The sequence below is a fragment of the Falco peregrinus genome, chromosome 4, assembly GCF_023634155.1.
Source record: "Falco peregrinus isolate bFalPer1 chromosome 4, bFalPer1.pri, whole genome shotgun sequence".
Classification (NCBI taxonomy): domain Eukaryota; kingdom Metazoa; phylum Chordata; class Aves; order Falconiformes; family Falconidae; genus Falco; species Falco peregrinus.
Window position 1 is genome coordinate 46,445,561 of NC_073724.1, and position 71,261 is coordinate 46,516,821.

The 71,261-nt window shown below is 45.9% G+C and overlaps 3 protein-coding genes across 15 annotated transcripts; 1 reads left to right on the top strand and 2 right to left on the bottom strand.

Moving 5' to 3' along the window:
* Window positions 1-4,153: 4,153 nt before the first annotated feature.
* SMIM11 (small integral membrane protein 11) lies at window positions 4,154-40,000 on the bottom strand. Of its 13 annotated transcripts, none has more exons than XM_055802215.1 (6): window positions 39,702-39,854; window positions 38,661-38,720; window positions 36,603-36,816; window positions 34,537-34,621; window positions 32,690-32,869; window positions 4,154-8,033 (listed from the first exon to the last, which is right to left on the bottom strand). In XM_055802215.1, exons 3-5 carry the CDS (start codon window positions 36,686-36,688, stop codon window positions 32,702-32,704), a joined length of 339 nt encoding a protein of 112 aa, XP_055658190.1. In that variant the 5' UTR covers window positions 36,689-36,816; window positions 38,661-38,720; window positions 39,702-39,854; the 3' UTR covers window positions 4,154-8,033; window positions 32,690-32,701. The 13 variants fall into 13 exon arrangements, with proteins under 13 accessions (XP_055658190.1, XP_055658195.1, XP_055658194.1 ...); XM_055802220.1 differs by lacking the exon at window positions 4,154-8,033 and adding an exon at window positions 12,418-12,656 and having other exon boundaries at window positions 39,702-39,855; XM_055802219.1 differs by lacking the exon at window positions 4,154-8,033 and adding an exon at window positions 14,538-18,460 and having other exon boundaries at window positions 39,702-39,855.
* C4H21orf140 (chromosome 4 C21orf140 homolog) lies at window positions 14,893-22,954 on the top strand. Its single transcript, XM_013298951.3, is given in 6 exon segments — window positions 14,893-15,288; window positions 21,362-21,413; window positions 22,178-22,323; window positions 22,325-22,363; window positions 22,365-22,910; window positions 22,913-22,954. Coding segments are annotated over 6 exon segments (1,221 nt in total).
* Window positions 40,001-41,750: 1,750 nt separating the features above from the next.
* KCNE2 (potassium voltage-gated channel subfamily E regulatory subunit 2) lies at window positions 41,751-43,131 on the bottom strand. Its single transcript, XM_005229503.3, has one exon. The coding sequence runs from the start codon at window positions 42,358-42,360 to the stop codon at window positions 41,983-41,985; it is 378 nt and encodes a 125-aa protein (XP_005229560.1). The 5' UTR covers window positions 42,361-43,131; the 3' UTR covers window positions 41,751-41,982.
* Window positions 43,132-71,261: the final 28,130 nt, after the last annotated feature.

Consider the following 71,261-nt stretch of genomic DNA (forward strand, 5'->3'; position numbering starts at 1 on the left):
TCTGGCCCCCAGTAGCTAAGGTCCCTGCCTTCATCAGCTGTGCCTTATTCTAGTTGGTAGCCTTGCTGCCAGTTGGCCTAACACTCTAGGCACAGGTATTGCTCTCTGGCTACTTTTGGGATTTATAATAGACATCATGTTACACAGAAATGCCAGCATTATACAGAAAGGGCATTTTGAATTTAAGTCCTACATCGTTAACAGCAACGTGATGGTAATGCACAAAGGTCTCAAGCAAAATCAAAGCTCAGTATAGTAGGTTCTCTCCTTTACACATTTTGAGAGGTTCTGTTTTGTACAGTTGTAGACTAACCTGGAAGTTGTGAGGTACAAAGCCACATAGATAAAATATTTATGAATAACTGGTACAGCACAAATATGGAAGAGATTCTGTGTTTCTCTTGGAGGGGAAAGTCAGTCCTCATGCCTTGGAGGAAGAAGCTCCAGGGAAGTTTTTCCCTAGGTTACGTGGCCACTGACTCATGGGAAGATAAGGCCTCCCTCTTCTCCCCTTTCCTGCCTGCCCTGGAAACCTGTCTGGGTTGCCCAGACTCTGGGCAGCTCTGTGACTGCTGCAGCCCCCCAAACTTAAAGCATGTCTCCTTGGGTCATGCCAGCCAAGCTGTTGCAGGAATGTCATCTGCAATGCTTCTACTGGAGGCTCGCCAGCCATGTGTGGAACAGGGTTGTGGTTTAACCTCAGCCGGCAATTAAGCCCCACACAGCCACTGGCTCACTCCCCCATGACAGGATGGGGGAGAGAATCGGAAGAGTAAAGTGAGAAAACTCATGGGTTGAGATAAAGACAGTTGAATAGGTAAAGCAAAAGCTGCATGCACAAGCAAAGCCAGACAAGGAATTCATTCACCGCTTCCCATCAGCAGGCAGGCGTTGAGCCATCTCCAGGAAAACCAGGCTCCATCATGCATAACCCTTACTTGGGAAGACAAACACCCTAACTGTGAATGTCCCCCACTTCCTTCTTCTTCTCCCAGCTTTGTATGCCAAGCATGACATCATATGGTATGGAATATCCCTTTGGGCAGTCATGGTCAGCTGTCCTGGCTGTGTCCTCTCCCAATTTACTGTGCACTCCTAGCCCCCTCGCTGGCGGGGTGGGTTGAGAAGCAGAAAAGGCTTTGGCTGTGTGTAAGCACTGCTCAGCAGTAACCAAATCATCTCTGAATTATCAGAACCGTTTCCAGCACAAATCCAAAACATAGCCCCATACTAGCTACCACGATGAAAACTAACTCTCCCCACCCAAAACCAGCACAAGGGTGCAGCATGCAGCAGGGCACAGCTGCCCTTCTCTGGCAGCACGCAGTCATTTGCCAGAGTGGGAGTATGTTTACCTGAGGATATGTCTGCATGGGCTCACAGGCAGTACGGGTGGGCCAAGCTCAGCTTTAAGAAAGCCAGATGCCAGCTCTAGCTGTGAGCAAGGATGGGTGCAGTGTAGTTGAGACCAATATGCCCTAAACTGTGACTAGAAGTGGTTTACATCCAGGCAGCACAGAGCCCTGGCAAGCAAGTCTGTGCTGATCTGTAGCCACTCTGTAGCCTGACGTGCACAACCTCTCTGTAGGAAGCCCAGACTGAGAGGTCATCCTTTGCCTTCACCTTCCCTTCCCTCTTGCCAACCTGGAGAGCTTCAGGCCCTGGTTCTTTTCCCATCTCATGGAGAACTTTCATCTGCAGCAGCTGGCATTTCGTTATACCCAGCAAAAATCCTTAGAGCTGCAAGTATGAGACATCAACCCCCTAGTATTAAGCAGTCCATCTGGAAAATACTTTACAGTCAAAGGCAGCCTGAGTGTGCAAGTTTGAAGTGAGCTCCCCCTCCCCCACCCCCACCCCCGTCCTCACTTTATAGTTATCAGTGTTATCTTTATTTGCAGTTGGTTGGGTCAGACCTGCTACACCGGGAAACGTGCACAAAGACAAGCAGAAGGAAGCCGATAAAAATAGAAGATATGAGCAATCAGAAGCAAGCAGAACATTCTTTACAGCCGATAACGGGAATTATCTTATATAATATTTCTATGGCATCCTGTTTCATTTTCACACGTTATCACTATGCCAAACTCACTCCCTAATCTACTTATCCAGCTGGAGCCATCAGCTACGCATGTGAAACCTCCACGAAGCCTTTCTCAAGAAATTGCTCAAGGGACCAGCACAAATGTGATTGCTTGGCAGAGGAGGCTGTGAAAGGTCACGCCACGCTTCACCACTGCGGTGGGCAGGAGGCTGCTCCCTGAGACCGGAGCTGTCCATGCAGCTGGCTTGGTGGACACACTCAAGCAGGGAAATGAACCCTGTCAACTGCCTTCAAACGACAAGAAGCGAAGGCCCATACCATGCTGAAAGAGGGCAAGCAAAGCACCTAATTCTTGGGACTTCTAAGGCAGGGCTTACAAGGACAGCTGTTTCTAAAGCCAGCTTTCAACTGCACCTGTTGACTGTCCCTCAGATCAAAGAAAAAAGATGTACACAAATATCAACGGAAAATGCAGGAATGCTAAGTCCAGAAGTGAACATTGTGACCACCTGATCTTATTTAGCAGAAAAAAGGCCAGAGACTAATGCAATACTTTCCAGGCAGTCCCAGAGCTTCTGGTTGGGCTACAGTGCTTTATTTTCAGAGGCACACTGCAGCTCACCAAAGCAATTCCTTTGCTTAATCCACAAAATCCACAAACTGGACCCGGGGCCACCAGCCTTCCAAGACCAAGAGCCAAGCAAAGTAAAATGTGACACCCTAATGTGAGAGCACTTGCTCTAAAAAATGCTTAATTCAGTACTGATCTGATGAGTGTTTTACCAGTTTTATGACAGGTACACCACACAACCCAAAACACAGCTGACCTTCACAGATCAGATGCCGTTTGATTTTGACGGGCACCCAGTAAATGGATTCTCAGTATATGATGGTTCCGATTTTGTTTCTAAATGTGGTAGCTTTCCTACTTTTATATGAGAAAAGCGTAGCTCGTTAGCCCAGCTGTGAGTATTCATTGATTCAATCCCAAGGATCAGGGACTGATCAGCAGCCGCTGTTCAGCACAGCACACTTACCTGCTGGGGAGGTAACACTCGTTTGGCACAGCCCCATCAGCGGCATCTCTTCTGCCTCCCCCACCGCACTATTCACCCTTCTCTAGGTTCCCCTCCAAATCACAACCCCTGGCCCTCAGACCCCCTCCCCAGCCTCCCCCACAGGTCCTCACTTGGCAGAAAGGAGCATAACCCCTCTGCCTCTGCCGAAGGGGGCCATATCAGCGGAGGATCTAACCCATTGTTCCCAAAGTCTGAGCTCCGATTTCCTTTTTCCTTGTGACCTCCAGCTTCGTGTGGCAGGGTAATTTGTCAGGAGAACAGTTGATTCAGCAGCTGTTCTGGTTCACTCTTGTGCACATAAGCCTCAAGCCTGTGGCCTTTATTCAGACCCGTGGCAACAGCAGGCTTAGGGACCTCCAATCTGATGGGACTTTTTTATGCTGGCAATATTTTCTCAAGCCTTTATTATCAGTTTCCCACCTAACAATGTAAAACAAATCTGGGAAAAGAGTGCAAACAAGAATCTCATACCAAGTGTGCACCTGCAGGCAAGATCCGTTCTCTGGGCTGATCGAGCTGAGCTTACCCCACAGGTGCCTCCGCAGCTTCACCCCAGAGGTCCGGCTCCCAAGGAATCAGGGGGGGGATCTGACCCTGAGCTGCATGCAGAGCAGAGGGATAAACCAGCAAATCCTCCCCATACTTTTGTTTATTTTTCACCTTAATATGCAGGAGTTATGGTGCCGGAATAGGCAAACCAGCACCCTCATCAGTCAGGCACCCTCTGCCAGCCAAGGAGCCACTGAGGTTTACCCTCAGGCAGCCCGTGGCAGGAGTGGCACCTAAAATTAATCCTCTGCTGTTTTTCTATTTATTTCCTCCTCTCAAAAGAACAGAGACCTCTCTCTTTAACAGCAACATCCCTACAGTCTTTCCATCCAAATCCTGACCTTGAGAAAGGGATTGTAACAGCATAAAATGCAATTTGTATAGAAGTAAGCAGATAAGAAACATACTGGTTCATGCTAATCCAAATTCCTGGCGGTGCTGGCTAGCTCACTGTAGATACAAGCAATAGAGACAGGGTCCTCTTTGTTTACCACAAATTATTTAATCCAAAGTGCAAATTAAACAGTCTCTTCGGGATTTTTTTTATGCACGTTGCTCCTTATTTCTGCTGATAGAGGTCACTGAAATGCAGAAATTTCCAGGCCCTTTGAGACTATCACCGGGTATCTGAAGGGAGACTACCCTGGCTCCGATTTCTGACCTATTTTTCTCTCATTTCCCATGTTCCTCCAAGGGAACATGACTATGTCCATCCCGGCTATGTAGGGCAGCCTTTCTCCCTGGAGAACCTCCTGGCTAGGCTTGGGCATGAGTAGAGGTAACAATAATGTCTCTGCTGATGGCAGTGCTGTCATTCACAGCAGTGGGAACGGGATCTAACCCTAATTTGGACTCACCAGGGTCAAAGAAAAGGGCATCACCCTATAGCATAAGGCATCACCACAGCCCAGCGTGTCATCCTAGAGGGAAATTATCTGGTCTGAAGAACGGTGTTAGAAGATGTAAATGGATACCTTGTGATCTAGTAGTGTAAAAAAACAAGCAAAACTACCTTGCCACGGTGTGTGTTCAGCATTTTGTGGCACAGCATGTGGAGGCCAAGACATAACTGCAATAACAGCAGAGGCAATCGTTGGGCAAGTTAAATGGCAATGAATACATCCAGCAGGTGCTCACACAAGTCAGCAGCTATGCCAAAACCCCTGACCTGTTCCCACCTCTCCCATTAAGACACCCAGGACCTGAGGTACCGGGGGCATCACAGCTGCACTGGTGGCACCGGCTTTTCCTTTCTTCCTCCACATCTGGGCAGCTTTCCTCTTACTTCCCAAACTTCCTTCAGTAGGAAACAACACAGGCAGTGCCCAGGTTCTCCTCTTTATTTATCTATAGGAGCCACTGGCACTTTTGGGGATTTGCAGACAATTAAGTAGTCTGTGAAATTACAGAAAAAGAGAACAGTAATGTTACAAACTGATGTGTTTATCAGATGTGTTTGCAGTTTTATTCCACATTACAGTTTCCATTCAACAAGGAGGGCATGGCGATACCTACTGCAGGGACCAGACCAGTATGTACCAGATGGCGGCCAGCCGCACAGGTGCATGCTCCTGGCCTGCTCTGAGGAAACACATTAACCCCCAGTGCAGGTGGGTCAGGCTAACATGTTTTATCTGGAAATCTTTAGGGGAGGGGGAAGAGGAAGCAGGCAATTACAGTGGCGGGGACAACGTGGGGCAACCTGTCAAACTGCCTGGCCCACTGCCATGGTGTGTGGCCGTACCCAGGTGCCTCCCTAGATGACAGCCCTAGGTAAATACTCCTCCTCCTTCCATTTTTGGGACGTTATGGGCAGATCCCAGACAGCTGTTCCCAGCTGCCCAGTCTACGGTTCTAGAAATGTCCAACTCAATGTCAAAGTCTGAGAAGCTCATCACAGTGATGGTCCAGAAATAACTCCCTGAAGTGTAACTGCCCTGCCACAGCTGCATCTCTGCCAGCGGCTGCAGTCACAGGGCAGCAAACACAACTTCTCTTCCAACACTGTTAGGCCTCTCTGTGCTCTTCTTGTCCACCTGTTCTGATGGCTGACTGCAACCAGGAGTGAAACATGGGAGAGAAAAAGGTCTTTGCAAAGTTTCATGGGTATTTTCAGCACTCATCACAGATTATGCCAGTTCTTCAGCGTCCCATTGCACTCGGTTTTCCTGCTCCAGCTTGCCATTTCCTGTGGGGAGGGCACTGCTCATCCTCTGGTGTCACCAGCAGCCAGCAGCCATCGCCACTGGCTCAGTTTGTCCCAGGGTGATGTTGTCCTTGGCAAAAGCTCCTTAATGTGTAGCCTGTGGTGGAAACAGGATGTGAAGCACAGGATGGGAGTGGCAATTGCTTTTATTGCTGTCCTGAAGGTGATACTACTCAAATCGTATTACCATGTGCTTGGACAGGAGCCAAAAATGTGAACATCGGACCACAATAAATGTGAATCTTTTTGCTTCACAGGTGCAATTAAAGGGCAACATCCAGAATTCTACTGTTAGTAGGTGAGTCACAAGCAGCAAAACCTGGATGTGGCTCTGATACAACCAGCTCCTGAAGCAGTTACATCTGCACAGAGCCTGCACGTGAAATTAATTTTGGCAATGCCTTTGGCTGAAGCACACTGTTGCGAGAGGACAGGTCGGGCGGCGCTGGCTGCCACAGCTGCTTCACGGTGATGCAGGGTTGCAGCAGCACTCAGGCAGCATTAGGAAATGAAATTTCCTGGCGAAGGGAGAGGCTGAGCATGGTGGGAGAGCAGCAAAAGCTGTGGAGGTCTGCTACACTGGAGTACTGAAAAATCTAAATACATTAAAAGGATCAGCCAATAAATGTTGGAAAAGCTAGAAAAAAGGAAGAAAGAAACAAAGAGCCTAAACTTAACTACCTGATACTTTTATCATCAGAATAACTAATAATACAATGTCTAATAGCATCATTTTTGCCATCTGACTCACACCGCATTATCTCACAGAAGGCAGGAGCTCTTTTCCTTCATCTGATGTATTCAATGTGCAAGTAGCTATTCAGGGTTCACCCCTATTGCCTGAGGAGGAATACTGGGAATATCTAAAGGTCCTGTAGGAAAAAACAGTTAAGAAGGAATGAGTCACGTGACTGTGGTGCAGTGCATGGGCACAGAGCACAGACTTCTGAGCAGATGTGCCAGCACTATGCTGTTTCCACTTAGCCCCAGCGTACGATCAGGGCTGCAATAATGTTCTGCATAAATACTTAAATATTCAGGCAAGCTTTTTCTCACACCTACACTTGAGCATGGAGGGAGAGAAACAGGTCACCAGATAACCAGGACTAGCCCAAGGCCTGTTATTGCAACAGCAAAATGAAAGCTCTGGCTCGTTCTCAGCCACAGAAACTTGGGCAATGCGATGTGTGACATGGTCTGACCTGCACAGGAGGCGATGTGCACTGCCTCGCACCGGGGCCGCGACCTGCGGCCCTCACCCTCAGCCACCACGAGTGAGTGCCCCTTCTCAGCCTCTTCTAGGAAGCCAAGGTGACTCAACCACCACCGAGAGGAAGCTGGGAAAGGACACGGCAGATTATTGCCCTGCCCAACCAGGGTCCTTGGAAGGGGTTTCCAGAGCTATTTCTGAACAGCTCGGTACTCTAACAAACCCTCCCCAGCTCTTGCCTAACTCTCTGCAAACTCAACGTATTTCTCTTCCAGTGCTGGCTCCTCCAGTTCCCCACAGAGCAGGTCTCCTGTCAGTGCTGCCACAGCATGCCAGCCTCCTGGGCATTGTGCCCTTGCCTCGTGAGGTAGACAGGTGTGCCTCTGAGACACCTTGGGGCCCTCCATCCAACAGCAACCCCCAGGAGGATTGCTGGGAAAGGGGCACCCCTCAGCATCCCTGTCTTGGGGATGGCTCATTCCGGGAGTAAATGCCTGTCAGTGCATGACCTAGATTTTTTTTGAGGAAGTCACAGGAACCACATGAAGTTGAGGTTCTCAGTACTCCACTGTCCCCGATGACCAGTGTGGTCTGTCTGCAGGACTCAGCCACGTGAGGAATGCTCCTTCACTCATCTTAGCTCCAGACATTCCTTCATCCCACTTCCTCTAAGGTAGGCAGGTTGCCCTGGCTCAACAGGAAATATCACTTGAAGACATGATCCACCTTATATCCCACAGGGGTGAGAGCATGGAAAACAAGCTAGCACGCTGCAGAGGAAAGTGTGCATGGGAAATGCTTCAAGTCTGAGGCTCATCTGGGCTTGTCCAGGCGCTTCGGTAACTCAGTGAATCTTCTGTTCCTGGCTCATTCCAACCCATAGGATTGTAAACACGTCTGCCTGTCTTGGTCATGTCCTGCATGTGTTTCCAGGTGTCCTTGGTCCTGGAAGAGGGGAAGCACATAGATTAGTTCAATTTCCACCCCCACCAGGGCTTTGAATCTCCCTATAGAGTTGGCAACATTCTAAAATCCAACTTTTGTGCAAAAATATGAGCCTTGCTGATGTCTATTGTTTCATTTGTTACCTTTTTAAAAAAGATCTTATTTTAAAAATAAGAGAATCAGATCCTCCCTCAGCTGACGTGCCCTGGCCTATCTCCTATAAAGCTGATAGAGACTTCCCAGCTTATTCTGGGGTCCATATGCCTTCACTGAAAGACTGCCAGAATTACTTCTTCTGGCCCTGCTGTTATGTTCATGCTCCAAACCCATTCCCTCATCCTTCATTCCTTTTCAAAAGAAAGGTGCCACCTGGCACCGGCACAGACTTCCAGGGCTGTGGGTGGAGGAAAGAGGCTGTCACCATTAGGAAGGCACTGAATACTTGTTCCTGGTCAAGGGACATGGTTGTGGTTGCCTCTCTCCATCCACACGGCAATGTGGACTCCCATAATTCCACACCCCACCCTCTCACCCCCTCTACACACACTTGGACATCTTATGGTACCCCAGGTCCTTCATTATCATTATTGGGAATGGTATCTGGTGCTTCCTCTGGGTGATGTGGGGTCCTTGCTGTCCTGCCCTGGGAAGAACAAGCAGGAATCCTACATCCTTTGCCTTGATATGACTGAGGGGGGAGTCCATCTCACAGCACTTTTACTGTCATCTGGTTAAAAGCTGATGCTAATCACAGTCATTAGAAAGCAAGCTCCTCTTGAGGGCATGTTGTGCTGAGGGATGGACTCATCACCCTTCAGGGCTATCTGTCCCAATGCAGCATTGAGCAGGAAGCTCCCCACAGAGACCCAGGCAGTGAAACAAACCCCATCTTTGGTGTATGCTTGAGCCTGTGTCACTCATACTTTCATGTTGTGCAGGGGTCAGATGGCCACCATCACCAAAGGGTTTGTTACCAGCCTTTATAGTTTCACATTTGATTTTGTTTCCAAAATAGGACCATCAAATATAGGGAAAAGGTATGAAAACAGGTGGGTCTTCCATTTCTGCACCACAGCTAGGTAGAGGGGTGCAGACAGGAGCCACAAAGGAGCTATACTTGATGGACCAAAAGGACAAGATGTGAGTCTCACCCTTCCCTAGCCCTGACCATGCTTCCTCCGAAGCTGGAAACCAGACAGCAACTTCGGTGTAGTGCTGGGTCTAATCTGACAGCCCCTGCAGAGAAGCTGGCTAACTAGCCGTGCTCTAGGGCCACACTGACCCAGCTACCCTGCTCCCTGGCCCTCGCTGGTATCTCCACCCAGCTCAGTGCCATGTCCTGCCAGCTCATTCACAGCCAGCCCGGGTCGGCGGCTCTGGCCAGCGCAAGACCAGACAGACAGGCCTGCTGGTGTTTTGCGCTCTCTGCCGGGTCTTGGCTTTTAGGTGGATGATCACTTTAAACCAGCAATACAGTTTTGCTCCAAGGGCTGGGGCTTAGCTCTAAAACAGCTCACCAAACCTCTCTTTCCCCATCATCCTTGCTGTCTGGGAGCCCTCAGGTCGCTTTTCCTCCAACCAGTAGCTCCCTGCTTCTGATTTTCTTCCTATTTCTGCATTTGTTAGCCAAAGGTGCAGCTTGCCTAACGAGCTGCTGATACTTCCAAAGCACTGTGTGTTATCCAGCGATTAGACATGTGAAAAAATGAGTATTTTGAACCGAGTCCCATAGCAAGATTTATGAATCTGTCTGACCACAATTTTAATAGCAATAGCTGCTGCCGCTTCCCAGAGGCAGACATACCCTGCTATCATGGGGCCCTGATTACCCTCGCCTTTAACAGTCCTCCTCCCTCCTGCTTTCCACGGAAGGAAAACCAGCTGGCTTTAGCACGAGCTCTCCTCCTCCCTCAGTTGCCTTCAGTTGTTCTGCTTGCACAAAGTAACCCCACATCAGCCGTCATCTGTGGCTCCCATGGCAAAATATGAGTTAAATTAGAGATGTTGCAAGCCACGGCTGGTGTTATGTGTTGATCTTGAAAGGGGACTTGGCTGTGAAGTGGTGTAACTCATGCTGTTTTGCCATGGAGAGGGTGCATGAATGGAATAAAACACCCATGCCTGGCTGGCAGAACAGGATAGAAGAGGTTGGGGCCAGAGGATGCAAGATGAAAGATAGCAAGATTGCTTCATCCAGCATCCTTTTTCCTGTTCCTGGCTACTTTCTTTCCCCATCCTTTCACCAGAAGGGTAAAGCAGGACGAGCAGGGATGTATGTGTGCACTGAACAAGGCGGCAAAACTGCGTAGCCTCTTTCCTTTGGTGTGACAATGTTGCATCAACAAAACACATCTGGGGGGGCACGAGGACACTGCTATTTTCTTTCCCACTTCTGAGAATTGCAGACTTTTAAAATGACAGATCTACGATGAATAACCAAAAACAACCCCAGGCCCACAATCTACTCTTACATGGGCTCTGTCCAGCAGTAAGCACCCTCCCAGAGCAGCTTTTATGTTTATTTCACCCAGTATTGAGGCAATTGAGTGCTCATCCATGTTATTCTCAACCCCTGCACGATAAGGGAACACACATGGCCACTTGCCTGGAGCCCCCATGTAGTAGGAGCCTCACAGGCCCATAGTATCCTGTTACCACATTGCGTTGCTGACACTCCCTCATGCATAATGTTCCTGTGATTACTTGCTAGAGGCGAAAAGCAGAGGCCACTCCTCTCCTATGCTCCTTAAATAGTTAAATGCATTGGTCAGCTGGGAGCAAGCCTGACAGCTGAAAGAGGTGCTGCTCCCAGGACAGAGCCAGGTCTGCATGTAAGTAAGCTGTTTGATAGGTACAGCATTTCATAGCTCTTGTTATGGTGCCTGGGGTGTCTGCAACTTCCTCTACATAGTGATAAGTAGGCACTGGCTTGAGTTTTCATTTCAATTTTTCCGTTATATTGGATACATTTACTGGATATTTTTTTTTTCCCTAAAATGCAGTTTTCTGAAAATCAGCTCTGTTTAACACTCAAGCTACTAGCCATTTTTTCAAAAATTACCTAGATATGGCATTATACATGTGGCTGTGTGGGTGTTTTTATATTTTAGCACGTGTTTATGTGTATAGGGAGAGGAGAAATTCATGCATACCTATCTGTGTGCATGGATTTATGCCTACTTATGAGAAAGACTATAGTGATGTATACCGCTAGTTGATGTGTGTGGGACACAGCTTTGCACACACACACACAAATGATCAAAATGGAAAAAACAAGCGTTAGGTTCTGGAAAACCCTGGAGAGGGGAGCTGGTAGAAATGGGATGAGTCCCATCATGGAAAAAAGGGCTGATTTTAACCTATGTATCTAATATGATGATGGGCGGAAAACTAGCAATACAGGTGTTTGAAGCCCGGAGGAGTGCTGCTGTGGTGTTCCAGTATCTTTCCAGTATTGTCTGTGTGTGGATGGGTGTGTGTGTTGGGGTGTGAGTGGGCACATACACGCAGACAAATGACACAGCCTTAAATGTATAGAGCCATCTGAAGCCTGTTTTCTCTCTTCTTGAGGCCTGGTGGGGCACAACAGCAGCCACCAATCTTTCCCCTGGTTGCCACCAAAGGCAGATCCTACCGTAGACTTCTTTCTCATTTTGGGGTGAATACTCATGTTCTGCCTTTCAGTGGCATCACACTTGCGCTTGGTCCCCACAGCCTGCCAGTTAAAAACCCCCAGTGTGCTGTGTGCCTGGCCTAAGGAGGATTAGGCAGCTGTTAACGGGCAATACTCTGCCCTTTCGGCTTATGTCATTTGCCGCAAGCCTTTCATTATTGTTTTCTGGGGATTTCTGGGTACGTCATGTTGTTTTTCTGTCGTGTTTTGTACGAGAGGGGAAAAATGTTAGAAAAGCAAAAAAAGAGGAGTGGCACATGGCTCAGCGATACTCACACTTGCAGGTATTTTAAGTGCCAGTCCAACATACAACTAGTTTCACTGCTCTAGAGCAGAAAATACTGTATTCCTTAGAAAGCAGTGTCCTAGGAACTGCATGTCAAAACACCGTGCTTTTGTATTTAATTTTAACCCAACAATTTGTACACATCCCTAAAGGACCAGCGCCACTCCAGTGGTGGCAGGAGCCAGGGAGCCCATGCCAAGAGACTCCAAAGGGCAGCATGTGGCTGCGGTTCCCAACTGGAGATCATCTTCCCGAACGTGAGAAGGACAGTCCATCTAGTCACTGTCCTGTCTCAAGGGGTCTGCAGAAGTGAGGTGACCCATGAAGCAAGACAATGAGTGCAGAAGAAAGCCCTTCAACAAAATGCAGGCAGCAGGAGGCACTGGAAGAAATAAATACAAACAAGAGCACTCAAAGCTTAGCCTTACTTTTATATGATAGCAAATGAATATAGTTGTGGCAACTGGGTACAAGATTTCTGCGGGTGGGCAGAGGGTAGGCTGTTTGGGGTCTCTTGCAGTGGGAGTGCAGAAAGTTAGGAAGTCTATCTATCAAGAAGAGTACGGATCACTGGTATATCTCTGAACTTTGGTCCTCTGTAATGTGTTGTAGCTCCTCATGGCATTAGTCACAAACCCCAGGACAGCCAGCATAGCAGAACAGGCTGGAGAGGCAGAGAAGGGAAATGTGGGTTTGGGGAACAACAGAGAAAATCTTGTTATCAGGAAGTCAACTTACTTTCAGTTAATCTTTTTCAGAATAAAACTTTCACCTAGTGTTCAGTCAGTTTTAGTGTTCAGCCAAGGTATAGATCACTTTCTTCACATTGTGCCCTCCGAATGGGTTACACTAAAGAGAGATTTCATTCTGCGGAGTATTGTGATCACTGATTTCTACTGCAGCCTAGAACATGTAGCCAGATTGGGCTGGGGCAGAGAGAAGAGGAATTTTGTAATCTACGGGGAGTTTACTTGTATCTGGTTTGGCATCTGGAAGGAATCTTGCCATTCTGTTTTTCTGTATAGACCAAAAAATCCTAGTTAGCTAAAAGCTATACCCTACCTGAACTGTGTGGTCCCACACACCCACTGTTGCTGCAATTCATTATATTCCACTGGTACATCTCCAGCTCCTGTGCTGCAGCTGTAAATCTCCACACGCCTCTGCGAATGGGTCCAATGTAAGCTCAGCACTCGGCTCACGCAGCCGCCCGTCGTAGTTATTGGGCTATTAATAGATTCCAGGCAGACCAGTCACAACTCAGCCAGCAGGGTAAACAGATTCATTAAAAGGTAATAGAAGGAGGAAACCTAACCAGGAATAGCTAACCTTAATCACCCAGGATGTTCAGGCAATTTCAGAGACCCAATGGGCACTTCAGTGGTCCAGTGATGGGCTCATCCTAGCTGGACCAGAGAGGAAATGCCTAACTTCCCTGAGTCAGGAGTAGTGAACATCCCAGTGTGAGGCATGAGGAGGGAAGATAAAACATCTCCTGCCACCAGTACCTGCAAGCAGGATGAGAAAGGGAAGGAGGCTGCGAGCCAGGGATGCTGGCTGCCCTGACCCGGGGTTCAGGCCACTATCTTTTCGAAGGGTAACCCTCATTTTAATACTACCAAATGCGTCTGGGGTGACTGGCAGGCAGAGCTGCTCTGAAGGAGCTTTCTCTAGTCTCTGTCAGATTTTTCAGAGCTTTTTATCCTGTTATTCATATCTAACTCTTTAAATGGTTTCTTGTATGAGACCTAAGGGAGTGGTCAAATCCTCAGGTATTGTGTATCACCAGAGCTCTTGTTGCAATACGTGGGGCTGCAGTCTCAGTTTGTACAGACCCTTTGCAACAGGAGAGCTACACAAGTTAATCAGTACTGGCTGAAAAGCAAGGAAAACTGCAACGAGGAAAGTGAATGACTTTAAATCAGCAAAAGTTGCATGTTTGGGATGAAATTCTTGGCTTCTATTTACAGCTGAGCAAGACCTCACGGGCAGTTTTCCACAAAGCTTTTCTAAGATTACCACACACTTCCCAGAGAAGGGGATTTCAGAGACCCAAAAATTATACATAGATTTGTATCAAAATTGGAAAATTGTCACTGGCAAAAGAAAAAGCTTATTTTTCAGATGTGGGATTGGGAGATGGAGTCAAAACTTTTTATCTTGAGATTTTTCAGAATGGAAGGATCTTGTGGTTTGCTTAGAGGCAATGATTTAAGTTTCTCTTGTGCTAAAAATTACTTTGAAAAAAGCTCATAAAAAAAAGACAACCTCAAGAAACATAAATTGGCAGAAAATAATTTCTCCCTCCATGTTTCCTTCTCAGCAAGATAACATACTTACATCAGTTTGTATTCATTTAGTTCCTTCCCACAGCTCTTTTTCAATTCAGCAGGTTTTACTGTGGATGATTTAGTGCGAACAGCCCTTCCACTCAGGAGCTAGGGCTATAATACCGGTATTGTTCTCCTGTCCCCTTAGCGGTGTTATTGTTTGAATTATACTGGTACCTAGGAACGAGTCATCCTTTTTCCATTGAGATAGTTGCTGGAATTGGCAGCGTTATTCCCGTGTCCTGATTTTGATGCTACGTCACCAGCAAAACAAAGTCAGCCTAAGGGAGTAGTACGTGCCCATGCGTGTACACACACATCTTTCAAGCAGAGAGCAACGGCTTTTGATTCTCCGAGTTCTTGTGCTAACTTGCTACCGACTTTCACCGTGGCTCTTTGCATGCAACACATGCGGCTAGAGGATGGCTGAGTGCAGTCAGCTACACAGCAGAGGAGAGGAAACAGTGTGAAGGACCTGAGCTAGACAATGTGAAAGGACAGGTGTGCATTAACCAGCTAAGTTGATTCTTTTGTTTTGCTTAGCTTTTGCAGCCGGAGTGGCAGCGCAAGATGGCTTTGAGCAACCACACGAACAGCAGTTTGGTCATGCCAAATTTACTCCACATGTTTGTGGGACAAAAGAAGACCCTTCGGTTCAATAATTTCAGCAACCCAGCCTTGGAGATGCAAGAGGAGATAATGGCCTCGTTTTATATCCTCATCATCGTTGGGTTTTTCGGCTTTCTACTCTTTGTCATGATGCTCAGCAATATTGTTTCCAGCAAGCCTGAAAACTACATTGACTATCTCTATTCTGGGAAGCTTAACCCTCACAGAAGCATTGTGGAGCTTCCAAGAAAGGAAAGCAAAGACACTTTCATTATTATCAACAGCACTGCCTTACTGGAGCTGCAAAGGCAGGATGGCAAAACCAATCCTGGGTCTGAGGTGCTGAGCACAGATGCAGTACTAAGGAATGTGTGAAATTGGTTTCTTTTTATTATAATTCTGTTGTGCATACGGAGCCTAAACAGGGATATTTTTCCTTCATGAAAGCAAGAAATGAGGAGCTGTGCCAGGACAGATGCAGACCGCTCTTGTGCAAGCTTCCCACGTGCAGCTGTGAAGGTACCCAAGTGCAGCCCATGTTCTTTCAGCCCCAGGCCTTTGGTGAAGACGCTGGAAATCAAATCCTTGCTGGCCTAGCTCTTTCATGGCTGTTTCATCCTATCATGTGCTTTCATGGCTTGCCTCTCGGGAGAACAGAAGGCCTTCCTTTGCATGCTGTTGCTTCAAGAAGGGCCAGTACGATTCCCGCTGGCGCACTGTTGGTGTGCCTGTTTGCTGTTGTTATTTATTCATTTATTTATGGGGGGCTCGGAGCTGCCAGTGAGCCCATTGGGTGTGCACTCTGCAAGCAGACACAGCGGCTGGAGCCTCTGCATCCACCCTCACTGCCATGTCAGACACCTGGAGGTGGAGGCAAGCTGACCCATGTCTGGCATTTCTGGAAGGAAGGTTATTCCAAGGGTCTGGAGGCACATGTCAGACTTGGACTTGTTTGCTCGCTTGGCAGGCTTGGTCTGCAGCGGGTTTTTGACAGTGGTCATGCATTTCTCAGCAGCTCTCTTCCTGCATGTCAGCCCTTTACCAAAGCCCAAGACAATAAGGAGGGCAAAGACATCTTGATGTCTCTCCAGGGTCCCTTCCAGCGCCCACCTGGACAATATCAAGGCTGACAAGCCACAGCTGTAGCCCTCAGGGTTGTGCCACCGTTGTGTCAATAACCCCCAACAAATTCGTTCAGTGTTTAGTGCTAACCCCCTCACTGTGAAATCCCATTGAGTCCTCATCCCCTGCTGCTTCTTCGGGTGGTACGCAGTAAGCAGAAGGCTGTCACGGTAGTTTTAGGGTGTCTTTTGCAGGCCACCAAGCCTCAGCAGACACAAGAAGAGCTTTGCCCACCACGTGGCTCAAGGGTGTTCAATCCATGTCCTGTGGAGCCTGGGCATACAGGGGTCCAGGATGGGCAGCTGTGGACAAGCAAACGCTGGCAGTGGGCTTCAGCTTGCTATATTTGGTCCACAAATTCATTGGAAAAAGCTCTGGAGTCTGCAAATCAAAATGATTGGAAACCAGTGATGCAGATACTCCAAGAATTTTAAGGCAAAAACCCTATGAAATCCTACAAAATTGTACGTCTGTGGGGTGGTTGTTGTGGTTCCCTTCAGCCTCCTTTATGTTGCTTTGTGTATTTGCTTTATGTTACTGATAGGAAAAAAGTTCTCAACAATTTTGTACCTAGGAAACATTATTTCCTGACTTTTCTTAAACAGTTTTTTGCTCTATCTGTAGCTTCACGTTTTCTTGCTGCAATTTCTTTCTCTCTTTTTTTTTAATGTATCTTTTTCTGGCATGATATAGTGTTATTGTTATGGGATTTTGACACTGCTGGTCCAAGTCAACTGCCTGGAAATGATTTACTTCATGTGGGCCATATCCTTAAAGGGAGTTTCCAGAGCCTGATCTGGTAAGACATGTTCCAAGGCTAATACTTCCAGCTGATAGCCAAGATGAAATCCACACCACCTTCTTGTCTTTCCCCACTTCTCTGAATTCCAGAGATTCAGCTTTCCAACACAGACGTCTCCTTTTTTGGACAGGTGCATATTCCCCAGACACCGTCTCCAGCAGAGGCCAATTAGGCAGTCAAGTTAGTTTTGGACCCCATTGCCTTTGGCTTCATGAACGTGTCTGGTTTATTAACTGCTCAGTTTGAGCCAGGATCCACTATTTATGCTCACTGCTCCTGACTGTACTCGGTAACCATGCTCCCATTGCTGCAGCTCAGCTATTCATATCTGAAAAATAAGAGGTGTTTTGAAGGTAGAAAAAACATTTACAGTTTCAGGTTTTTTTCCTTCTACCCAGTGTGGCTGTTTTCCAGAAGGCAGTATCGCTATCCGTTCAGAAGAAGGATCAATTTCTGCCCAGCGCCAGCACTGAGAGGAGACTTCAGCCTGACTTCTAGCAGTAGCAACAATTCCTCCTGCTCTGCAAACCCAGTTTATCATTTTTTCCAGTCATGCAACAGCACCAGGAAGCAGGGTCAAATCTCTCTTTCCATTGAGAGTGTCAGATACAGGTTTTAGACGTCCATCAGTCACATTAGTGTGCAGTGAAATTCCACCTCCCGCAGCAGCGGCTGCAGCTTTTTCTAACAGGCTGATGCAAGGGAAGCGCCAGGCTGGAGAGTGAACCCCACAGCTGCGGGAAGTGCTCTCTGCCTCCTTGCAAACTGAGCTGCTGGAAACCAATTCACTGCTGATGTATGACAGAAGTCTACTGATATCGCCTTCGGTGTCCCCTTGGGGATGAGCCCATTTCTGCTCACAGCCTGACAGGTAATCAGCTTTTGTGGGCAGTCTGTGGTGGGGGCGAGGGGAGCCCTCCCTCTCCCTGTGCTCACCGTGCAGCAGGGGCTCTACACCCTGTATCGAGAGCCAAACCCAGACCTCGACCGCTCAAGTAACAGACGTAATGGCTCTGTCCCCTTCCCAGACCCAGGCACACCCATCAGCTCTATGCCACCTCGACCTTGAAGCTTTTCCTTTTGTTTTACCTTCCCCACCTCAGCAAGACGTATATATGTGTACATACAGTTTCAACCACATCCGATAAAAAGCTTCAGCTCCTAAGGATACTCTGTTCCTACAGAGTCCAGGAATAGATGGCCAAGTATTTCCACCTGAAATAGTGGCCGTGCTTAGGCAGAAGCCATGGTGCGATGCCACCAAGAGGAAGGCTGATAAGCTCAACCTTGGCAGCGTCCCTAATGCTGGAACCCAAATTTCATCAGTTTTCACAAGGTGTCTCACCAGTCTTTGCGGGAAACTGCCAACAGTTGTACTAGCTCTGTTCTGAGAAGTTTAGGGCTTGCTTTTTATTTATTTTCTGAACTTTCCAACTTTTTCTGTTTCCATCCTGAGGCCATTTTTGATTTTGGCAAGTGCTTCTCTTACTGGTTCCATCACAGATCGAGAGTTAAAATTACACACTTTTGGGGAGCCTTGTCTGACATCAGAAATACTACTTTGGCATGGGACTTCAGTTAGTGTTCAGGACTTCCATCAGGCAACTAGGAGGGAAAATAGATATCTTAATTGGGTACAGTATTTGTTAGAAAAGGAATCCTATTTTTTGTCACTCCATGTATGACTGGAAGAGAACCAAATTCCCTATAGAATAATGTTCTGAAGTGTTGGTTTTGGAAAAACAAAATTCAAACTTACAAAACATTTAGATTAAAAAAAGAAGTTAAATTTCAAAATTAGCAACTTAATTTTGGCTGCTACATGTAATATAATACAGCAGTAGAAACATCCACTGTTTGCCTAACATCATGACTACTGTTTATGTGTATTTCATTATGTTCTGTATTTCATTATGTTTTTATTTGGCATTTTAAAATAAAGGGTTTGTGATGATTTTTACCTTGCCTATAGAATGTGCTGACTGGTAACCTAATAACATAATTACTACTGAAGTGGGTAATCGGTATGTAATTGATAATTGGTATCCTAATTATCATTAATAGGGACTTTGTTCATGGGTAATTGGTAAATTTGTTATTTAGCTAGGTGGTACAATGGAATTCAGTGAAGCACCAAAAAAGTGCTTTTGGGGGGGGAGCGTGCCAGGTATGGTGTGTCACTGCTCAGCCCTCACATGTGTGCCCAGGCAGTGATGGAGGAGCTGGCAGCAGACAGGGCCAGGCCTCCCACCTCCTTCCTAGGGGGAGCAGGAGGTGGCTGAGCCTGGGCATCCCTGTGAAATACTTCACATGCTACTGAGCCCACCCTCCCACACCGGCAGACACCCAGGATGCAGGTACCCCACGGCCGGTGCCCTGGGCATGGGGTGCTGGGTGCATGCTGCATGTGCTGGGGGTGGTGGAGGAAGAGGGGTGGCCCCAGTGCTGATGCCCAAACCCCAACCTTCAGGGCACTGCCTTACTGCCGGAGGCAGGTCTTGCTGGTAGGGCAGCAGGGTGAGAGCAGAAGACTCCGGTGCAGTGGCTGAAGGATAAGAGAGCTTTTCCCAAATCCCAAATGCACTTGTGGGGCAGGGGCTATGCCCAGAGATTTTGCATTGTGTGGCCTTGCTAGGGAATGTCAGAAGTCTAAAATTACAGAAGAAGGAAAGGTCCCTACCCCAAGTCCTCACTGGCTATGTAGACATAAGGTGGAAGGGAAAAGAGGCAACAAGTAACACAGCAAACTAAAGGTAGCAGAGGAAACAAAATACTTATTTTTGTGTCTCAGAACAGCACTTTATGTCTGCTGCCCAAGTTTTTTAAATTGAGTCGCTGGGACCATGAATAATTGTTTTTAAAGCAGGTTATCAGGTGGTTTTATGTCACAGATCTATGAATGGAACATAAGAGGATCCACTCATATGGTTTCTCTGACAAGGACATGAAAGCAGTCCATCCCTCCCATCTCACTACATATCAGCTGCTTTATAACTGGTATTTTCATAAGCACTTAGGCTCAGATAAATTCATGGGGGTTGAAGAAGCCAGGGCCAGCCAGAGACGCAGGCACATTGACGCCACCTGACAGCATAAGAGCATCACCCTGTCCTTCTGAGACAGCATCACAATACAGCAACAGACCTTGCCTGTGCCTTAAGGCCTTGCAAGTGGAAAGACTGGTTTGCACCTCCTTCATCCACCTTGCTAAGCCCCTTCATGGGCACATGAAAGCACAGACAAGCGCTCAGCCTGCAGCAGCAGGCTTTCTTCATCATTCGGTATTTGCCTTGATGCTGCAAAACCGCAAAAGCCTGGAGTGATACAGAGCTGGTTTCAGGACGGTTCACTATAGGGGGCTCAAACTGAGGAGCATCAAGCCTAATTTTCCTGGGCAGTCCCTGCGGTACCTACACGCGTGGTCCAGTTCAGAAGAGGACTGTGTTTTTGAACAGGGTTCAAAGGGACCTCAGACCCTGACCAGGCCTTTAAACACATGCACTTTTCAAAACTAATAAGCACCCAATAACTCCAGTAGGACTACTCATGTCAGGTTATGCTCCTGGCATACATTTATTAAGGACAAAAGCTAACACTAGAAGAGAAAGGTGTATCGCAGTGTGAAATGCCAACAGAGATGAATCAATATTATGTAATTTCATATGAATACGTACTGCATATTTAAGGATTTTCCTTGATATGTGCAGTCTGAATCTCCCACCATTTTGCACCTGGATAACGAACTATATGGGCTTCTTTCTGGGGGTATACCCTTTCTATATCAAAATTTCAGACTTCTGCTCTCCATGTGATGCTACTAACATGATGTGCCCCGTCACTTATTTGCCTTAGCCTTGCTAAGGCGAGCATTCAGACAGCTGAGTTAGACCCCACTGGCCATATTCATCTTCAGACATTTTTTGGCTTCAGAGTTTCCCACTCTGTTAGGGGGAAAGAAACCTCTTCCAGACGGGATGACATGGACTGTGGGGGGGTCTCAGATTCAGAGGTGGGCAAGGAAATGCATGCTGTAATCAAAGACTGACATGTTTGTGCTGTTCAGCCCAACTGATACTGCTGCCAGTGTTCACTCCCAGTCTTGGAGGTACAGCTAAGTGTGAGCAGTTTTACAGTCTTGCTCTGACAAGCTTGCTCCTGCGGTAAAATTCTGTGTGCGCATTTGCAGTGAGGAGGAGGGACAGGTAAGAAACCAGATAAGTCAAAATAGTTTTCACTGCTTCTGCTCCACAACCTTGCCCAGCCAAACACTTGCTGCCCTCAGTGCGTGCACACACCCACACCCCTTCCCCTGAATGTTCCCTTCTCCCAGGGCAGCCGCAGCCCTCACTTGGCCATGTGCTCCTGTGCCCCTGTTTGATTTGCCGTGGCAGCAGGATGGTACCTGTCCAGCCTTCTGCTCTGACCTTCACTTCAGCCTGTGTGTTCACATAACAGCACACGAGAAATTTTCCTTTCTCCCCCTAATGGTGTTGCTCACCCTTGTAGAGTGTAATGGTGCTGGTGTCAGGCTCAATGCGGGTGCCTCAGCGGTTCGTCGGTACAGCCAGCACAAAATAGAGAAGTGACTGCACAAAGCAGGAACTTATGAGGTCTCTAGAAACCAAATCATTCCTAAAAATAATTCACCCTGAAGCGATGTCTGAGGTATCACTCACTTCTTCCCTCTCTAAGGCCTGAAGCTGGGCAGGCTGAGCATGGTGGACCTTGCACAGGCTGCTGTGCTGTTGGGCACCAGGCAGCACCTCGCAATGCTGCTGGGACTGAACCTGCCCATCAGGAGGCTCATGTGGGGGTCCAGAGGTCCTCCTGCCCCCCATAACAAGACACCCAGGGTTCAGTCCCCTCCTCCACCTGTCAGAATTTTAAGGCTGCATCTTCCATGAGGCCGCATGCTTGCCAAGGAGGGAGGGAATGGTTCCTACCACTGGTCTCAATGCTCTGGTGTGGCTCACTCTCCGTGCTGACTCTGAGCAGCTCCTTCATCCGCATCTCCATCCCTCTGGGCTCCTTTTGGCAGTGCGTGACTGGCCCACACACGTACACAGGGCCCAAGCACCCACCCAGTGCTGTGAGAGGAGGAACCACAATGTTCAAGACGAGCAAGGTCCTGATGCCAGAAGCTGCTAGCTGCACAGCTGCAGCGTACCCAGCCTGATGGGGCTATTGCTTTCCAAGGTGCCTTCTGATCAGCCACCTGGAAGCTCCTGCTGGTGCTGATGCTGGTTGGGTGTGACACTGCAGAGTAATGCCAGGGCAACGGGCACATTGCAAGCTCTGTGAACATCCTTCATGAGCCTTGAGACAGCAACATACAGCACTTCGCAAATCTGCTCCTCAGGCACATAATTCACAGGGTTTGCTTTGATGCTATTTCAAAAAGGCAGTGCCTGCTGTATTTGAGAGCTTTGAGGACACTGCAGCTCAATGGTTTCAGGACTGTTTTTTTTAGGGGAAGCAGATATTCCAGAAAGTCTTATAACAGGAGAAAAAAATAGCTGAGGAGGCCAGCCTGTGCTGGTCAGTATGGACACTTGTTCACACTGGCAGTTGCCAAGTGTGGGTGCCCTGCCTCCGGTAAAAACTTTTATTAAGAGATGAGCTGCCCGTCCACCAGCAGAATGGTATCTTTCAGGAGTTGTGTGAATCTCTGACCACGTCCTGTGGGAAGTGTGTAATTGTGACAAGGGATAAAAGGCAGCTGATGTGTGTGTGGGCAAAAGAAGACAAGGAGCTGGAGACAGGAACTCTGCTGCCAGTCCCACAAGTGGTCTACGTGGGCAGCATTGAGTGTCACCCTGAAGTTGCTAGAGCCCATGGCCATAAGCTTCTGGTTGTGTCTTCATCTTACAACTATCTCTATCCCATGAATGTCACCTGGTCTTCTTTGAAATGGTTTATTATAAAAAACAGGAAGGACTTTGCCCTGAGGTCTGTTCAGAGGACCCACTCCTTTAGGTGTATCCTATTCAGTGACTTGATCGTTAAAGGAATAGAGAAGATGACCCCAAACAAATGGAAGGTAGCGATTAAAACTGAGTGAAGAGATGGGAGAACTACTATCTTGACACACTTTCTTAAACAGTTCTTCCTGCAGTCAGGCTTCAGATGTGTTTTGGTTGGTGTTGAATGAATTACCCTGCTGCAGTCCTGCTGAGCCATTTCTTTCAAAGGGTATAAACCTAAAACCCCATGTCAACAGCGCTTATAAAAGAGAGAATTCTAAATCCAAATCTAAATACATTTTAGTGTATTTAGTGTAGATTAAGTGTATTCCATTAGTAGGTTGATATGCATTATGCTTGCCCTGGGAAAGGACAATTAATTTGCCTTTTCACAAAAATGGACCAAAGCATGCCTAAGATCCAGTTCAGCCACCTTTCTGCACATATTCCTCTGTTACGGGAGTTGTAAGACCATGCCTCAGATGTAAATGTTCTTAATTTCAAGAAAGACTGGGCTGCAAAATGAATTTGGTAGGTCAACCCTGTCTTTAACCCCAATGGGAGATCTGCCTCTGAGCAAGTAATATGCTGGACCATGACTGACACTAGAATTCATGACCTAAAGAATATTCAGATTTTCTGAAAAAGATTCAGACCTCTGAATAATTTAATGCAGCTTTCCCATCAGCTCAGCAGTTCACTACACCGAGTACCTTGCTTCCAAAGTGGTCTGCGATAAACATTTCTGTGACAGGTAAAAGAAATCTTTCTAAAAGGGAAGTTCCTTTCTGAAGCCTAACAATTAGTAGTTGGTTCAGGCTTTAGCATGAAGAGTTCAGTTTCTCAGGATAAAATATGGCACTCATCATTGGAGATTTTCTTTATCCATGACATTGATTACTGCGATATAATGATTTCTCACATAATTGCATTCAAAAGATTATTTATGAGTGATGCAAAGAAGTATTTTTTAACAGCAGTTTTTTTCAAGTTCATTGAACACTTTCTTGGTGGTTTTTTTTTTTTTTGAAAGTGGCTCCCAATTTACATTCCCTGTGTTATTCATTACTGGGTATGTGTTTATTGTGTACTTCTAAGAGAACTAAGACCATAAAAACATGAAAGAAGTAAGTTATGAGATGATTCACAGGTTCACTAAAACATTTCCATACACTGAGACAAATCTGTGCAGTTTTTCTCCTGTGTGTGGAAACCAACTAGATGAGCATTGTAATTTGGTGTGGCAGAGAGATATCTAAAAAAGGGAGTCTCATCTACCTTCAGAAGAATCCACACATAGAATTCTCTGGAGCTGAGATGTGAATATACAGAGAAAAATAACCATCTTTTATCAGTTCCATATTCATCAGTGAAAGCATCTGCTCTTTTTTTGACAAATATGGATGTAGCAGAGAATGGAAAATTAGGTGCTTCAAATGCAAGGAGGAAAGAGGGGGCAGGGAGGAAAGGGAGAGACTGGAGAGGGGCTATTGTCCTAGTATCATGGCCCCGAATGTAATTTCACATTGGCTTGAAGCAGCAATTGCTCCACTAAATATCAAAGAATATGAAGTGGTGTGCAATCAGCGTAAGGAAAGAAATAGTTCTGGTGCTGCTTTACCACAAGGATAGGCAGTAATTGCACAGTAGCCTGGTTTTCTTAAGAAACAAATGATGCACACCTCATAACCCCAATGACTGTTTACCTTCACCCAGCGACGCTGGACTACACTACTGGGGAGAAGTAACAGTGCACCACAGTCAAATGAGCATGAACCCGATGACTTCATTGCTGCGTTCTGAATTCACAATAAAGAAGAACAAGACCAGACCTAAACAGAGCAGAGTCCTGGACTGCTGCCTCACTGCAGCTCAGCCTTACTGGTCGCTGCTGCCATGGCTTATGCAGCTGCAGGTTTAGGGCCACATTGCAATACTTCTTCATTGGTAGGGTGTGTCTTCTGCCATCCCTAATCTGCAATGGAGTCCATGGGACCAGGTACAGAATCACCTGCTTTCCATCCATTTTAGCAATGAGGAAGTCTCAAGAGGAAGTAATTTGTGTCACAGGGATTTGTCAGTCTTTCCTGTCTTGTATCCTTTGGTAAAACAAGGGTGAAGCCTTTGTGAAGGGTTTCCTGGAAACAAGCATGAGGAAAGAGGAAGTGTTTGGTGCCACATCTTCCAGAGAGCAAGGGAAAACATCCTGTGCCTGCAAAGGGCCAGGAAAGCCTCACTAAACACCTTTACTCTTCCCAGCCTCCCTCTGGGAGGCTGAGGGCTGGTCAAACTTTTCTACTCAGTCCTATTTAATGTGTACAGAAACCTGCGGGGAGGAAAAAGAACCAAGTCTGAAATCAAATTAACTTTGGTATTTTATATAAAATCCTCTGAGATGAGTCCTCTTCTTTCTTCCTCCCTCCCCCTTTGCTGCTGCATAAGGGTAATTACAACCCATGTTTTCTACAAAACGTTGTAACTCTTTGTACGAAGAAAAATATTGTGGCTCATACAGTTCTGACTCAACTGGTAATTTAGGATGACATGCAATTCCTTTAACATATGACTAAACCAGCTAATAGGAGGATATTACCAAATAGCATGCACCTTATTCAAGAGCACTTGAAATAGCATGCATGAGTCTAGTATCTTCTTGGTAGGATTTTAAATACCTATTATTTTATTAAGGTTTGCTAGCAATAGCTCTTGTAGAGAGGCTCAGTACACTTGACCATTGCAGGATGTCAAAGCAAATCTCTTTGCTCCCACTCATGACTCTTTCTGTGTGATTGAAATACGCCACTAGAATAAAATGATTAAAGTATCTATGCATAAAGAAGAGAGGCAGATGCAAATGCATATGTTGATGAAGAAGCTATAACAGATGTCTCTTTGCTCTAAGCTAGCTGGAATGCAAATCACCTGAATTTTCATGATGTCTCATCGACTAATTACTTGTAAATGCTTTTCCAAGCCTCGTCTTCATAAAAAACCCCACATTTATTTTCCTCCAGCTCACGAAGCAGGCCTGTAATGATTGGCTCAACACGTTTTTTTCCTTATTTTCAAGTCTTGTGTCCTAATAGCACACTGCAACCCAGGATACAGACAGGACAAATGCACTTGGGGCAAGAGCCTACAGAGGCCCAAGCCAGGGATGTAATGATGTGACACAGGTGTGAGCTTCTGTGACTGAGCAGGCAGAGCTGGGTTCGTTTTGTGCCGTGTCTGAGAACTGGGAGAAGACTGCCCAGGTAGTGGAAAGGCAACAACATTGCTCAAAGCCCAGCCACTGTCTCTGTGAACTTGTTCCTTGATATTTTCTTCTGCAGTAACCATGTGGTGAAGGTATGGAGAGAAATGCACAGAGGAAAGGAGGAGGGATACAGGAACAATGTTCTATGTAAAAAATGCAAAAAAGAAAACCCTTTTAGAAAACAAATACATGCAAGGGCCAGAGTCATTTATATGACTTAAACTGCACTTAACTGTCAGTGTCTGGCATCTCTTGTTGGCAGGTCTAAACCTCCTCAAATCAGTGAGAAACAGGAAGCCAGGAAATCAGCCTGAGCTTAGGCCAGAGGAATATGAGTCACAGCAAATCAAAAGAGCCATAGGACTAGTAAAGTGCCACGCCATTAGAAGCTGAGGCATTGGAGAACAAAACCAACTGATATGAGGAAGGCCAGGAAAAAAAGAGCCCAATAAAATAGGACAGTCACCCATGCTGCGTTTCTAGTGATCAACAGGAAGCAGCTATATACATTCTCTGCTCTGTGACAGCCATCTCAACAGCCTTCGGATAGACTGGAAACATCTTGCGGTGAGGCAGTCTTTGATGCTGGTACACACAGGCATTTTCAGTAGCGCTCTCATCAGATTCAAAGAGGGAGAAATTGATGCCATATGGAGATAAATGTGAATATACGCCTAATCACTTATTTGTGCCTAAACAATTTTTTTCTGCAGGAACATATGAGGAGTCCATTGCTATGGGGATAACTGTTCCCGCAGCTACCAGGTATTTCTGTTATCAGCTGGAGAAGAGCTAGCTGGTGCTCTGATTATCCCCAGACTGGTACACACATGCCAATCAAGGTCCAGCTGAGCCTACATGATATGCTGGGCTTGCTCCAGCAGCTAAAAAAAAACAGCTTCAAAAGCCAAAGCCAAACTGGAGTGACATGGGTTGTGTGTAAACATCCAGCCACCTCCAAGTCCTTAAACCAGGTAGTCAATTACAGACAGCCTATATGAAACTAGCTTTTGGCACATGTCCAGGGGGGAAACACAGGTTTTAGAAATTTCACCTGTCTCCAAACACCCACGTGGGTTGTATATTTGTTCGTTCTCCATGTGATCAGGAGCATATTAAACACAAGACTGTCACAGGGTAGTCAACTCCTTCATATGAGGCCCATCAGCTCCTCACTAGACTTGAAGGCTGAGATTAGTACATAGTTAATAAATACGGAGAGTATGCCACAAGTTGGTGCACCTTCAGAAGCACCTTTGCAAAGACTGTGGAAGAACTGGTGAGGGCTGAAACAAGTAAGGTTTGTTTCAACTGCCTACTGGTTTCTCCCATGATGGAGCTGGAAAGGGGGCTATGAGAGTTCGCCGCAGTGCTTGTCTTTGGCGAGTTGAAACCAGGGGCGCTGACAGTCAGCAGGTAGGCAGTGATGCTGAGCGTCGCAGGTTAGAGCTGGGATCAAGGAGAATCATGAAGGACTCTACCCCAAGACAGAACATTTGCAGGGCCTTTGCTGAGAAAAGCAAGAAAAAACAGCTGGAATTACTGATCCCTTAGAGGAAAAGCATGGAAGAAAACGTTAGAAATAGTTGTTTGCATGTGAGGCTCTTGGAAGAGCTGAAAAATATTTAGCTCCCTGACCTGCAGCACACTGACATAAGGGCAATCTTTCCTGCCCTGGGGCATTGCTCAGGGAGCTCCGCCTTTCACCAGCACCAGTGCTGTTGCATTTCTGGTAAAAGTCTTGTGGCCTTCAGAATTTTAAAAACATTCAGAGGTGCTAAAATCAAGCTGAGTTCATTTCAGCCAAAGTCTAAAATGGATAATGAGAAAACAGTCCTGTTGAATGTTTCTTCACTTATTTTTCACTGTAAGGACCACAGATACCCCACAGCCACCGAGCTCCTGCAGGCTGGAACAGCCCTATTCCAGCAGCCACTTAAGTCATCTCAGAACCTGTGAGAGTTTATTTTTTTCCCCTTAAAATCCCAACAGCTCCTTTCTTTATTACTACACAAGGATTTCAGCTTTTGTTTAAAAACACATGGCCTTTGTGTCACTAAATGAAAGCCTAAAGGTGTAAACACTAGAAGTTTAAAAGACAGTAATACTTTTATTTTCTGTCTTTGACACTTGGCACGATGACAATAACAACAACCAATAGTGAAAGACCTGTGCAAGTGAAGTACTGCGTAAGGTTAAGTTGCCCATCCATACAACACAACGGCTCTTTTTGAAAAAGAGTAATTTTATGGAACAGGGGAAATGGAGAGACTCTCTAGTTTTGTGGGCACCAGAGGAGTGTGACCTGGCTCACTTTCTGGGATGGGAACATCTACAAGAGGATCCTGTGTAGATCCCCTGCTGTCTAACAAGCTGCACACTCATACACGCTGAGCACTTCAAGGCTCTCTATCCTTGCTGCTTCCTCTCACTTGCAGAAACTCAATCGAATTGAACTCTATTCCTCTTTTACACTTGCCGGGACTAATTGTACAACCCTTCTTTCAGCAAGAAACAAGACTTCAAGGTCCCCAGCTGGTTTCTGAAAAAGAAACTGAAACAAATCTGAGCTGCTGTCTCCCCCCAGTGTCAGTATATTTTCTTGTTCAAGGCTGCAACCACAGCACATAGGGTGCCCGAGGGTAAAAAAACCTGCTATAACCTACCCAGTGATAGCACAGATCAAAACTCTACCCTCGTATGAGAGAGAACAGATATCGGTTCAGATTTGGGAATGGATAATAATGGAAGGTCTCTTCTTATTTTGGAAGGTCTAGAATATTAGCGTGCTATGACACCCATCAAAAGCTCTAGGGGTTACCTGTGCTGTAGCACTACCCCAAAGTTAAGGAAAAAAGCAGCTCAGTTGGACCAGATTTGAAGTCTTACATGTACAAAGAGGTTTTCTGTTTTGGTTGTAGAAGCTCTTTGCCTGGTCATGTGGAGGACTTCTGAGGAGTCACAGACTCCTCACAGCTGCTTTCTCCCCCATTGAAGAAAAAGGGACAAAGAACAGGCTTCTTGTATGAATTCCTTTCTTGCACGTGTTTGGCAAGGTAGGGCCCCCAGATTTTAATGCCAGTCTTGATTGCTTTGGGTGCTACATGGTGCCCAGTTGCTTTGATGCTAAATTACTTGCTTTAAAGGGAGATCATGTACCTTCGACTGCTTACAGAGCAACTGTATTGAAGTAGAGAATACATCTGCTTTCAGCTTAAAAAAACCCCAAAACCTCATTATTACTATTGGTCTAGAAAAATCTACTCTTGATTGAGAGGCTTAAAAAATCTAGATTGGGGCCAATACTCAAAAGCAACTGGTGACTGCATGGAGCCAAGACATTGCTCATTTTTGAAGCTGGTGGACACTATACAGGCCTGACATCTGCCTGTTAACGTCTGGGCATGTGGCTTAGCCAAGTACCTTGGTGCATTTCCCTCAATAGCTGTTTAATGGAAGTGGTTAGCAGAGACTGTTCTCACTGAACACTGCAGAGCCATTTAATTAAATTACCATTCAATTCCACCTTTGCATAGACAGATGACTGCTGAGATCGTAGAGGGAAACTGCTGTTTTACAACGGCACTACAAATTCCCTGAGGCTGCCATAGCAAGGATATTGCTCTATCCCAGGAATGGTTTTCTGAAATACTTACATTCCCCAGTCACCAAGGTGACCGCATGAACAGTGAGATTTTAAAAATCACTGCAGTACCCGATGAGTAACTCCACCACAGCAAAAGATCTCTGCGCATCAGCTGTTATCAGATGCACACAAATTTAGTCAGGTAGCGCTTGCGAGACCGACACTGCAGCAGCGTGCGCTGGTGTGACCACAGCAGGCACCTCGGCCCCGCAGCCACAGGGAAAGGGAAGGAGCAAGCCATCCCAGAGGCGTCCCACATCCTGCTGGACTCCCAAGGCTTTTCCAAGGGCTCTCCACCTCTCCTCTTCCCTACTCACCCCACTCCACTGTCAGGTTTCAGCTTCACCATAACTTCCAGAAGATACAAGGATCTAGGAAGTGCTTTATAATGGAAACATGAAGGAAAATGTGAAGGCAAACGTACCTGCTGGCACTACTCCACATGTCTAAGCCTTTATTTCTGTGAAAAAAATCTACTCTGCTGATTAACCTACCATGACCAAGTTAGCTTATCCTCCAGGATTTGATATTATTGCACATGCAGAAGTAGGTAGCAATGGTAATGAAAACCCACTCTGCTTCATAGGCCGTATAGTAAATAGAGAGCCATACACAGTTCTCAGATACTGTGCATAGCAAAATCTTATTATAGACCCCCTAGCATGAAACCACCTCAAAGGTGACACTGTAATTTGCATTAATCTTGGGACGCCTTGGGTGCAGAAAGTGGTTTGAGAAAGACCTGCCTGGAAAAGCTCCTCTCCTGTGTTTGTTCACCTGGATTCAACAAAGGGCCCACAAGTCTCAGATTTACACCCTTGCAGGAAGCAGTTTCTCTGAAGAAGCTGCAGAGCCCTTCCCGTTTCCCGCTGTCTGTCCATGAACCTTATACACATCCATGATACATTCAGGGTGTTTTCTCTTTTGAACCAGCCATGTCCTTGCAGCTAATATTTTAAAAACTACCTCCCCTGCAGCTTTAACTGTAGCAATTGAGTAAGCAGAAACCAAGGCCATTACTTTTTTTTTTTTTACAAAGGATTTTTTATTGCATAAATAGAGGCTTTGATATTTTGCTGTATGTATAAAAAGTTGAGATACAGTTTAAGTGAATGTTACTCTTAAGGGTTTTATTCCTTTGACACATCCTTCATCTACAGGAAGGCTTCACTCTCCCAGAAAAGGAATCCAATGCAAGCTGCCAAGTGTCAGAAAATCTGCATGGTGGGGAAACAGCAGTGAGAACAGCAGGCATGCTATACTGGCAGCACATGGGCTAAATCTGCCTGTGCACGTGGCACGCTGCAACTGGAGCTAATCCCAGCTCTGCAGTGCTGACACTGGAGAACATTTTTAGGGTAGGAGAATTCATCCCTTCTTGCAATCCCATTACAGAAAGACTTGGCTGACAGCCCGAGAGAAGGCAGAAGTTAGGAAGGCCTGGGCCTCTGGTGGGTAACACTGGGTGACTGGGCAAGTAGGGTATTTTCTGTGAAATCAGAGATGCTTTAATGCCAGTCATTCAACAAGGTCAATGTCATATGCTGAACACAGAGGTCTTGTGGGATGAGCTCACTACCCTGGGGCAGCAATCCCTTTGGCTATGAACTCTGCCAAAGAGAACTCACTGGGACCCAATGCTGCACACACAGCACAGTCTCTTCATTACAAGTAGCAAGCTTCCTCACTTGCAGGGCAGCGACCTCTGATTTGTTTAGCAATAAAACTCCATATAATTTTCTCTGACTTACTCTGTAAAAACAGAAAGAAGAGTCCCGACAGCATTTCCCAGTGGCTAATGAAACTGATTTAAAATAAAAGTTTAAAATGGCACAAGTCTGCCCAGAGACAAGACTGTAATCTGATGTAAATAGGAGACTGAGAAACACCTTTGGTTTTGTTGGTTTTTTCCTATGCAAATGAACCGCTTTGTTCCCACTGTTAGTTCCAGGGCTCCATTTCTAGTCACAATTTCCAACCCTTGTTGCATGAAATAAAACAGTGACAGGTTTGAAAGCAAAACTAGTAAACATTTCTAAGAAATGAAACTCTCTTCATATGTGAGGCGATGACCTTAAAAGGGGAAAGTAAGTTTTTTAGTTTAATAAAGAGTAAAATTACATCAAACTCCCACTGAGCTTGCAAAGGGCAGGCAGGAATAGAATTCCCATTTTGCTGCAGAACACAGAGATGTGAAACAAGTAAGATATCTAACAAGTCAGGGAGTATAATCTTAGCACTAGGCAGTACCCATTTTGCTAATGGACTTGAACCAATAAGGCAATGATTGCTTGAACTGTGAAAGCAGGAAGGAATTCAGCACATAGGGAATCAAAACTCAAAACTTTTAAGAAATTCTGTAATGTTCATTTTGCTCTTTTATGCAGAAAGATGTCCATTTTCCTCAGTTAATGATATACGGTGGATATTACATAGCATAACCTGTAGCATTTCTGTTACTTTGGGAAGTTCCTTGGCATGAAATTTGGCCCTTTCAGCTAAACTATCTACAACTTGTCATGTATTTAACTAGTATGAAATGGCTGATTCTTTCTATCTTAATTATGTGACTTAAGGCCAAGAGGACTTATTGCATCATCCTGTCTGGCACACCTCTCCTGCATTTTTTGCCCAATTTAACCATCTTCTATGCATCAGGACTTCCTGTGCAATTGGTTGGATGTAAAAATGCAGGGAGATGAACTGCTGAAGAGGAATACTGTGCTAAGATCTCCTACATCACAAACCATAGCTGCCAAGTTTTCTGGTGGTAACTGCAATTCCTACAAAGAACGGGCATGATATGGGTGTACAAATACACTGAAACACCACAGAGGACAAATATTACAAGAACACAAATAATGGTGATAGTTCTAACTGCACAATCCAAAGGCATCCAAGTCAAAACGTAGTGGCATTAATATGTCAGTGCCACTATTGAACACCAAGATGTCAAATAAATTCTATACCTGAGAGACTCTTCAATCATACTTCTTCTCTGCTTCTGTTTTCTGCTTCTCTTCACGTTCCCTCTTCAGTTTTTCTTCAATTTTTTTGCTCTGGTACATTTTTACTCCAGCAAAGGCTAAGCAAAGAATCAATGTTTTAGCTGCCAAAATGTACATCAGCAATGGGAAATTCTCCAAAGCCTGAAATGCAAAATAATATATTTAGGTAGTTACTGGAACACTTGGACAATTAAAAATTAATCTACAGAGATGCTATACAGCTTCCTACAGCAACAGCATTATTCAAAGCAATGGTAATGTTCCTCTGTTCATGCGGGATTTTTCTGTAGAAAACTTCAAACTAGGCAGATCAACATCTGGGGAAAGGACAAAACCAAGTTAATTCAAGTTTGTATATGAAGCCCCTTTGAACAGGTCTTTGTTGCTTTTGCTTGCGTTACAGCAAACAGAATATTGGCACGATCTGGAGCTGAAAAAGGGGAAGAACCGAGTATCGTAGGCTAACTGTAAAAGTAGGAATGCTGCTGTACAATTCTCACATCAGCGATGGATCTGTGCATATCAGCTATCAAATGTGATCCCCAAAACCACTTTTGTGCTCCTAGAAATTTTAATCCATGGTAGTTTTGCAATTAACTTGCCCAGATCTGGAAGGTATAGATAAATGCCTTTCAAGTAGAAGAAAAGTAAAAAAACCCGAGACTCCAATGATGAAGTTTCAGGAGTTTTTAATGCCTGGAACCACTGAAATTGCACAACATATTTAAATGTTATAAAAGCATCCTGCCATAAGTGTATGTGGAATAAAAAATAAAATGCAAATGGGTAACACTGTGAACACGGAATACAAATATGAGTGGCACAAGCACTCAGTGAAAGATGTTAGTTCCAGACTGATACTGAAGGCACATGAACTTCCCAGCCCAATATTTCAAAGAGCCACCTGGCCAGCAGGATCAGTCTGGGCTTTCAGGGGAGCACAGTAGGTTCACAGTGCCAGCTCCTCCTTAGCAAGCCTTCCAGTACCCTCCTTGTACCCTTAGCAGGCCTTCCAGCACCTCTAAAGTTGTTTGGTCATTGACAAACTACTGAATTTAGAAAAAGCCTTGTATCTATACACCAACTAGTCTGTCCCCTTAAAGTCCACAAACCAGAGGCTAAAGTGAGGTCTTTTATAATGCTGATCTCTACAAGCTGCAATGTTACATTTGACATCAGACCACTCCCCTCTAATTTTGGAAAAAAAAAATAATCATGCTCTGTCCATCTCTCAGCATATTAGAAGTGGCAATCTCTTTAAAGCACAGTTCTGCAACACCAGAAAGGTAAAGCCAAGGCTTGGGGTTAGCATTGCTTTCTTGAGAAACGGTTTCACATGTTAAAACTGCTAATGCATGAGGTACTTGCTCAGATACTTCTGTGCCTTACACATGTACCCTACAGAGTGTTTATGGCCCCAATACACTAAAAGACACAGTGGAGAAAACACTCTCCAGTAATGAAAGGAATTGAGGAAAGAGGAGCTGGAAAGGCCTGGAAAGAGGAAAGCCAGGAGGAGCAGAGGCAAGCAGAGCAGAGCAGAGCTTGTCTACCAGCCTTGTGCTCAGGTAGGCACTGTGAGGCCCCAACAGCAAGTACTGGGGCCAGCCCGCAAGGTGCAAGCATGTATAGCAAGAAAGGACAACGAGTCCTCTGTCCCTGAGCTGCAGACACTGTGGTGGTTAAACAACCTTCACCTAGGCAACAAAACCATCTTTATAAACACAGGACCCACCCCATCCAGACCTTACATGCATTTGCTTGAAAGAGCAGAAATTCACTGCTTTATGAATGTGAAACATCCTCACCTTCCAATTAAATGCCACCATCTTGGCTGCGTGATATTGCCTGTCCCACAGCAGGCTGCGTCCAGCACCAACGAGCGTCACACTTCTAAAGGCACAGATCAGAACAGAAGCATCTTGAAGAAATGGAAATTAAAAAAGAAATAGCCAATCTGTTTCTACTCAGCACATCTACCCTGCACCTTACTGACAAGCTCATCTGCGGCGCAGCACCTGGCAGCATATCAGTGCCACATGGTTCAGGAATGACCTGCATGGGCCTTTTTGGAGCTGAGTGACAGAAGCAATGTCCGTGCTGCTGAAGGACAGGGTTTTGACAGGCCCTGGGCAGGTGTCATGCTTGCGCAGAGCAAAGGCTGGGTTTCCACCATGCACAGCACATCCCAGCAGCTGCTCAACCGAAAACACAGCACCGGCTGCTTTTGAAAGCTTGACATGTGTGCACATCACACTGCCTCACTGATGTTTGAGACCTAGCAGACAGAAGTGCACCCAGAAGAGCTGTCTTGTGGTTTTCAAGCCCACCTGCCCTGTTCAGAGCCTGAATGCTTAATGAATCCTAGCATCTAGTATAATTTACCAGTTCTCTCTGATTTACTAATAAATTAAATTCTTCATGAAGCCCATAATAACACAGAAGTAAGCCAACCACTTGCTGGATTCCTTGAGTAGTCAACAAACATTTCAGAGCTGAACTCTGGGGCTGAGAAATGTCCAAGGGGATCCTGAAGGCTGCAGCACACGGCCACAACACTGCCCTGTGGGCTCAGCTTGCTGCTTCACCAGCACTGACACTGTTTCAGCTGCTGGATTTCAAATTCAGCATGTTTCCCTGCCTGACTCCCTCGAGGTGTTTCCTGTATGTGTAACAACAGAGTCACTGTCAAAAGGCAGGAGAAAACACTACAGCTTAGTCCAGACCTTCACCAGCAGCTGGGCTGAATAAATCACCGCCATACCACAATAGTTGCTGCTGACCTTTCCTCAGAAACAAGGAGTCAAGTAAATGTTCTTGCAGCTCCTGTGCTGCTCAGCCAGCTTCTTCATAGATGTCCTTATTTCTCCAGCTAGGACATCCTCTTCTCTCCTTTTCCCCCAGCTGCCAAATCCTTACTCTGCAGAGACCACCCTGGAAACATCCCCATGGAGAGACATCACTAGAGATCTCTTACTGAGATCAAACTACACCAAAGGAGTGGCATGGCCAACTTGTTTGTCATTCACTATTTACTGTGTTGAATCCTGAGTTGTGCAGCTCCCTTCTGCTGACAAATTTTGTCAGGGCAGCTGCGAACTAATGAGTCAGTAGCGTTACACCTCCAAAAAACCGGCATTTTAACTACTGATGTTTCCTCCAGAATTTCAACAACCATTAAGATCTGAAGACCCCTGCAGATGATCACAGCAAAAACCTCACCATTCACAATTCACCATGCACAATTCAGAGCAGAATCTGGTTCTCAGTGCATGGTTCAGATAGCTACATTCCTCTCAGTGAAACCCAAGTTACACAAGTGTGGCCTGAACTGAAGGGACTGCAGTGTCCTCATCTCAGAACACTGACTTGGGTGGAGGCTTCATCAGACGCAGTCCTCACTCTTCTAAACTGCTATAAATTCTGTGCTTCAGTTAGAATCAATTTTGCAGCACATTGTAAAAAGGCAAGAATTCAGCTATTCAAACACATGCTAGCATCTGGCATATGATGCTGAAAAGGGGTTTTTTATTATTTTTTTAAATGCAGAAGTATTTTACTCAGCAAACGTTATGCAAACCCATCTATGGGGTCTGATTGCAGGGTACTGTCCCACCAGCAAGAAGCAGTGTATAATGTGTTACCACGGTGTGCACTCCTGTGAATGCTCTTGGTTGCGAGTCAATTATTTAAGCACTCAGTGCAACACTTCTGTAATACTTCTGCTCTTCTGAGACACAAGTCTGAATCTGCCTGAACTGTGTAACCACCAGGAGTAGCTGCAATGAAGTCACAAAGGAAGGGAAGTAAAGAAATTCTCCCTTTGTTCTGAAGAGTGGTGTTTTGATGCAAAATGTTTCCTGTGAGAACTGACACTTTTGATGGTCTGTCCTCACAATGTCTTCTGCGGTTGGAACTGAGCAGGGAAGCCACTGCTCTCTCCATGGTGCATTCCCACATCCTGTGCCACCAGCCTCCAGTGGTCAAGCACTTGTCCCCATTTCATCTCTTGACTCTTCCAGTCTCCATCTTCATCCAGACCTTATTAAATACAGCTGAAACTCCAGGACAGAAAAAAATAGGTGGAGCTGGGGCACAGGACAGGGAGAAAGTGGGAAGAGGAGAGAAAAAGGCAGGATTCGCTTCACATTTGGAAAAACATTTTTTAGTGCTGAGGTCGTCAATACAAAAGCAAAAAGCTCAGACACTGTACTTTTCAAGGTTGTGATATCTTAAAAGCATGCACGCAAACAGACAGCTGAAATTTCATGTTTGCCTTTTTAGAAGCAGATAAGGCACAGATAGGAGTTCAGAACACATCTACAGTCAGGCATTGTTCATTCCCCAGGAAAATGCAAGTTCCCTTAACAAACAGTGCTACTGGCAACAGAGGCTGGGCCCCATGGAAGGTCAGTATTACCTTCACTGAGGAGCAAGGAGGTCTCGTGTTGAGGCACGTGAGAAACAAACAGGAGCACTAGGCTCTGCCTGAAGCCCTGCTGGAGACTCCGTGACAGACACACCATAAGCTATCCATCACACACTTGCAGACTGCTATGCAGGGTAGGGATAAAATGCTATCACTCTCACATATATCAGTAGCTGCCTTCACTGTGGTTGCACCTCACAATTGCTAGCCTATTTACACTCAGACCTTCTCTGTGAAGTAGATCAAACTACTGCAGATGGGAGAGGAAGAGAGGGTCTGCCCATATCACACACCTCAGCACTGTACAAGCAATCCTGTGTTATCTCCAAATGCTGTGGTCTTTTGGATCCAGAGCAGGCAGAGAGAGTCACCAACGCAGCCCTAGAGGCTCGCGTCCTCAGCAAGGCTAAATTGCTCCCAGGGACAGCTGCACCAAGTCCCAGAGCTAGACTTCAGCTGATACCATCCCTAGAATCTCTACCCCATGCTGTGTTGTGCAACACAGACCACCCCAGACAGACTAAGGAGTTGGGCCCCAGTCAGATGGGAAGTCTGTGGTGGAGAACAGAATTGAATTCCTGGTCTCTCAGCCGCTGAATTACAGTTCCAGTTCACCACAGCAACCACATCACAGCCCAGCCACTCACGCCATTGTTTGCTTGTGCAGCAGCAGAGTATTGACTGGCCTGCACGCACCAGAAAATGTCTACACAGGCATCTGGGTACTCACAAACCCACTTGAGTTGTCTTGGCTGAATGTCTCACTCAGCCTGCCAACAACTCCATCTACCCGACAAAATAGGACTTGAGATACTCTTTTGTCTACTGCGGATTTCTGAGCAACTTCATTTGATCCACTTTGTGAAAAGCTATAAAAGTCACCAGCCACAAGGCCTCAAAAAGCAGCGAGCTGCTAGGGTTATTTGACTGCATTTAAAATGGAGCAATGGCTGAATATGACCTGAGCTAGAAAAGGGGTTTCACTTTACCTGTCTCTTGTTGCTGCTTTCTTTAACGCACATATTTCAGGAAGCAAAATGCATGCTTCCCACATGGACAGCTACTGGAGGACCCACCACTACATGTGACCTGCACTGCATCATGCATCAGCCTGAGCATCTGCAAGGATGCAAGGATCAAGCCTCCTCAAAAAAAAAAAAAAAAAAAAAAAAAAAAAAAGACTACTGGCTCATGGGAAAATATAGTAATATGGCAAAGCCCAAAGGCTGCAGAGAAACACAGTGGAAGAGACTGTAAGCCAGAGCTGCTGCACTAAGAATCTGTCACAAACCACTGCCACAAGACACAGCGGTTATATTAAGTCAGACAGACATACTCAGACCTGTGCACATTTATAGCCTCTGTGTGTATGTGGGTCAAGACATTACTCCATAAAAAGACCTGTGCAATCATTCAGTTCATACTAATGTCACTGATGAAGAAATTCCTAAACTAACAACTCAAGGAACATCAAAACCATAAAGCCATGTACAATCTTCATACCTGAAGAAGCAGAAATGAAAATATTAGTGATTCCTCTGGCAGCTCCTCACATGTTCCAAACTGTGGAAAATAAGAACAGACCAGATCATGGCACCTGGATTAAAATCAAACCAAATCAAACCCAAAAATGTTAGCGGCACATCTGACTGTCCCACCTTGGCTCTCAGGGCATAATTTCAGCCACGTCCCAGGGTCCTTGCTAGTTGCAGGCCCTTGCTTTCTACCACCACCTTGCCCCAGGAGGGTCTGCTGGATTAGCTATGTCCCTGCCGACCCCAGCTCTGCCCTGGTCACCTCTCCTGGTCCCTGCAGCACCAGTGCCTGGCACAGCCAGCAACCCACACACACACTTGAGGAAACCAAACTTCTTCAATAAATGATAACATCAGATCCCTCTTTCTTACTTATTTACTTCATTTTTCCTTCAGAAAACAACAAAATTCGGCAGACTCATAGGCTGAAATGCACACTTCCAGGCAGCCATGCATCTTACCCTGCAGCAATATGCAGGGAGACGGCTGAATCAGGCCTGCTCACGGCTTACAGCCAGCGAGGGAGTCTCTAGCAGCTTTTAAACTCCTCAGTTCCTCGGCTGAGAGGCGGCTGGGAGGCCGCAGGTTATGGCGAGGGAGCTTCTGCTGCTCCCGGGCACGGAGCTGGCCCCACGGCGGGAGCCGAGGCTGTGCGGGGCCCAGGCCGGCAGGGCGCTGGGCGGGGGGGCGGGCAGGCAGCCGGGGGACGGCGGGGCAGGGCGGGCAGGAGGGCAGGGAAAGGGGGCAGGAGAACGAGCAGGGAAGGCTGGTGGAGAGGCAGGTGGCAGGGCAGGCAGGAGGAGGCAGAGGGGCGCTGCGGGCTGCGGGGCTGGCAGGCAGGGGAGCAGGCCGGAGGGCAGGCAGCCATGCAGGCACAGCGGGCCGGGCCGCGGGGCGCCCCGCTCCAGCCCGATCTCGGCCCGCCGCCCCCGCGTCCCCCCCGCAGGGCGCCGCGGGCGGCCGCGCTAAGGAACGGTGTGGGGAAAGGCCCAGGAAGCGCGTCCCTTACCTCCCGGGACGGCCATGGCGCTGGGCGGGAGGGCGCGACAAACTACATCTCCCAGCAGCGGCAGCGGCAGCGCCCGGCGGGGCTGGGCCCGGTGAGCGGCCGCGTCTCCCCGCCCTGCGCGCCTCGGGCGCCGCTCCCGCACACCTGCCGTGCCCCGGGTTTGTTCAAAAAAATAAGATTCTGAGGTGAAGCAATTCTCACATGTCCCAAGGGTGCAGGTCCGGGGGCAGCGCGGTCCGAGGGCAGCTCCACTGTGCAGCCTCACAGCCGCCCGCCCGCCACCGGGAGCAGGGCCTGGGGCGGGCCTGGCGGCTGCTGGGGGTACTGAATGCACCCGAACAAGTTCTCCAGGGGTGCTCCTCCGACTGTGCTTTGCCAAAAGGGGCTCTCCGTCACCATAGCATGGCCACAGCACCAGGCCCAGGTGGTCCCAGAGGCCCGCCACCCGCTCTATTACTAAACTCCTAAGTGGAAATGATACTGAAATGATCCCTCTCTCCAAGCACCACTTAATGCTGCTCCACGTCACCCGTCCTCTCACATCATACTTTTTCACGTCTTTCCTCCCGTAACTTCCAGTCCATAAGTACAGATGAGTTATGTCCCCTGTTCCCTCTTCCTCCTGTTGCTGCGATAGGGTTCATTGCATTCTCCCGTGCTGCCCCGTGTGCTGGAAAGGATTTCCTCACTGGTACTCACAAAGGTACCTCAGTGATCTGCCTTCAGTTCCCTTGCTGCTCCTGCTCGGTGCAGCACAATATTGCGCTTTTCCAGCCGTGGGCCGGGTGTGGAGCAGCAGGAGCAGGGGAGATGGCGGACACCCACGGGCCACCCTGGGAGCTGGGGGAAAGGGGGTAAACTGCGTGGGGAGGGGCTCACCGGGCTGTGCTGGGGCCTGACGAGCCTTCCCCAGCACTGACGGGCCGAGATTATTTAAAGGCTTGTTACTGTGCCCGCAAAAGGCACATCTGGAGCATGAGGGCAGCTGCTGTGCCAAATCTCAAAACCAGCCTCCAAGGCAAGCCAAAGCTCCCCAACAAAAGAAGCCCTTTTCTTTTTCATTTCTTTTTAACATGAGCAAAGCAAAATTGTCAGAAATGCAGCACCAGACATGGCTGAAGTGTTTCAGCCAAAACTTTCTAAAAACAAACAATAAGCCCACACGATAGACAGCCAGCATGGAAACTTTTAGCTTAAGCGATTTAGGGCTGGCAACATGAATCGGAGCCAAATCCCAAGTCTCAAAAAATGAAGCACGTTTTAATACGAAAGTGTCACCAGTTCTGCTTCTAATTATTCCGTGAGAGCCAGCGCTGTGATACTTCAGCAGCACAGGATAAGAGAGACCAGCCTGAAAACCCATTTCCTAGCCAATATAAACTGGTACCAAATGTGGGAATGCCTTAGGAAGCATGGCAATGGGACAGCCTTGATAGCTGGGGTATAAATCCCTGCTCTGAAAGCCAGAAGGCAGTATCTCAGTGGTTTATGCTGAGCCCTGGTTGATGGGATGTAACCAGTGCTTCCATCTCCCAGCTTGCATCCCAGGTAGACAGATTGTTCTGGAGAACCAAGGAGCAGCAGAAGAGGCAGCTTGGCCAGCTATGTACTTGAGGACAAATGATGAACCTCTGGAAGCTGCCCTAGATAACCAGGACATGCTCCTAGATAAGACTGCTAGTTTAGCAGCTCTTCTTCTATAAAACAGGCCTTGTCAGAAGGCCATGAGTCAGTCTTTGCTGCCAATGAATAATGAAATCAAAATGGGAGCCAGATCATTAAAAAAATGGTTTGGAATGAATGTGTGTAGGTAGAGGTTACCTCCTATGATTCATCCCATAACACATTGTTCAGTTGATAGGTGGACATTTTGATATTTTACTGTACATTTTCAAGTTATTTTTAAGATGGCCTGAAGTAACACAGTTTGGATCTAAATCAGAACTTTTGACCACTTAATCACAGTTATTCTGAGGTGGGAACATCCACGTCTGCTTCTGGATTTAAAAAATGCTAAAAAAATCAAGTTACTCATTATCTTCGTTTTATTTTCCTGAAGAACAGAATATCAAAGCAAAACACAATAATGCAATTTTTTGGGGTGTTCCCTGAGCAGCTGTGCCAAAGTCTTCATGGGAAACAGTAATGTTGATTTCTTCAGCACCCCATTCTGCATTGACCTGTCTGTTAATGTAATGAACAGTTTCACAGCTATTTGGAATTCCAGTGAGTTCCCTGCACGTGGCTTTATGATGTCCTTTTTGCTGGTGTTTCCAAAAAGTCAAGGTGATCCAGGGGTTGTTTTGTCCCTTGCACCCAAATTTTCATGGATCACACACTTGAGATCGTCTCGATTCAGAACCTGGGTTTTGTACTTCTCACCCCAGTCCTCAACAATGTACTGATGATAGGGGTCATTGGAGTGCTCTCGCCTCTTTGATTTCACAGTACTCACCAAGATCGCCACAATGATGAAGGAGAACATCCCAATCATCACCATCAAATAAAGGATAACATAGTCAAAGTTTTCAGCATCAACCTTGGCTTGCAATTTATCTGCTGCTTCCGTCATGTTTTTCCTCCAGCCATTCATGTAAGTGAGAAAGGTTTCCTTGAAAATATCTTCCACTGCCCAAGTGAAGTTTTGTATTTCAGCCATCCTTGTGAGTTACAGCTACTAAAGACAACATGATACTTTAATCAAATACCTATACAGTTACATTGATTTCTTTTGCCTGCATTATGACAATTAACTAATAACACCTGCCACCTGCCACTTGAAAGTGCAGTAACAATTTTAGATCAGCTGAGAATCCCCGTCTCTGAGTGGTTCAATATGTTCAGAGACCCAGGGAAGCCTTACTCCTGTCCTCACTCATGTCACTTTCAGTCTTTGGGAAGCCAAGTATACCTTGGTGAAGACCAGTGAGCATGGGCTCCCATGACCCACATTACAGAGGTCAAGGCACACTGCCTTCCCTACTGAGGCAAAACACCAAGTGAAGAAGCATTTTGACCAGAAGAATACAAAGTACATATCGGATCCTGTAAGAGCTGGCACAGTGGCACTCCAGCCAGCTGCCCAGGATCTCTTAGGGATGGAGGTGACCTGACACCCTTTCCCATTTGGTCTCAGACATTACATCTGGTGTGAAGGCTGTGGTACCCATGCAAGCGCAAATGAATCTGTGGGAGCGTAACAGCCAGACAGCTAACTCCTAAATGGTAGCCTGATAGACTGGGGAGGGAGAAGGAGGCAGAACCCCCATACCTGGAATAGCCTCATTGGTCATTAGGGCCAGCTACCCCAAAGCATGCCACAGTCAAACCCACCTGTTGTTCAGAAAAACATGAATCAGATCTCCATCCCACAGGAGACATGACCCTCCAGCTCACTCCTGCCACAGAGCTTAGTCCTGCTCAGGGGCAAGGCTGGTCCAGCACCATATGGACACAGTGAGGGTACCCCTGCACCGGGGAGTGTTAGGAGCTGTTGTTTTCAATGGTCTTTCTCGAAGGCTGGGTTTCAGCGTAGATAGTGTCACTATCAGAGGGGAAAATGGTGGGAGAGGGACCCTGCTGAGGATGCCAGGCTGTTAACACTTCAACAGTTCATAGGGGAGGGGGGGGGGGGGGGGGGGCGGGAGAGGGATAGATGAGGGAGAGACCTGCTCAGCAACTGATTACTTGTCAGTCCACATAGTCCCCTGATCCAGTCACTGTGCTGATCCATCTGGTCCTGCTTGTACTGAGCTAGGTCTGGGGCAGAAACTATCACATACCGACTCCAGTAAATGAGCTCTCAATAAGCTCTGAGAAAAGCCACTGTCCTTTTCTGTCTTTCCTACATAAAGAGGAGAGTGTGACGGGAGTGCAGTATGCTAGCCTGCAGAAAGCAAAAGGTGTGGTACAGCATTTCAGTCTGATAACTGACTGAAAATTCACCTTTTTATATAACACCTGCCCTTCAATGCTTTTGAGCCAACCAAGCCCTACAACATGTGGCAAAGCTTCCAAAAAAAGTCACTTAATCTGAGTGCAGTCTTCAAGCAATGAGAAACTCACTGCAGCCTGTGGTAAGAGGCAGTGAATTTTCATCACTAATAAGAAATTGTGGTGTCTTTCGAACTGGAGTTCAGCAATCTACCTTCCTCTGCCTGTTGGACTAGCCTTGCGATATCAGCGTGCATAGAACAGGCACATGCACATAGAAGGACACAGGTACAGATGCACGTAGGTCCCTCTGCAATTCTACACTTACACATACTCAGACATAGGGGATAAAGGTAATTACTGAAAGTAAGCAAGCTATAAGCAAAATACAAATACAAGCTGCCTTGAAACTTTTTCTCTGTTTTTTCTTTGATTGAGAACAAAAATTGCTATTCTTTTTGAGTAGGAAATAAAGAATTACCAAAAGAAACTTACCTTTCCTGTGCCCTTCGCTAATGAGATTCACGATAGCACTCAGGGTTTTAAAACTCCACTGGATAGTATGATGATACTCTCAAACGGAGCAGAGATATCTTAAACTTAAGTAGCCTTCAGCCTGCACAAGGCTGTAGGCAATTGCCTGTTAAATAAGTGCCTTGTACTGCATGCTTTATGTTTATATTGCATTTAATGCCAAATCTAATCTCACCTGGAAAGTCAAATATTGGCTGACAGCTTACATCAGTCATCCTGTCAGATGTGGAGTATTATTCTTTATGCTTATTACTGCAGTTTTTATATTGTAAAAGAGCACTGCTGTGCTTTCCTAGGGGTAAACATTGATGCAGGTCAGTCTTTATTGACCCAGACAGAAAAGTAAAGATGAGCTCTGCAAAAGAATGATGATGATGATGATTTTTATATAATATTAACAATATTAACAACAACAACAATAATAATAATAATAATAATAATAATAATGATAATTCCCTGGGCTGATATGGGCACGAGAGGCTGAGCACTGAGCAGGCAGTGCGAAAGGCCTGTCAGGTTGCTTAGTGGCCATGGTTTATCTTTGCTTTTTCATCCACCAGGATCATGATGCTTGTTAGTGACCAACCCCTTGCTGCCAGAAGCAGGTCCTCATACACAGCCAGGACCACCTGGCTCCTCATTCATGATCTGGAGCAGGACAAGACAAAAACTTACTAAAAAAAAAAAAAAAAGAAAGCAGAGTTAATTAATGTTGATTTTATTTCTAGCAAATAGCACATGCTGACACCTAACTGAAAGACTGAGTCACACCTTGGAAAATCGCAGTGTGCTCAGTGAAATGAAACAACTTCAACTTCAGTCAGCAGCGGTTCCTGGCTATGATGGGGACATCCAAGGGAGGAGGATTAGGGTAAACTTGTGATGCAAAGTGCTCCATAAGCACATGAGCTGGGACAGACTCTGTAAAAAATATTTTCATTTTACAGGTAGACCTGCCTAAGCAATTTGCAGAGAAAGCAATTTCTCAGGTAGCTCTGCTTTGGGGAAGATAAAACAAACACAGACTACCAGTGAATCAACAGTGCACATCAGAAGAAGGGAGATACGCTCTCAGTACAGAACAGTGTTAATCCCTGAGGAAGCCCTGCTAGTGCCATGCTGCTGACATTGTCATGGTTACTGCTATCATTTCTTCTGGATGATTTTCTGTGCATGAACACCTCCCAGCACGGGAGCGAGCTGCTGGCAGCATTTCCTCTCTGATCACTAGCTTCTCTCTGGCAGTTTCCCACATGCCCTCAGTTCAGCCCCTTGAAGTCAAGGTAGCTGGCAAGCTGCTTCTGTTTGCTTTGATGAAACCCTTAAGCCAGAGGAACCACAGCAAGTCCAGCCTCCTGCACTGCACGGCCAGAGACCCAGCATGCTGTTAGAGGAACTCCCAAATGCGGCGCTGCAAGCCTGGCTCTGGAAGTAAGAGCAGCCATAGCCCTGGAGGTTCCCAAGCAGCGTAGCTTGGGAACTGCTGCCCTGGACTGCCAATAACTAGGTGAAAGGGCTAATCCCTGCTTCAATGATCCTCTTCTACCATCTGTTGCTGGCCAGTCCTCTTCAGCCAATACTGGCAGGCGTATACTCATGCATACACACAGATATACCTATATATATAAAAGATGCATATGTTGTCAAGCAGACATGAGACTTAACTGCAAACTCTGTTATCAACAAAACCAGAAGAGTACTTGAATAATCCCGTTCTGCTCGTGTCCCCCTGAAGGTCACATTTGCTCAGGCTTTGCTTAGTCTTTATAGCTATGAGGTGATCAAGGACAGATTGTGTGGAACTAGTTTAAAAGAAGGAGAGGCAGCCAAACATCTTGTGCAGGAAAGGGAACTGCCTTAATACTAGTCTCCCAGATGGGGACTAATGTTAAGCAAAATGCTCCTGATCTCAATGGAGAGAGGTAGGGATGGCTGGTTGAGCCTCCTATCTCTACCCCAAGAACAGCTAGGTCATGGCAAGCAGGAGTCGTCCCTGGTGACTGGAAAAAGGCAGATGTCATGCCCATCCTTAAGAAGGGCAATGAAGGCCCAGGGAGCTGAAGGATGATCAGCCACACCTCAAAACATGTGACGATTAAGGGGCAAATCCTTCTAGAAGCCATTATCATGCATGTGAAGAACAAAAGGTGATTGGAAACAGCTAGCATAGATTTACCAAGGGCAAATTGTGCCAGATCAGGCTGATTGCTTTCTATTGTGAGATGCTGGGAAGACTGTTTCAGTGGATGAAGGCAGAATGGTAGTGGTGATTCACCCTCATTTAGCAAGGTTTCGGCATGGTCTCTTATAATATCCTTGTGGCCAGTTTGGAGAGATATGGACCAGATGTGTGGACTCCGGACCTAGGTGGACCACTGTCATGGGCAAGATAGGGTAAATGACAACCCATAGCAGATCTTGATGCTGGGCTTTATGTAAGAACCAAGGAGATGAGTACTTTTACACCCATCTGCCAGCCCCATTGCAGCAACTGACCATTCACTGATGAGGCAGTGCTGTGGCAACATCTGCTTTTGCCTCCCAGGTGTTGTGGAGCTCGTGAGTCCATGCTGTGACAGGGTGTTGTCATCAGCAGGAGGTACACCACATGTAAACATGCACAGTATTTAACAATCAGTATAAACAACATTACAATTGAACATATTTTGACATGTAGCGGCCCTGGAGTCTTGAAGGCACTGTTAGAAGAAAACATTCTCTTTTTAGATGTACAGTAGGCTCAGAAATGAATAATGTTCAATTGTTCATAACCTTCGTGATTGATAACACTTCTGTGACTATATTAGCGAGGTATTCATTTGCTGACAATTTTACAAATCCTTTGTTAGTCTCACTAGTGAGACGGTGAAGAAGGTAGCAGACATACTGAAGATCTTTGTGATTAGACTCAGATCTCATAGGAGGGTTTATGTGAGCTCATTAACAATTCATCTCTCCCAGTGTTTTGCGGTATCTATTGTAAATGCATAAAGGGATACTTATAAATAAAACCAAACATGCATACACATAACATACATAGATCACTATCTATAGGATTGGAACGAGGTGCTCAATTTTCTGTTTCCTTCAGAAGAGAAGATTACAGAAGATTGTTATTAATAGTGAACTTTGTTCCCCAGATATTTTCCTTCATAGGAGCTTCCAGTATACTTAGCCACTTTTTTCCAGTCCTCCATTAGTTGTTTCCTCATATTCTCTACAATAAACAGGGTAACTTTATACTTTTTAAATCAGCAGCTGATACCTTTATACACACTCTTTGCCATCTTTTCCCTTCCTTTTCTTTAAAGTAAGGAAATTAATCATACATAATACATTAATTATAGTGTTCATTACCCAGGATCATGAATTTTATAGGGTTAATTCTTAGAAACAAAAGAATATAGTTGTAAAGAGTGGTTATTGGAGAGGTATGAGTATCCTCTAATATGTAGGTAAGTAATTTTCCTTTGGTATTTCTTCTGTTGTGGTTAAATCATAATATTGTACTGTTCACTGTGCCTTTCAGACCTCAAACCTTTGTATACACAGACTTATTCCACAATCACCTCAGCCTTTAACTACTGATATGCTATACTGCTAACTACTGATACTTCAGTGCTGATAGCACTTAATTAGTTTCCCCACTGCTTTAAACTTTTTGCCTTCTTGATAGCCCTCCTAGATTCCTTCTGGTATTTACACATTTGCTTAAAAGAACATTAGTGAAATCGACAGTTCTATCCCTGGGTCTGGCTACTGCTTTTCAAGTTGTTGTCTGTCAGTCGATCACCCTGTAAAACAAAAAAAATCTATCAAGGCCACTAGGTTTTTATAGTTTGGTTTTAATGGTGACTGATGAAACTTTTCCTCTTAAGATTACTCAATATTACATCTATGAATTAAGTTTAAACTGTTTCTTTATGTTGGTTTTTCTCTATAAACCAATTTTTACTACATCTTGGGACACTTTCTAGCTCCTTCTGCTTTCTCATGTCAGTGTTGGTAATTAAAGATGCAGGCTCTTTATTTTTCTGTTTTGCAGATGTGCTTCTAGGTGTCTTACCTGTTTCTTGCATTCTTGTGCCAAGCCTCTGCAGTGGATCAGCATGCGTAAGCTACCACCTCTCCAGGAGCTTTGACTTCTACCTCTTGAACATTTAATTCTTCTGCATCTGTTTGCCATTCCTCTAAGGAAATCATTATGTTTTCATTTTCTTTCTGCATTCAATCCATGCATGATGGATGTTATTTTCTTTCCCATGGTAAGGGAGTTAGGATTTATACATCATTTCCTCCCAGGGCTATGGTTTTCAACACAACCGGAGTTTTGATATCTTGCCCTGTAGAGGTTAGGTTTTCTTTTTAAGTGAGGAAATCCTTTTGCAGTTGTTTATTTCCTATTTCTTTCAGGGAGCAGTATTTAGAGATTTCATCCTCAGCCTATTTTCTGGGGCCTTTATCTGCTCAATGGTAAATACATTTGCTGGTTCAATGGCTGGGATATTCTGTTTTTCTGAGAGACTCTGAGACTTAATTGCATGTTATACAGTTTGACCACCTATTATAACACTTTGAGTATGCTTGCAAAAGTATCAACCCCCATCTTTTCACATAGGATCTGACATGAGCACCAGCCAAGAGGAGCAGCTGATCTGCTGGAAGGTTGGCTACTGTTCAGAGGGATCTTGATAGGTTGTCCCTAAAATGTTCATAGCCGGTGAAAACCTCTCTTTAAATATTAGAATAACTTAGTGTCTGAAGATTGCTCCCTCGTCATATCAGAGACCCATGTCAGGACGCACTATCGTTAATACCTTGTATAGAAACAATAAAGAGAGTGCAGGCAGTGGAGAGGGACGCCTGGAATGATCACTTATGACTAAATGAAAATATGTTTGACAATGCAACGTTTGCCAGAAGTGAGAGGAAGAGCATTCAGAAGGAAATGGGTAATGGTTTTAAGCTGAAAGAGGATAGATTTAGATTAGATTTTAGAAAGAAATTCTTCACTGTGAGGGTGGTGAGACCCTGGAACAGGTTGCCCGGGGAAGCTGTGGATGCCCCATCCCTGGGAGTGTTCAAGGCCAGGCTGGATGGGGCTTGGAGCAACCTGGTCTGTTGGAAGGTATCCTTGCTGATGGCAAGCGGGTTGGAACTAGATGATCTTTAAGTCCCTTCCAAGCTAAACCATTCTGTGGAAGTGAATTTTAACCATATTTTGTTATGCAGTACAAGCGTAAGCAAGGTTGTGAAGGAAAACCTTTTGTGCCTATGAGAAAAGATTGTGTATCTCATCAGGACGCATTCGACGGTGGAGGACTCTAGCCTAAGCAGTTTCTCAACCCTGAATGCTTCATAAACCAATCAGGCAGAACAAGTTGGGTCCCAAACTCTTGATTGTGTCTGGTGCTGAGACTGCACTGCAACTTGGATACCAGCACCTGCCACCCTGCCAAGAAGTGTGCTGTTCCCTTCAGCCCAGGCTGCAGGGATGGAGAAATCGTGGCCAGGCAGAGACGGCAATCATTCAGCTTTGTTGCTATGGTTTTTATGTGTTGCTGTTGCAAAAGCTTTAGAGGATAAATAAGGGTGTTGCCTGCACATAGCATTTAAACGAAAAAGCAAACACTAATATTTCACCATGTCCAATGCTTGGCTTCTAGTGACTTAAGGAAATTCACTCCTCATCCTCTTTGAGATCACCCTTCTGAAAGCAAGACGGAAAATAAACACCTTTCCAAAAAATGACCACAGGGATGGCTCTTGCTGGGAACAGATAGTTCTGAGGGTGTTCTCCAGCACACTACAGGTAAAGGACATCCCCACATCAGTCCTGGAGAACATGAGCTGCTGAGTGACCTCCATTCCCAGCACGGGCAATGGGGATGGTGCCTGCATGCACCACTGATAAACTGCAGCTCTGGCGGCACCACCCCCCTCCTGGTCTGCTAACAGCAGGGTAAGACTAACGAGGGCTACACATCATGGCCTCGTGCCTGTTAACACCTCAGTGTGTCCCTGCACACAGGCTTATCACCTCCCATGTGGAAACCCCAGTCCTCACTGCAGTCCAGGCAGCCAAGGGGCTCCTGAAAGGCAGGTCAGGCTGTCAGCGGGATCTCAGTGTGACCTCTTCACACTGCCCCAGCCTAAGGACAGCATCCTTCTGGCTGGGAAGGTAAGATGCGGCACTTGGAATGCATGTATGTGTGCCTCTCAGAGAAGAGAAGAAACCTGAAGTGCCCACCCAGGTTCCCTCCTAAATATCAGATGGATTTTCACCATAATTTCAACATTAAAATAATGTCTGCAGCTAAACTGTGGTGCACCACCTGCTGTTATCTGAAGGCAAGGAACTGCTCAAGACCAGTATCGTGAAAGGTGAAGCTAATGGTAATAACTGACAGCAGCAATTTTGTTCCTAACAGGTTAAGCTGAATCTGGCCTTTGGATGGGAAGCTGCAGGCCAGTTGCCTGCTGGGTTGTAGATAGGAACCAAAAAGTTCTGCAGAGGCACCCACACACCTCCCACATGCACAAACACACTTGGTACTACTCAACATCACTGCCCTCTGCTCCTCACCCACACTCCCCAGGCCCTTACGGAAGAATAGTCAGTAGCGCAGTCAGAGCAGTTAAAGAGCTGGAAAGAGGTTAGTAAAGAGTTGGATGCGGAGTATAAAAGTTACCCAGGGCAGCGCACACAGCAAGGTACTGGCTGTGCCCACCTGTCCTCAGCTTCCATGGAGTATGTCTGAAAACCACAGTTCATTTGTCATCAGTGGTTTGAACTAGCACCAATGGTGGTATGGAGGTACCACTGTCCCGCCCCCACCTAGCCTGGCCTCTGGGCCCTCTGCTCTGATGCTTATACGCTTGACAGCTACATTCCTGGTCCTGGAAATAAAATTGCGTTGTGATCCATCAGCCTCAAGTGGGTTTTTTTGTCCTGGCATTTGCTCTGATAAACTCTATTTGTGCAGCTAAGGGCTGGTGAAACTGTGTGCTGTGCACTTCAATCAACACACACAAGAAGACCTTTTGAGACATTAAGGTTAGTGACTGCTGCTCTCATTCATGCCCTGTGCGGAGTGCCAGCCCAGCCTAAAACTTGGATATCATCTATACCTGCACCTCAGTTTGACTTCCAGTGATGTCCACAGCTGAACACGATGACAGATGAACATTTCTTCCTTCTGTGTGTGTTGGCTCTTTAGGTGCCTGGGCTGGGGAAACGAAACAGCTCTTTACATGTTCTCTCCACTTCCCCGCAAGGCATCCAGAGACAGGCAAGCCAGACCTGAGGTGGTGCGAGAGGGCCAAAGGTACGTGCTTTGGCCTCGAGCTGACCTGAGGTTTTGTTGGGAATTGCACTGGGCAGCAGTTCACAGAAATTGCAACACAGATGTACAATGGTAGCAGGCATCATGCCACACCTGCTTTCTAACAAAAGCCATTTCTCGCAACCAAACTCACTGGACCCTAGGGTCTCCTTAAGGGTGAGCTGCTAGTATCGAGGAGTTTCTGGGAATGGAAACTGGGAGAGGCACCCTTGCTGAAACCACATTTTATTGAAAAGTCCTGTCCTCATAAAGCAGAGGGAAAGGAGAGTAGTAGTTACAGCAACAGGCCATGGGTTTGGCAGGAGGTCATCGTGCTGACAAAGGTCACTGATTGCAACAGCTCCTCTGGGCAGGGGCAGCTCACAGCTTCTGATGGGGCTGAATGCCCACAGCAACACCAGTGGCTTCAAGTCTTGTTTCTTCTCCTTTCATATCCTGACCGCAGAGGGTGGCCTGTAAGCTGGATCCAAATCTGGACTGAGTCTGAGTCTTTACAAAATCACCTTGTCCCCTTCTTCACACAGCGCACTGCTAAGCTGTGGACCTTCTTGCCGCAGGACTCTGTGGATGCCAGCAGCTGGCAAGCATTCAAAAGCTATTAGATTGATTCAGAGAAGAAGAATGTATCAAGAGTGTTTGAGTATTTGAGTAAAAAGACATCATGCCCTGTCACAGCAGAGTGCTGAGGATTATTCTGGTGAGTTATGACTACATGCTTGCCCCACTTTTATGTTCTTTCTTAAGCTTCTAGGTTTGTCCATTCCCTTGACCGATTTCTTCACTTAACAAAACCTCCCTACCTTTTCTGGTAAAGGGGAGGGAGAAGCACGAAGAGGATGACGGGAAAAGAAAAAAGGCATGTAGGAATTAACCTGTCCAGTGGACAGCAGAGAAAACAAAGGTCACCAGGATGCTCCCACCAAACTTCCCCTCTGAGGACAAGGGTGCCATGATTTGATGGAGCTTCAGGTGGGATGAAGTAACTAAAAAGAGGAGGGCAGGAGAGCAGCCAGAGCCTTTCTAGGAGGCTCTGCAGGAGTCAGAAGGGGTCACAACCTACCACCCTCAGGGTTGCTTGTGTGCCAGGGTGTCCCATCTTGCCACAGAAGTTTAGACAGGCTCATGGCTGACCACTGGTGCTCCAGAGTGGGCTTCAGCCCAAAGTTTGATGGCAGCAATGTAGAGTCACAGCTGAGAAGTGGATCAGGACAGAGGTTCAGGGGTACTCAGGCCAGCTTTGGTACAAGCCTTCCCATGGGTTGCCCCTCCAGCACAGCCCAGATTGGAAGTGAGCTACTTCTCCACTCCTGGCTCAAGTGAAGTCCACAGAAGCCAGTGGGGAATTTGGATGGAACGGAGCAAGGAGAGCCTGAACTGGAGCTGGAGATACTGCCAATACCCACTTTTGCAGCACCTGATGTTATAAACTCACATGTAAGTCTGCAGACTTACAGACTAGAGACTTGTTGCTGAAGAGTGGCACGTATGAGTGAATCATCTGTTTTCATAACTCCTCAGCAAAACAAGTGGTCTGATTCACCCAGGCAGGAGAGTTCAAGCATTTCTTCAGGAGGGCTGCTGTGACTCCTTAGGAAGGATACATTTCAAGACAGGTTTTAAAGCAATGCTGCTTAGAAGACAGAGGACCAAAGTCTTAGGGATTAAATTCTAGTTTCCCCTGGTCTCTGGAAAATTACAAGACACTTCTGAGCCTTTCAAGTTCTGTTGGAAACATTTCCTCGCATTACCAAGTGTCGCAGCACAAACAAACTAACCAGCTGCAACAAGGTCTTTTACCACCTCATACCAACATACTCTTCATACAGTCCCTCTGCTGCCCTCGCCTCATCCAGGGTACGTGTTCTCTCTCCTCTTGCTTCTTCCTCTCTCTCCTCTTCTTCCTCAGCTGCTCTCTCTTCATTGGCTCTCAACCCCTTAACAGAACAGCCACGGCTGCACCTGATCTACATCAGCCAACCCACCGCCCCTGAAGCCAACCCACAGTTGTTTATTATCAATGATAATTAACCCAGCTTCATTCTACTACAACCAAGCACTGCAGATCCTGACAGCAAATCTGTTACTCGTCCGGTGGATAGATCCACACAGATGACTCCACCTGCTCCAGAACAACAAACTGTGCTGTGCTTTAAAGCAGCTTGCAGTGATGTGTAAAAGAATCTGCCTTACCTCACACCTGATCTCTCCCCTAGCAGACACACTTAGCCAGTGATCAAGACCTGCCTCCTGCACAGTCCTGAGATGCTTCTGCTCAGGACAGGCCCCCTGTGAAAGTCTGGCAGGTAGCTAGGTACCACTGCCCCATTTCTTGGAGGCCATGAGAGGAAGCACTGTCAGACCAGCACTCCTTCCCAGTGGGTATCCTCAGGAATCGGCAAATGGCAGAAGCTAGGAATTAAAATGCTTGCCAAATAGCATGCCCATCTCCCCCTATCCAGAGCCCAGTGTAACGCAGTCCTTTTTGCGGAGGAGCTTAATGAAAGTGCCTGCAACCAGCACAGTCTCACGTTAAATGAATTTGTACTTAAAACTCCACCTTTGACTGTATGCCTACAGGCAAATGCGTGCCTACATACAAATATACAAAGTTATATATTTTAAACCCATCTATTTGTAAAGGCTATATGAGTGCTTTACTAAGGAGCTGGGGAGGAGACCTCTCCTCCAGGAGACTGGAGACCCCAAGATACAGCCTGAGTCTTACAAAGACTGAGCTTAAGCTGGAGAAGTCTGATCAGAGAGCAATTCAGTGTGCAATGTGGTATTTTAATGCAGGAGCAGAACAGAGCTCATCTCACTGATTCATCCACACCTATGTAGACACAGCCCTCAGTGTAAGCTCAGCTTTCACTGCACTTCTTCCAGGAGTGCATGAGGCCTCTTCTCAAGCAGGTACCTGGTGGACAAATGCTGCCAGGCTGCGGGAGCTGCCTGGCCCTGGATCTCACACTGGAGGAAGGCTGCTAGCCAGCAGTGTGCTGCCTGGTAGGGCCCTGTGTTCAAAACCTTGGTGCTAGTGAGCAAACATTGCTTGAGTGTGGCAGCCACTCCTCAGCCACACAAGCCCATATGGCTCTGCCTCCTGTGTTGGGAAAGAGGAGATCTGAGAGCTGCTCTTCTTATCTTCTGGCACTTTAGCAGCTTTGTTACTGGTGGGGTCCAGGCACCAGCAGCCTGTGCAGAGTGTATGTTGTGCAGGCAGGAAGAAGAGGAGACCACCCAGCATGGGTCATGCCAGTATTAGCTGGTATGAGCACCTGGTCACTGTGGCTGGGTCCAACCTGCTGATGAGCTCAGCATTTTGCCGAAATCTCAAGTTAGGTCTAGAGCTGCTATATATTTTGAGTTTAATGGACTCCATCACCGCATGTTAAAAATAGTACTGTTTATTTTTCTGAGCCTGTAGACTTCGATACAGCCTAGTAGAGATGCTCATTGCTCATACTTGGGACTTTATTGGAGTCCTGTGATTGCGGCACCAGTCGATACTGCTCACATGGTGATAGTGGAATGGGAGGCAAAGGCCAGGTCAGGACATTTTATTGAAATAGAAAACTAGAGCAAGCACCCTACACAAGTTCATGCAATGGAATTTTCTAAACCCAACTCCACTGTAAGAGAAAGTTACATTACACAGATATTTATTTTGGCAGAAAAAAATCTATTTTTTACACACAGAAATCCATAGAGGTCACTGAGGTCAAGACATATCCCAAGGCCCCACATAACCCTGAGAGCTCTAAAAAAGTAAAGATGACTGATTGCTTGAAGCCCACTGACAAGGAAGGAAAACAAGTGTGTCAGCACATGAGTTAAGAAATAATTGTTCATTTAACCTGGAATATGTTGCGTGAGCATAGGCACATTTCTTGTTTCCTCAGCCCTCCTTGACCTTGGACCCATTTGATTTTATGGCTGCAATCCAGTTGCGCAAAATCTGGCCTTGCACTCTGCCCACATTCAGCTCCTTCTTCAAGCAGAAAACCCTCGCCTCTGGAGCAGCAAGCAGAGGCCACCCATGTGTGCATGCCTTCCCCACACCAGTGTAATTCCTGCACCTTCCCTGACACCCAGCCTCAGCACCACGTCACAGCCGTTGGCTCGCGGTGCTGGGCTGGTGGTGTGCAGGGAGCCCCAGCACCCTTGGCACCAGCCTGCTCTGGATTTAGTGCTGACCCTGCTCTGAGCAGGGCTGGCTCCCTGCCATCTCCCATCTGGCACCAGCTCCCCAAGGAAGGTGCTGGGAGCCAAGGAGAGCTCCTCATGCTGATCCACCAGGCCACACATCTTCACAATCTCCTGAGACAGCTTCCAGACCCAAAGGAATGTGTGATTTTAGATATACCATGCACTACATAACTCTGTGAGTATTCCCATGGTCAAGAAGCGCGGTGACTGTGTGAAGATGGCAGCAGCCTCCTCCCAGCCGGAACCTTCCCATTGACATTAATCTCAGTTTAGGAAGGCAGATAGGGTACAATTAAGTACAGCCTTGTTGGAAGTGGCTCTTGCGTACATGCCTAACTTAAAGCAAATGCTTAAGTGCTGCTCTAAATAAAGATGATTTCCTGAACCAGAGCCTTGCTGGGAGCTGGAGCGGACCCATAAGAAGGTTATTCTGGGTAAGGTGCCTGAGGGATTTCAACAGATAATTTTGTGCATCTATATAGCACCCTATCTGGAGAACAGAAGAGTAATTGTCTAATTGGGTTCCATCCAATTAATTACCCTCCTGGATCTGCTAATGTCCAGCGTTCTAGAAACTGTATTCTGGCATCTCCATCAAGGGCTCTGATAAAATCTGCGGTAAAGATCTGTGGACTGTTGATTCACCTTAGATTTCAAAAATACTGTGATTGTGGTGGCCAGAAACATATGCTGCAAGCATTGTGTCATGACATGTACATTTATCCCACCAAAGTCACGAAAGTGCATTTTGGTCCTGCTTTCTTTTAGTTCCAGGACTGTATAATGTGTGGTTCCTCAAAGCACCTTCTTTGAGAAGGATGAGTTTAGCATTTCTGTTGCTGCCTTCCACTGGCCATTTCTGAGACAGATGAAAGAGGAGAAATTACTGTTTTCATAAAAATTCAGCCACTTTTAAAATGAATCAGATTTTTCATAGTGCCCAAGAATGTCTGCAGACCTGCACGATTGGAGTATGCACACCTTTTTGTGTGTATGTGATTGTTGTGGTTCATGTAAGAATGTGTTGACAAAATTCCCATCTCATGTTGGTACCTTGCCCTACTTTTGCATTGACGCAGATCTGAGGTCTCATCGTCTCAGTGGGGTAACAACAGTCCTCATGCCGGCACCTCCTGGATGGGGCTGAAGTGGCCCAGAGCAGCATGGAAGGCACCAGGGTACAGCAGCCAGTGTGCAGGCTGCCGAGGGCACATCTGGGCTCAGTATCATGAGCTCTCTAGGATGAGGAGTAGCTTCATATTCCAGTCTAACGTGTTGAATCAAACTTCTGTTTTGTGCTCTTCTGCAGGGATTGCCATACCTCATGCACTTGCAATGCAGAGATTTAGCGTTACCATCATTCTCTTTGCATCACCAGAGCTAGCTGCAAGCCCAGTGTTAAGTGCAACCCTCCAGACCAAAAGCAGCACTGTACCTGAGCTTGGACCCTGGTACATTCAACAACATGCCAGGCCCACACAGTGGTGTGTGAACTAAGGGACTAGGTGTATCAGCCATCAAGGTATCTATATGATGGAGGAGAAAAGCCTTAAGACACTTGTGTGTAGTGTAACTATGCATTACCAAACTCAGTGGGGGTGATCCTGGATCTTCATCTTAAAGTACTTACTGCTATTGTAACAACAGAAAAAACAGTACAAGGTTCCTTATGCAAATTTATTATAATAGACACAACCAGATTTCAGCTAAAAGTTGGCAGTTTGGTCCCATAAACATTAAAGAGAATAGTCTGGAGTCAAGTGGGTGTTTATTTGTCTGTTTGTCTCCTCCTCATCTGCTCCAGATGCTTTCAGAACTGACAAACGTCAGCTTGTCCTTGGAGAGCTGGGAACCAGTAGACTACTAGGGACAGGCTGCCTGGTTTTGCGCATGTATGTGTGTGTCTCCACTCAAGTTAGCCTGAAAGATATCCCAAGTAAAAAACCATCACTCATCTCTCCAGTGACATAATGCAGGAGCTTTGCTTGACAAGAATACAGAGCTGACCTTTCTGACCTCAATTCCCTCAACTCAGGCAGCGTTCAAAATATGAATCCAGACCTGGATTCAAATGCTGCAGACCGTTCGTACATCTGTATATCTGTATAAGAAGCTGAACTTCACTGTGCATATTCCTCCATGTTAATACGTTCACGTTTGACCTGAGATCTCAGTGCTGCACCATGAGTTCACTTCTAATCCTAGCCTGCAGTGAAAAACGCAGAGGTTCCTTACAGCAAACTGATCCTCCTCCAGAAGGACCCCACACATTCAAAATCCAAAGGTAATAATGTGGACGGGTTGGCTGAAGAAACAGGCTTGAATTGGAGGGGTCCCCATCTCTGGGTTTTGATCTTGCCAGCCCGCACTCAGAATTATCATATTCTGCATAATTCAAAAAAAAAAGACCCACAGTTTCCACAGCTCAGGGCTCACCTAGAGTAATTTCATCTTCTCAGAAGGGAAGTCTCAAACCTCTCATCAAAGACAGAATTTCTCTTAAAACTGAGCTGTAAAACTTACCCAATTTTTTCTGCTTTCTCTATTTAGATTTTACTTTTGATAAGTATTCTGCTCATTGCTGAGAATTACTGTAAAGCTAATACACCAGTGAAGTGCTCAAGAATGGGTTGAAGAGTGATGTGTCAGTTGCGTACCTACTTATCAGGAGGACCAAACCTGTGGGGAGAAGATTTCTCGTACTTCTTACTTCAAAGGCTTCATATCAGTCTGCATTTGGCACACAGCACAAAGCCATTTGTTTGATCTACAACTCTGGCTAAACATAATGATAAATGAAAAGGAACCCGATTAGATATAAAAATATCTGGGTCACTTTTGCCAGTGAAGCAAAATCAGATTTAATCTCTTCCAGAGACATATTTTTCCATAAATCAGGACAATGGGGCATCCCTTGCTTTTTCTCTTGGAGCACGTGGGACACCACAGAGGGTGTAGGTCCCACCAACTCCAACTGGCATCATTGCTCTAAATATCATTTTCTCTTTGAAGGGCCAACTGAGGTCCTATTAAAGAAGCTAAATGTTTATCTTTACCTTCAGATGCCAGTCCTGTAACAGAAGTCTGGGTCAGCACCCTATGGTGACCCAAAACCACCATCTAGTTTTTTTATGTATGCAGCTGAAAACTATGAAACAGACAAACAGGTCATGAAGAAATGACCAAATAGGAAAAAAATATGCTCTAAGTTATGGGCATTTTGCTTATTTATCTTGTACTGGTAGACACGCTTCTGTCTGGAATTCTCAAAGGTGCTTCAACAACGACACCAGCTTGGTGTTACAGTGACTGCTCTTTTTGCTGGTATCTCTTGACAACTTCAATGTATTTTAAAGCTCACATGTTTTTAGAAGATATTTGCTGAAAATACAGATACAGTTTTGCTCATGTAACTCTAAACAATCTGGAAGCTTCCAGACATGCTGCATGTGGTGTGAGATTTTTCTTTAACAAGTTGAAACTTTGAAGGGAGCCTTATCTCACCAGGCGGGAACAGCATGAGCCATACCCTGCAGCATCCTGCAGCTGATAGGAGTCTAAGGAAGGGTTAGAACATTGTTTCTGAAGGACACAAGCACATACAACCCAGAGATAGAGCCTGGCTGCTGGCACAGAGCTGCCTCTAGGTATGCCGTCTCAGGAGGGCTGGGTTTGCAGGATTGCATGCAGTGCTCTCTCCTAGTATCTGTGGACCACCGTAGACCTGATCAGTTCAAATGAAAACATTGATTTGCTGACTTTCAGGAAAGCAACTGAAAGTGCAGACCTTCAAGGGTAGTGAGGTGTGTAATACCTAGGATCTAGGAAGGAAAAACAGCTTTGAGAAGCTGAGTAGTTTGTCCAGTCACTGAATGACTCTCTGATGGGACAAGAGACTGAACCTAGGTCTTCTCAGCTGTGGCTGTCTCTGCTTGACCCACTGACTGCTGATACCTTTGATGCAGAGACTGAATTATGAACCCCATTCTCCACAGAACATGCATCAAAATTCTCATTCTTATACAAAGCCCTTCCTTACACCTAATATCCATGCTACCTGCATGATGAAAGTCTGCTTGAGAATTCCCACAAATGTGGCTGTGTCCTAGAACTGCACTTTCTCTTTTAAACAAGGATCCCTATTATTAATTCATAGTTGAGTGGTATTTGTAATTGGTCACTAATATCACATCATAGGTGGCTGAAACTCACATAATGAGATGAGTAAGGACCAAAGGCTCATGTGAACAGTCCTGGATTTGTGGAACTGGAAATCAAATGCTGTGTCAAGAATCATTAATAATGGACCGAAACCAACTGTCCCATCTAACAGAAGGAATTCAGGAGCTCGGAGTCATCTTTGCAATAGAACCTGATACTGATTCATATCATTGTGCATCTGAGTTCTCCCTAGGTTGACCAGAACCCCAGAGTTCCTCATAAATTTTATGGCATCTTCAACTAACATCAGGGAAATGCATGTGCAAGACCAGGATCAAGATTCACAGCTTGCACAGCATCACAATGAGAACTAGGCAGAAAACAGTAATCCCCTTATGAAATCTAGTTGCCTTCCACCCCAGGCTAAAATTCAAACATCCCATCTTCCTCTTGGAAAGGGAACGGAGTCTCAGGCAGGTGGGTGGGGAGAGGGAGGAGGAAGCCCAGGACCATTCTGCACGGTGCCTGGGCTACTGAGTTGAGAGATGGGTCTGTCAAAACTTCATTCAAACCTAAAACGCTTGACAAGCTGGTGAACTCCTTGTTTTGTTGCTGTTTCTTCAGCCAGCTGTCATGGTGATGGATTCAGTCCACAGAGAGCGTGCTAACAAAATCCTGCTGTTATATTCTGAGGAGCACTACATGCTCCAGCACAGCACTCCCCCTCTGCCCCTACCACTGGCTGCTGCGAGAGGTTTGACAGGAGCTCCTGGGTGCGCATATGAACAAGTTCAGAGACAGACTAATCCAGAGGTTAGCCCATGGACATCAAAACCATGTCCCTCCTCAGGGTTTACTCTAATTCAGAAATCAAGGTAGCAGTACCTGCAGTAGGTAAGCACACATCTGGGCTTGGCCCCGTTGAGTTAATGAATAATCGTTTGCTGACACAGTAACACATGATCATCTCTCCTGCTAGATGATAAAGCATAGGGAACAAAGAACAAGTTGTTGAACTTCAGGTTTGATGTATGTGTTATCTATGTATTAGTTATCTGTTGAAGATGGGGCCTGAATCTAGAGGAGTCTGGTGGAAGAGGTTCCCCTAGGAGGGCAGTTGCAGCTGTACAAGCATGCTGAGAACACTGCAGTGTATGGAGAGAGCAGTTTGCATGGGGATAACTCTCCCAGTTAGGTTAATGCTCACAGAGCTTACACACGTGGGGTTACTCTGGAGGCAAATACCGAGCCTAGCCTGGTATCATTCACAGATGGAGCCAGGCAGAAGGAGGCATGATTTGTGCTGGCTGAGATGCCCTCGGCCTTTCCTCTGAATCTGGCAGAACAGATCGAGGGCAGAGTTACCAGGGTTCAAAGCACAGAAAGCTGAATCGATATTTTTCCTCTTCGCAAGCTGGTCAGCATTGGAGTTTGGCCACCGAAAAGGCTGGCACCGAGGGTTAGATAACCCTACGAGTTGGCACTTCTGTTCACTTGCCCACGGTGGCATGCAGGTCGGTCTTTGCTCTTGCTCGCTGCCTACACGCAGCGGAGGAGAAAGCCCGAGGCTCAGCTCATCCACACCGGGTGCCGTTTTCGGGAGCGACCACACCGTGTCCCCACAGAGCTGTACTTGCATCCCTCCACCTACCAGCAGGAACGTGTCCAAATGGTAGCTCATCAGCATGCCCATAAATAACCCCCCCTCCAGTGCTGCTCTAACCCTTACTTACATGGTTAGACCTGGCAGGAAAATTATTCTGACCTTCAATTGCGACCAGTCCACTCAGTTCAGGCAAGTACGAGGAGCTGTAAAAAAAAAACAAACCCACAACAAAAACCCCAAAAAAACACAACAAAAAAACAACCAAAAAACCCAACCAAAAAACCCAACAACATGTAAAGGTCAAAATTCAAGGTCTGCTGCTCATTACTAAGAAGTAACACCAGAAACCTTCCTCGTTTGCATAATACATTTCATGCTGAGACGTGAAACATCCCAAACCCAAAGCTAAGCACTATTCTCCTTTCACAGACAGCCCAGCCAGCCGATGGCTCAGCCCAGGCAGAGGCGCATAGCAGACCTGAGCCCAGTTGGGCTCCAGTCTGTCTAAGGCTCACCCTGCTGGCCACACTCCCAAACCCATGCAATAAGGTGACAATGTGGGTTTTGTTTCTCTCTGCCCGTAATGTCTCCCTTGAGTCCTCCCAGTAGAAGGCAAGGAGTGGGCTCTAGCTACCAAATCCGATGAGAATTTTTCTTTCAGGTCATCCTACTTCCCTGCAGATCAGCGTATTTCTGCTTTGATCAGGTCAGTCCAACAACAAGCTCTTGAGGACCCATGTCCATGGCTGCAGGAAGTCAGCCAGGAGAAGTGGTAGGAGACAGTCTGATGTTCTCAACATCAAGGCTCAGCCCTTAAACCAGAGGCAATCAGGCTACTAGGGTCAGGGAGCTCCTTGAAATGGGGCCAGCAGGGTAACTGAGGGTTGCAAGCATAAAAGGAGGTGTAGCAGGGCGAGGGCTGACCAGGCTGCACATCTTCCCTGGGGTAGTCCTCTCGCCGCGGAGCCAGTGGTCCCAGACGTGTAATACAATGGGAGTCGGCTTTCAGGAATGACTTCTCACCAGAAACTTCTCTGTGTGAGGCTGATGCAGATTGCTGGCCCTTGACCAAAGAAAAAGCCTTTTCACACTTTTCAGCCAGAAAGTATTTTTACAGCATGTGCCTTCCTTAGGACTCATTGGCCTGTAGCAGGGTCCTCACTTCTGTTCCTTTGTGTTTTGCCCAATGGACAAAGCATCACCACCGTGTCCCATCCCTGTCTTCTGTTGAGCAGGACCAGCTGCTGACCCAGGTCTTGCTCTCAGCTCATCTCCCAGGCAACTCAGGCACCAAAAGACACTTTGGGCAGGAACTCAGGATGTGACTGAACTCCCCATGGTCATTTGAGTGGAGGTTGTGGAGGGTCACGCAGCGCTAATAAAGATGAAAGTGGAGATAACCACATCATGGAGACCGATAGCTCATGTTAACAGCTGAGAGAGTAAACACTTGGCACAGGTGGTGGGTGGAGGACTTCCAGGAAGCACAGGTACAACACAGTCAGTGCTTCTGATCAGGATGCACAAGGCCACCTGTGGCAATCAGAGAGGCCGAGGTACAACCAAACCTTTTGTGATTGCCTTATCTGGGGGAAACTGTAGGCACCCTGCCTATGAGCTCAAAAAGAGGGAAATGCTTTGCCATGTCCTGGACAGTGGGAACAGAAGAGTAATCCATCCAGTGTATGGCTCTCCTGACCTCCACGGTGACACTGCACACACTGCAGTGACCTGCTATGTCACGCGGATGTGGCAGCATCGCTCTCCTTACCAAGCTGTGGGGCAAAATCAGACAGCAGGCCTGCTCTGCAATGCAGTCATGGGATCACAGAATAATCCATGTTGGATGTGACCTCAGGAGGTCATCTAGTCTAACCTCACACTCAAGCATGGTCAGCTAGAAGGGTGTGCATGGGGCAGATAATTCAAGACTGAGAATAAGTGTTAAGGGGGTCTTGACTGAAATGCTGTGGGGATTTGTGGAAGAAACGCCATACATTATGGATTGTCATACAGGGAGACAGATAGGGTGTTCTACTCCTTCACTGGAGCACCTCAGAGAGCAATGAGGATACAGCCAGGGATACCTTCGTTTGTTCATTCACTGCTCCTGCTCTGAAATTACTGCTGGAATGACTCACTCCCGCTGAAAGCATGTGGCTTGATGGCTGCAGGACCACTCCCCTCTCCAATCTCACCAAGCACAAGCATCCTACCAGAGCTCCCAGCTACAACTTCTTAGCATTTCCACTGCTGCTGGAAGCTACTAATTTCTGACTAATTGCTTATGACTGTTCATTAATGCAGACAACCTAAAAGTGCCTTCTTAGCAGTGGAAGCATGATATTTAGTTTTAAAGCTTCAAACATTTTCCATGCATGTCTTCCTCCCCAAAATAACGAAAAAAAACCCCACTTTTATTTTACCTACAACTTGTGATCACTCTTGGCCCTGAGCAAGCCTAGCTTCCTCAGCCTCCCATGTGGTGGGATCCCAGTGAGATCTCTGTGACTGCAGCCTGCACTTTCAACAACGATGATCCTTCTGGCTCTTTTGACTTGCACATTGTGTGGATGTAGCCTCTTTGTAGCTCAGGCGTTATTTCTTAAGGAGTTCCTAATATGTCAGCTAAGAAGTTGCTCTTGTGGAACTATTGTATTTATTTTCATCTTTGTTTTCTTAATGTCTTGGCTGTTAAACTAAGACAGCTTCTTTATGCAGGTCATAATCAAATAACCAGCTGTAGTCACACAATAATTATCTCTATAGCCAGACTTCATGTAGGATTCATAAGCTACTACAGGCCAGCTCCAAGCTCTTTACGCAGATCAAGTAGATATCTTAAGCAGGAAAAAGAAAAGTAATGGCAGAAGAAAGACACCAACTCTTTCAATAGCACTCAGTTCTCCTTGTTTAACTGGACAAACAACTCCTTTACATGCAAACTTATTATACACATTCCGAGAAACTTGAGTTAACATGATTAGAAATTTAACTTTAGCCTTTCCAGAGCCTTGGGGCCAGAGCTGTTAATACAGCTCCTAATTTTGTGCTTACATGGGAAAAAAGGGACAGGAATTAGTTGCAGGCAGTTGGTGTGACTGGTAGTTTGTGCTCTCATCCTGCAGACTGTTGAACACAAATAGTCCCCTATAGACACCAGGAGATATAGAGATGAGTTCAAAACACAGGGTCTGTCATATGTGACTAGGCTCTCCACTGATTGTGCCTGTCAAATTTCAACTCAGCAGATTTGCTGTCGCCCTTCTTAGAAATGTGGTTAGACATTTTTCTTCCCAAGCTGGAAAAAATGTAGGTGTTTTTTTTCCACTCTCCCATAATGTAAAAGTGACTAGATGTCTTGCTAAAACTTCCAGTCACACAAGCAAATCTAACCTCCAGGCAAACACCAACCATGGAAAACTCCATCTCCAAAGGTGAGTGTTTTGGAAAGTTAGGAGAGTGTGAAAAATAGGGGCCATAATGGAAACTATTTCTGCAATAGTAGGCAAATGATTGTATTACCATATTGGATTCCTTCTCCACAGTGTTTTGTGTTTCAGGCCAACCCTGTAACGCACAGTACACCGAAGACAAACAAAGCCAATAATGAACTGACCAAAATTCAATGTTATTCCAAGAAACATAGTTGAGGTGAAGTAAGTTATGTGGAATGGAAGTTGAGGTTAAGGGTACAAAAAGACAAAGGAATTTTTGCAGTTTGGGGTATATGTAGTAAATATCTTTGCCTTTGCATCTGGTACAAATTGGAGATTGCCATGCAGAAAGTGCATACCCTGGGCCAAAACAGTGGTTGGTCTTAAAAATATTTCAATTGTCTTCGAAAACTAAATATTGTTTCTCTAGGATTTGTGTTTGTGTAGCTTCAAGATATTCCATAGGGAACTCTGTACAGTGCCAATGTTAAGATAAAATTACCCTACTATCTGAGGCAGAGCTGAAAAATTTAAAAGAAAGGCTACTGGATCTCTGATCCAAGGTCCCTGATGAGACTCGTGGAGATGGCACTTCCAGAGAAAGGTGTTGGTTGAAAAGTGCATGCTCCCCATTCCACCTTTCTAACAGACTCTCTTTCTTGATAGCTGTCTGCTTGATGGCTTTTTTTTTTTTTTAACTATGCTCTCTGCCATTTGTTAGTTTGCCCTTCCCTATACACTCCTTCATCGAAGGGGAGAGAAAGGGCAGAGAGGGACTGCAGAGAGCCATAAGCAATGGCCAGAATGCTGTTTCAAATGGCAGATCCCTTTTAGGTGCACAGCTGAACTGAGTAACTTTTTTCCCTTGGGCTGAGCACTCCTGACTTTGCTGTTAGTTGTCCTTCCGACTTTTGCAGTATTTTTTACTGCACAGCATGAGCTGCCTTATGATCAGTAGCTGAAGAGATACTTGGAGCCAACCATTCTGGGCTCATGCTTGAGACAGCGACATGAGGAGATGAATCCTGTTAGCTTTAGTAAATACAGTATGGACACCTGCATTTAACTGCTCACACTAGGTAAGAAAGAAACAAATGTTTTTAGGGTGTGACTCATCTGGCCTGAAGTAGATGATTGATTTAAATTAAGATGAACTGTGCTCTGCAAGTGCTTATTTGGCTTTATTGACTATGAAGGGTATGCACGGTGACTAGTCCTGCTGGAAACTTTGAAGCGAAGGAAGGCTGTGACAGCTGGGTAATGTCTGCTGGTTTCTAAATGAAACTGCGGGGCATTTTGAAATGATCACTTCTTGATGATTTCTTCAGCAAGACAAGCATCAACATACCCTGTTGATAGGACCGCACTGATTGCTGTAGGAACCTGGCCTCTGAGTTCTGAGTGAGACAGGAAAACCTGAGCCCAGGAAGAAAAAAGAGAACTCGTACAGTGCAAGAGCATAAAAAGGAGAGATGGGAGGAAGAAATAAGAGATATATGGGAGCAAATAAATCAAGAGAGGCAGGAATGAGACAGAAAACCGCAGAGAAACATGAAAGGACTGTCTCTGCCTAAGCCTTTGCTAGTCCCAGACATCTGGTATTTCCAGAAGGAGTAACTTCACAGGCTGTACGAGGAAAATGGCAGCATGCTCTTAAAATGTAGCAGGGTTGCCACAGATCAGAGAGTTCCCCATTTGCCACTGGTCCTCACTGTCTTTATCAGACACATGGGCTGTCAATGTGCTCTGAGATCCTGATGACCTTCTCTCCTTTTCACCCTGTCCCTTAGAACTTTTTCTCCCTATTTTATCTGGGTTTTCAATTTTTCTCTGCACTTCGTGGGTCCCAAAAGCCATCAGATTTGAAACCATCGCTACAGCAGGTCCCTCTGTCCTATACAATGCTTAACTCCCCGAACCCTCCCTGACAAAATGGGTGGCCGTGCTTCCTTTCTCAGCCTGGCAGGCCACTTCCTTGCACCCTCACGGGTCTGGGCATCAGGCTTACAGGTACTGTACATTCACCAATACTTGTTTCTCTCTGTTCCCCAGAGTTAAGGAGCCCCCCATTGCTAAAGAGTTGGATGAGCTAGGAAGTACCTCCCCACACCTTAGGGATCCCAGATAGTAAAGGATGAAAATGCTGCTTTGTCCCATGTTAATCTCACTGCTGTTTATTTCTAGGCCATTGCAGATCCTTATGTATCCTGTTCCCTTCTTCAGCTGCTTTTTTGTTCTGCCTTTGGTTTCCACATCTCTCTGTGGTGAGAGATTTGCTAACACAGAGGTCTTACCTGCTCAGACACTCCCAAGCCTTCAACTCATGCTGTGTCCCCTTGAGGTGGGTGTACAGCTGTACAGCTGTTCAAACTGTGTGTCACCACCCCAAGGATGGGAACAATGAGGTTTGGGGAAACCGGGAAAGGTTTGGGAGTCTGTGAGAAGTTTGGGAGACCTCTTTCTCTCTCTGTCCTCTCACTAATTCCCCTGCCCTCTATTCTGGTACATCTGACTTTCTTCAGTGACCTGCACAAGGAAGGACTCCACTGTACAATGATGGTACAAGTCACTGCTGGCCTGAGTCCCGTTGTGCACACCCTGACATCTTCTGGGCTAACCATACTGCTCTGCACAGATTGCTCTCACTTACCAGAGTCTAGTTCAGGATAATCTTTTCCCATCTGCAGTTACTGTATTTTCTTTCAGGGTTGCTGCTGCTCCCTTCATATGGGGTGCCTGCCATTTGAGTTGAGGAAACACCTTTTTTTCCTGGTTCCCAGAGGACAGCAAGGGGGTAGCAATGGCCAGGAGCAGATGACATTTTCTCTTCTGATCTTCATCTGGTTTAAGATGTGTGCCTTTTCCCTTGCAAAGGCCAAGGAGATCTTGCCTCGCAGTTGAGTGTGGCTCTGACAGGTCACTGTCCTTCAGGTCAGTGGACTGGCTGTACAGAAGAGAAGCCAGGATCAGATACTATATATAGCTTGTTTTACACCTTTTCCCTCTCTTGGACCCAAGCTCTGATGTCCTGACTGGCTGCCAACTGCATGTTTGCATTCCCTAAGCCTCTCAAGGAACTTGGTCCCTTGTTTCCATGAGCGGATAACATCCCAGGGCCTCAGGAAATCCATGCTAGCTGGGTGAGGAGCAGAACAGCAGAAACTATCTCATGGACAAAGTTGTGAAGGACTAGAAGGAAAAAGGGCTGATTCAGCTTCACAGTTTGTTGGTCAAGGCCAAACTCTGCCTACTCACATCCATGCAAGTTTGTGGGATCCATGAAATTCAGCACAGCACTATGCTTCAGTGAGGCGCAGGATATAAATATCTTGGTTTAAGACTGAAAAGACAGACAGACAGATAGAGGCTTTCAGCTTAGTTTTCAGTGCTGCAACATGAGCTTCCCCAAGGAGTCTGTCTGAACCTAGAAGAGTCGTTGGCTACTGCACTGAAAGATAAAACAGTGAAGAACTAACATGGCTTATAATGATTAGACTGAACCCAGATGAGAATTTAAATGCTAGTTTCCTGTGAGCCCAGCTGCAGGGGACTGCTGGGATGCAACACATCAACTTTGGCCCATCAACACTAAAGTTCTTCTGAGGCTATCTGGCTCATATTCACTCACTGGTTAGCTCAGCCATTTCTGAGCCCAGGAAAATGCCAACTCACCTCTGCCTCCAATTCTCAGAAATGTTAGCTAAACAAGACTCAGAAAGCATTAAATTGAGAGCAAAATGAAAACAGAACAGGGCAGGGAAAGGAGTTTGTTGTTGCAAACAGACTACAAGGCAAGTAAAGCTTGATTTTTTCAAAGTGTCTATTTATTGTGAAAACTACATGTGATAATGTATGAGCTTTAAGGTTATTAATGATTATCCTTCTGGTAGGGAAGGATAAAAAAAAAGTAGGCCCTGCCTCTGACACAGTGACTCATGATGCCAATTGAATGTTACTGAAGTCCAGAAAATTACCTTGCACGGGTAATCATAAGGAACAGCAATGGAAATAGGGTCATCATAAGAAACCCACCATGCAAGAGTGCTGGGTCCACTTAGTTCAAGTTTGCTCACTTGCAGTCACATCCAGTGACACTTTATGTGCTGATCAGTGTCACCTGAATCCTTCCTTACTGCAACTTTACATGGTAAGCACCAACATTCACTACTGTTCTACCTATCATAGGACTAAAATTATACTGATGCTACAACTACCGTGAGCAAAGGTAGATAAAATCGTGGTAGCCATGATATGCTAGCACCTTTTGGGGAGATTTTCAGTGCCACAAATGTCAGGTAAACTTTTAGTTCCCTCTCATTTTTTTGATAGCTATGTAGCTAAACATCTGTTTGTGCCTTTGAGTCGCTGACACTACTACTACCACAAGAAGAAAAATTAAGAAACAAAGACAGGCAGACATCTTTGCACATGTGTCTTTACCTTCACACATCTACCCCGTGTTGATGGCCAGAAAGGCGTGTTGGAAATATAAACATCTGAGGAATGCACTTCATGTTTACCTTCTGGAAATATCTACTGTCCTGGAGCCAAAAATCATTATTTTTCTGCTTCTTTCCCACCATTTTGATTACACTTACAGTGGCTCTACAGCTGGCACAATTTAAAATAATACCATTTCCAAGGCATGACAATGGCTGTGGTAGTTCATTGCTGCATTTCTAATCATGTCATTTTGCCCTGCATCTACAGGTTTAGAATTCTTTATGGTGTTCTTATAAATGGGTTTCCATTAAGTAAGTCATACAAATCTTTTAACCTAAGGTCAATGTTTCGATTACAGTGACTGTATTTAAATATGATTAGTGGAACTCTGCATTCTGATTAAGCAATTCCATATAAAGTAAACTCACTGTAATTTAATTTTTTTAACTGTAGGCAGAGTATGAAATTCATATTTCTTTAGTAAAACTGAGAGAGTGGGAATGTGATTTGATTACAAGAGTAAATATAAGACCGTATAACTGAAAAATTAATAGCTTCCCCTATTCTGATTTAATCTGTTAAAATACCTTTAGAAAAGGCTCAAGGCCTGAAATATTTTAGTACTATTCAGTAAACCAGCCAAACAGCTTAGCAGAATTCCCCATGGAAAATCCTTGATTGACTTTCTGCATGATAACTGAATATTTAGGTTTTCAACCAATAACTTTGTGCAGCATTTTCTTAAACATTCTTACACATTTTGAACAGCTGAGAATTTATTGGGCTTTTTCCTGTTGAAAAAAATCTTGTGGTTATTTCAATGGAGTGTTTATTGTTCACTGAGCTCAGGCTCCAGGGACAAATAATGTTTTCTATCCTAGATAAATCCACATTGAGAATTGGACATTGTCACAACCGAGTCCCATCAAATAGATCACAATAAGTCATTTACATTTGGCGAGGAAAGATTTGTCTAAGGAAGTCTTGAGTTTAAGAAATTGTAACTACTACATCTAGTGAAAAATATAAAGCATATTTTCCCTAAAAAAGTAATATGTGCAAGATCCATTGAAAACTTGGCTTGAAAATCTTTGTTGAGTGGGTGCGGAACATCTAAATTATTTAGAGAGTTTGGCGGTGGGAGATGGAGTGCTATTCCACTGAGATATCAAATAAAAATTATTCCAGGTCACTCCTGAAAATGAGTCCTGCCTAAAAGTGCTGAAGGACAGAGTTCAAAAGAGCCGATAGTTTGAAGTTCAATTGCCTCAAGTCCTGTACAGCTCTGTACTCCTTCACATACTGTTGCCATCTAGGTAATAATGATCATGTATTCTATTGCAGGAGACTGAGTTAAGTCTTTAGTTATTTCTTCTGGTAGAGCCTCATGCCTCAAAAGCTTCATGGGCAATTCAGTACTCTGGATTGCTTTGGGTCAGAGCTGAATGCACTGAAGGGCTATGGAGAAACTTGTGCTGCCATTGCAAGAACGTGCCTGTTTGAAGAAAGTCTCCAATATTATCAAACACATCTTCTTACCTTTAAATGCACTTTAACAAATTAACACAAACCCCAAGGTGTTTCTCTGCAGTCTTTATTAATTTAAGCCCTGGAGACTCTAGTAATAGCATTCTGTGTAATGACAAGCCACTGTCAGAGACCAAGGATACGTCCAGACTTAGAGTAAGATCTCCCCTGTGCTGTAGAAGACAGAAACACACAGAAACAAACACAAAACCTCCAGTCATCATGCATCCTCATTATTGTGATTCCTTACAGATTCTTAAGCATCTAGCAGCATTTAATAGTCTGCATTACCACACGCTGAGGTAGACCTCCTTGTGGACACAGCCACTTATTCTATGCAAAGAAAAATGACAGCATAAGCAGG

Excerpts from the sequence above, each read along its gene's own strand:
- SMIM11 (XM_055802215.1), bottom strand. The coding sequence starts at position 36,688 with ATGTGGGAATGCACCATGGAGAGAGCAGTGGCTTCCCTGCTCAGTTCC. Across the intron at positions 34,622-36,602 it reads GAGGACAGACCATCAAAAGT|AAGTGTGACGCTCGTTGGTG; the intron begins GTCAGTTCTCAC and ends CTGTGCCTTTAG. Across the intron at positions 32,870-34,536 it reads TGGTGGCATTTAATTGGAAG|GCTTTGGAGAATTTCCCATT; the intron begins GTGAGGATGTTT and ends TTTGCATTTCAG.
- KCNE2 (XM_005229503.3), bottom strand. The coding sequence starts at position 42,360 with ATGGCTGAAATACAAAACTTCACTTGGGCAGTGGAAGATATTTTCAAG.